Genomic DNA, 71654 nt, shown 5'->3' with positions numbered 1-71654 from the left:
ATGGCTAAAAACGAAACATGCTGCTGAAAGATTCAATTGCGCGATGCATCAGGGCAAAAGAAGGATCACGGTAGGAACAAAGGTATGGTTGCCTAGTGATTCAGAATTATGAGTATACATTCTTTGCAAAAACAGAGCTCAATGAGCTGCATCTTCAAAACTCAACAACCACAGAAACAACTGCAGAACACAAACAAATACAACACAGCTGCTATCGAATGCTCAAATTAGCAAGCTAATACTACACATAGCAGCTAGAATAGACTGCTCAAATTAGCAAGCTAATACCAGTATATCACACATATAGCAAAGCTACTATTGACAATTGAAATTAGCAAGTTAATCCACAATTCCACATACGAGTATATAGCAAAGCTAAGACCGACTGCTCAAATAAGCAAGCTAATACCATAGAAACAGATACCAAAGCAAGCTTATGTCGCAGATTCAATGGTAATCAACAAGGGAAATGACTTATAGTTGAATGAACCTTTACTTATCGCAGCATATCAGACATACTTCAAGCAACTATTTACTAAACATTAACGAACCATAAGAAGAAAAAAACTGCATGGGAAAGGATCATGATCAAGCTCAAGCAGATATAAAAGGTAAATGATCCACATGTACAAGATTGTCAGTATATAGCATATGATAGATGACAGTTGTTGGCCAATGTCAAAAACTACAAAATTGCAAAATTCTACCACGGAATGCCAATGAAACAGACATGATCTGACAACTTCAAAATAAAAACAAGAAAAGCTTTAATTGATCTTCAAACACAGTGATCTAACTTAACAATGTCAAAATTTCTCCCTGGCATGTTCCAACAGAAAAGCCAAATTACAATAATTCAATTCTTTCTCTTCTAGCAACCTGAAGAACAATTGAACCAAACAGATAAAAATGGAGAGAAGATAATATCTTAACAATGAACACATATTATTGAACTAATTTTGATTCTTTCTAAACAAAAAATTGATTCAAGATAAATGATTAATAAGTTTCAAACAACTAAATACAACTTATCAAAAAAGGGTACCTTAGAATTGATGAAAATAAACAGATTATATTGGATTACACTACAATACATTTCAACCAAGTATGCAATTCATATTGCCATTGCATATACTTCTCCAAGGTTTCCACTTCCTTGTTCTTCTTCTAAACCTCTCTTTTCCCCCTTTTCCTATATACACTTTGTCTACTAATCAATCTTCCAACTCTCCTTCATCACTCCCATGTTTTATGTACAAAATCCAACCCCCCAATCTAATCCCATCTTCATTCCTTTTCCAAATTCCAACCTTTTCGACATCACCATCTTCTTATCCGACTCCCCATATCGAAACCCCTGCTTCGTGTCCTCGAAGAGGCGCTAAAAAACGAAGTAGCTCGACTCCTCTGGCTATTAATCCTTGAATCCGAGCTCGAGCTAGTAGAATCTTCCAATGGTGATTGATTCCTATCCCCTCCACCAAAACAAGAGAACAAGTTCCTGAAAACCCTTCGAATTCCACCACTTTCCCTTGACCTCCCACCTCTAGAACCCCAGGAAATCCTCCTTGGCACACCTCCTTGATTAAACCCACCATCCATTTCTGTATAAACCACAGGCAACTCCCTCTCACCTCTCCTCCCACCTGCAAACCTCCCCACAGCGAACCCGCCACCGGGCAACCTCCAAATCGTCAACCCAACAGTCTCATCCTCATTCCCCTCAACCAAACCACCTTGACCATTACTGTTATTGTTAATATTACTAGTATTATTACTACCAGTTTGGCCCGGGTTCAACTCAGGCGAGTGCGCATGCGAGTGCGAATCAACCCTGTTATCAGAGGGCAACTCGTGCCTACAAACAGGACATGAATTTCTCAAAGACAACCATGGCAATATACAATCATGGTGATAGATATGCTTACAGGGCATCTCTCTTGCTTCTGAACCAAGCTCAAATGCATCCTTACAAACCGCGCAATAACACTCCCCTTCAATATGCTCATCAACGATCTCAATCGTAGGCATTGATTCGATAGCCGCTTTCGAAGCCGGCGGTTGTTCTGCTCTACCAATCCCATTGATCTCAATTTGAGCCAGCTGATCTAACAACCGATCAAAACCCGAACCCAGCAAAAACTCCGATACACTAGCAGGTAAAGGCCGAAGACCAGATCCTCCACCATCATCATAGTAAAGCTCGTAACTCCCTCCACCAGCAGCAGCAGCGGCATCTGATTCCGATGGGGCCCGCAAAACGATTACCGGATTAAACGGTGACCGGTCACCACCATTTCTCCGACTCCGGCGAAGTCTAGGGCTAGAGGAGAGAGATTCACGAGATGAAGCAGAGTTCGAGTTCGAATTAGGGTTTCCTCCGACCATATACATCGCTGCAGCCGGAAAACGACGTCGTCGGGAGTCGGCGAGAGGAGAGGAGGAAAGCTGAGACGGAAGCGGCGGCGGCGGTGCCGGCGGCGAGTCGATTTCTTCGAGGAAACCGCCGTGACAATCAGGGCAAGAAATGGCGGAGGAGAGAGAAATTGGATTCGGTGAAACCCTAACAAATCGATTGCATCTGTAACACCAGTATGATGTAAGAGATGAAGGTGATGATGATGTAATTATTGCCGATGACATCGAAATCGGGCTTTACTTTGAATTTCTACCAAATTTAATTCCCAAATTGAATTGTTCTTCTACAACTGCAGATCCAGAAAAATGTAAATCAACAAAACCTAATTAAAATCAATAATTATGAGTAATATTATAGGGGAAATTGAATTGGGGGAAAACCCTAGAAATCGGGTGACGCCGGTAAAGGAAAAAGATCCCGGCGAAGGAGAGAGAAGTGAGGAGAGAGAAAGTGGGGGAAAAAATGGAGGAGAGAGAAAATAGAGAAAATGTGAGAATAAAAATAAAGGAAGAAAAAGGAGGAGAAGAAGAGGTTGAGGAGGAGAGTTTGACGGAATAAGCGCGTGGGTCCACGCAGGTGAAGGACACGTGGTGAGATGTGATTGGAGGAGAGGGTTAACGGCGTTAATTTTGGAATTGTTAGAGAGAAAATGGTTTAATTAACGAGGGAGTAATAGTAGTGCTTAGTCTGATTAGTGTTTGCCGAAAGAAGGGAAAAAAAGAGTTTGAAAAAGGCGCGTGTCGTAAAGGTAAGGGTAAGGGTGTATTATTATTACTACGAGCAGTGTATTTTTTTTTTTTTTTTTTTTTTTTTGAAAGAACGAGTAGTGTATTTTGTGTCATTGTGTGTGTAATAATAATGTGAGAATGTTTATGATTTTATGAATGAGGACTATTTGGCGCTCCAATGGGTCCCTAAATACCTAAATTTGCCCAACAAACTTACAAATCTAACATCAACTTCGTCTATATGGGGTGTTTGCTTCTTTGGTTGAGAGAAGTTTGCAGTTTTAGTACGAGAGTGTTAAGTTGAGAGAGGATTGAAAGTTATGAAGTACTCCTCTTCATTTTGAATATGTGACATGTTTTGACTTGTGTCCTTTAAAAAACTTTTTTTTTTTGAACGGCTTGTCGTTTAGAAAGCTTAATAATAAGCAATATCCCTGATAAACATTAAGATTAATCGAACACATTACTTTTAAGAGAATATGGTCAAAGTTGTAATAGAAGTCAAAGCTTGTCAAATATTGAGGAACGGAGGGAATAGATAGAACTAATTACCAATAAAAGGTTTCAACATGTGAACGACATACTTAATTGTATGAGATTTTTCCCGTTGAAAGTTTTGTAATTTGCAAGAGAAAAATTACTTTTTTTCCTATATTCGGTTAAAATTATCACGAAGTACTCTTTAATATACACCGCTAGGTATATGAATTTATGATATACTTTGTGTTCAGCTTAACTTGAATATGAACATTAGTGTTTGCTTGTATGGCAATAATCTATGTATGGTAAGTGCGATTAATTCAATCAGAATGCTAAAATTTTTAAAAATTGTAGTATGGAGTTGTAGGTTAGGGTTTTTTTTTTCTTCTTTATATATATATATATATATATATATATATATATATATATATATATATATATATATATATATATATATATATATATTTTGAAAGTTTAAGGTTATGGTTTAGATATTGAAATAACTAAATTAGAAACAATTAAGTAATAAGTGTGTCATTTCAAAAAAAAAAAAAAAAAGTAATAAGTGTGTACATTAACTTTTTATTCAAAGAATCTTTTATACGTAGCTGCTAATACTGAAAAAGATATGCACATCAATTGATGCCATTCATGCCAAGATAATTAGTTTGATCTTCCTTAGGTTAGGACTTCATCAATAATTGGGTTAGCTAGACATATATACATTGCATGTGCTATGGTCGTTCTCCTATAGGTTCAAATGATTGGGTATGTATGTTTCACTAATCCACTTGTACTGTCCTTTAGAAGGATGCCCATCACACAAACAAAACAAAGGATAATACACTGCATTGAGCAAGCTAAGCTAGCTAAGTTATGGAACATAATTAGTTGCTTCATATGAAGAGGGTAGCTCTTACCTATATGAGTTGAAGGTTTACTTACGGTCAACTCAATTTTATTGACTTCAATGTTTCCGAATAGGTACACCTAACATAAAGTAAATGAAAATTATATAAAATACTTATAACTTGATGATTAGCCTTATCCATCTTTTTCCCAAAAATAAAAATAAAAAAAATAAAAAAAAAACATTACATTTTCAAAATGTAAAATGGACTTCAAACAGAGAATGATTCCTTCAAAAAATTGCCTCTCTATTGCTAAATGCCAATACAAGATTTGTAATGAAGATTAGTAGAATCTCACCAAGGCCGGCCCTTAACTATTTTTTTTGTGATAAAAGACTATTATAAGAGATTGACAAATAAGTATGTAATCTTTACTTGTAGTATTCCAATTCAACCAAAAATATTTGCATCTTAAAATAAGACATCAAATTAGTGTGGATAGAAGAGACGGCCATCATGCAACTACTATTTTAAAAGTTTGACTATTTATGGTTAATTAAAATAAATAAGCTAAGTTATGATACATGAGTCAAATTCCTATGTATTAAGTTTATCCTTAAATTTTTAATATGTTTTACTAATTAATTAATCGGGTTTCTTGTTGAACAAACCATATTAGGAATCTAATGACAAAGACTAAGGAAAATTTGACGAAAGTTACATGAAATTTACAAGAAAACTTAAACCCCTAAAACATGATGGTAAAGACAAAAAATATTTGTGTATTAAGTAGAAAAAACGGTCGGACCGGGGTGAATTCAAAGCGTGTGCAGAGAAAACCGGGAAGAAATGCCCGTTTTAGTCAAGTAATCACTGTTGAATTTGGCACGATGGTATTTTTAATGCTTTAGTTAAAATAGAGAAATTAAATAAAGTTTGAATATTGGAAGCAAGTCATGATTTTCATATATTGCATGCGTTTAATGTTGGGGCCTACTTTGGTGTTATGGAGAGTAATTTCTTTAGTCAATTCTTAGGATGTACGAACTATGTATTAATTTTGCATTAACAAAAAAAACATAAATAATACAGAGTAATTTGTAATTTTGTACCGAGTATAATTTATACGCGTACTTCCTTGATTTTAAACTATAAGATATACGGAGTACCTACTAGGGATGTCAGTGGGTTGGGTCAAATAGGAGACCCACCCCAACGGGACTGGGATGGGTCTTAATTTGGCCCCATCCCCACATCCATATATTTTTAAAAACAAAATTATATACTTTTATACTATTTTATAAAAAAAATTATGTAAAATAAAATAGTAAATATAATACTTTGTAATACACTTATATTATAAACAAAAAAAAAAGTGTAATATTAACAATAATTTTTCCTTTTTGCAATCTTTATTAATTATGAAAAATTGTGTATTTGGGAGGCGGGGATTAGGCTGGTCTTAAGTAGGGGTGGATATCCAAGGGGGGATGAAGCGAGGATGGTTTTGGAGTTGTACCCGTCGGGACGGGGATGGGGATAAATTTTAAGCCCACCACGGGGATGAGGATGGAGATGGGGATGGGAAGGCCAACATCCGCCCCGTCCCGCCCCGTCCAATTGACATCCCTAGTACCTACTAATGAACAAAACAATGTTGACAGCAAAGAAAATAAGTTAACTAATGTTATTTTTATTTCTCTTTGTATAAACGTGGATAGATACGATGTATGAGGAGTTTTTTATTCAAAAAGTTTTTCTTTTTTTTAGTTTTTAAGAAAAAAATGCCTAAAATTGGTATGATAGGGATTTGATGGGTTTTGGAGAAAATTAGGGAATGATTCCTATAATTTCAAAAAATATACCACCATAAAAATAAAAGCTTTTTAGCAACTAAGTTTGGCAATAAATTTTAAACGTTGCTAAATAGCAACGAAAATAATTTTTTTCATTGCCTAATTAAAAGCGACATTTTATGCTTTAGTTTTTTATTAATTATTGGCTACATGTTTTTGATTTGTTGCTGTTTAAAACAAATTATCTTATTAGTTGTTACTAGATGGCATCATATTTTTGTCTTGTTGTTGTACAACAACAAACTATGGCAACTGATATTATCAATTTAGAGACAGATTTTTCAATTCCGTCTCTAATATTTTGTTCACTTATTATCAATTATGTGCATAAAAGTAAACAAATAGTACTTGGTATAATTGGTAAGAGTTTCACCATGTGACTTTGAGGTCACATGTTCAATTCCTACCAACTGCGATTCTTGAGATTGGGGATTCAAAGAGCCTTACATGCAAAGCCGAGCCGAGTTGACCCGATTGAGGTTTCAGATTGGTCAAGGGATCAGGTTGTAGTGTTGATAGCAACCAACATTAATAATTTGTTGCTAAAATTAGCAACAACCAATGGTAATCTGTTGCCAAAGTTGGCAACGCATGCACCAAGAACAACAACCATTATGGAATCTATATTTAAATAAATGCAATATTGCAACAAAAATGTTTTGCAACTAGCATGGTAGCCGAAATCCCATGGCAATAAGCCTTTTAGCAACAACAAATTTTCGTTTCCAATCCGTTGCTTACTAGAGTTGGCAACTGATTTTTGGTGAATAGCAACAAATTTTAGTTATTGCTATATTGACTTAATGTTGTAGTGTACACATGAATGCACGAGATATAAGTATCAAATTTACAAAATATAATGTAAGAAATGTGCCTTGAACCAGGAGCGAGTAAGATAGGGTTGTTGGTAGGAAAACTTAGATAAGTGAATCAATTGAATAGAAATCACCCTTAACTACATATAGAGGTTTCGTCTTCAAATTTCATCAATCCTCAACCTTATTTAATTTTAAATTATAAGTTAGTAGATATTTTTGTATTTCGTATTTTCGACACGCCACCAAAAGAATTATTCTTGCAACATGCCCTTAGCTTGTGTACACAAAGGGACAAAATAGCAATAGTATAACTTATAAACACTGCTTAGAATTTTAAAGCAATTAAACAAAAAAGGGTATTAATATTACTCTATCTTCTAATAGGATTATTATTGACAGAATGAGCTGTTCTTATTCATTACAAACTACATATACACAAACCAATACGAATAATTAGGTAAAATCTGATTTCGTCCATCTTGAGTATAAAAGAATTTGCACAAATCACAAATCACTAGCCACATTAATTTATTAAAACTCTAAACCAACTAAACTAAACTTTGCTCATGAACAGTATATGAAAATAATTGGAGCATAATAATGCAAACTCATTTTATATATATATATATATATTTCGTACATGATAACATGATCAAATCACACCACGAATAATTTGTTCCGATAAACTATTTCTAAAGAGGTGAGGATGCTTTAACCTTACATATGGTCCAAACCCCCTCTTTTTCGGGTTTGCTTTTGTTGAGATGTGAATAGAGGGATCATCATAATCATATTTCCTCAAACGTAGAAGAAGCACGTACCCATTAACGGGGGAACAGGACCGTGGTCCATAACACATCATCATTCAACCCTTCATTTTTTTTTGAATGAGTCTTTCATTTTCCCAACAATTTTTGGTGTCTTTTCTCTTTGGAATTTCATGAATTTGCATGACCCTCTTAGAAAGTTCTAACTATATTATCTTTAGTTGCTGACACAAAAATAAAATTATTGAATTTTTGTATATATTTATATGATTTTTGTTGATTCTCTAACTATGTGATATGTCTTCTCTGCGTAAGAGGGAGGGAGCATCCAGGAAAATATGCTTCCTTTTTATATACTCTATTTTTGACAATTAACATACTTTTTTCTATCTTTTGCTTTTTTAATTTCGGTGATTACTTTTGTAGTTTTAAAATTAATTTAATGCACTAAATACCAGTGGAGTTGGATACACTTCAAAATTCAAATTTATTGCATTCTATGCACAATTGTGAAAGGTTGCAAAAGTTTTTATAGTTTTCTTAAACAAAGATAAACTTGTAAAAATGAAATATATGGAAAACACCTATACAAAAGTTGTACATCTAACATAGAAATCAAATGAGTGGTGTCATCCTTTTGTTTACTAGGGATGATAATGGGCCGAGTTAAATAGGAGACCCGTCCCATTGGGTGATGGGGCGGGGTTGGGTATAAAAACTGTACCCGCTACAAGTGATGGGGCGGGTATAGATTTTAGAGTAAACCCGCTCCATCCCCGCCCCGACCCATCACTTGCCAAATATAAGCCTTATACTAATTTTTGTAAATGATGAAACAAGCTTAGAAGAGTTTAGAATTTGGATACTATAATAATATAATAAAAATAAAATAAATTAATGACATTAACCTCGTATGAATTTCGTCAAGTCGAGGAAAATAAAAATTTGTTAGAATTTGATAATCCTTAGCTTCATATTTTTGTAATATAATATGACATTATGATAGCGGGTTTGGGGTGGGAGTGGGCGGGTTTGAGGTGGGTATGGATATCCAAATGGATGGTGGGAAGGGGATGGATATTAGCTTGTACCCAACGGGGCGGGTATGGATGTGGGTATTGTACCCGCCATGGGTAGTGGGGCGGGGATGGGTATAAGAGTTTTAGGCGTGGATGGGTATGGAGGTATACAAAAAAAAAAAAAAAAAAAAAAAAAAAAAAAAAAAAAAAATTCACCTTAATTCAAATGTAACATAATAATCTATACGGTACTTCTTATTTCTTCATGAAAGTACGAAATTAGAAATATTGAATTAAAAAGAACATTAATTACATTGATCGACGCGACGACACGTGATTTTTTCATGCATTCCCAAATTAATATCACTTTAGGTAACATTTTAAATGTTAAACTAATAACCTAACACTCCAGGAACGTTCGTTAGCAAGATCCAAAAAAATTGAAGGTAGTATAAACAAAGTTACTCATAATAGTATACTCCCTCAGTCCCTCTATATTTTATTCAACCTATTGCAACTATGAATGAAGGGAATATAATCATAAAAGCATACTCCCTCGGTATTTTATTACTTGCTCCATTTTTCTTTTACACACGTATTTTATTATTTGTTCATTTTCTTTTTTGAAAACTTTTAGTAATTTAGAGAAATGGCTCGAGTAAAAATATAATACGAGTAAGGCCCAGGTATAAATTGCTTCGGCAAGAGCCCACCAATTATTTACATTACCCAGTCCGCCTCGCCTTGTTTTTTGGGCTTAGTTTGCACAAGAATGACAAGATACCCATGTACTTGTTGGACATTTTATATCTTTTACTGACTTTCCAATTTTTATCCAGGCATCTAGAGCAAGTTTTGCAAGTGGTATCTGAAAACGTAATTCCTCTTTTTTTTTTTCTTTTTAATTATTCCATCATATAGGTTGGAAAAAAGGAAGAGAGATGAAGGTAAAATTATAAAATTGTTCATGTTGTTACGAAATATTTATGGATATTCATTATCCTCCTTATATTATTCCGAAATATTCTAAATCTAGGGTTTATATTCTTATCCAATGAAACCCTAATTTTATATATATATATATATATATATATATATATATATATATATATATATATATATATATATATATATATATATATTAATTCTCTCTCAATCTCTTATGTTTCTCCCTATTTCACAACACGTTATCAGCACCAATCTCTAGCATACAATACGATGAGCCCTGCACGTTTTATTATAGTCATATCTCAAGGATAAACAAAGGTACACATATACTCCATATTATGCTTAGTTATTAATTAGTTCTCCATATTGGTATATTTTTCATGACAACCGATAATTCGTCTAAGAAATTTTGATGCGCTATGAATCTATGATTCAATCTGCCTAACTTGTTAATTTTTTTTTTAGTACTATAGTTTGTATTAATAGAGTCACTATCCGTTACACTTTCTTTGCATAATTCTATTATTTATTTGGATAATTAAATTGATTAAATCAATAGTTTTGGATCATGTCGCTTACTTTTGCGATTGATCAAATAAATGACATAATTATTGGCCTTATATATTGATACTAGATGGTGTGTTTATCCCATTACCCACTAAAATCTTGCGTCATTAGATTTTTTTTTTCACCCGTGTCATCATGTTTATGCATGTATGTAATTGAATTTCTCTTTACTTGCATGTGATTACTGTCTACTTTGTTTATTTGATGCATACCTTTTATAAGTTTGATCAATGATTTGTATGGTTATAATTTACACATAATTACTTCCTTAATGTTTGATCAATAATTTGTATGGTTATATCAAAACCCTAAGGCACTGATGTATTCTAATTAGCATTCTTCTACAACTTTATTAAAATCCCAAATTAAACCAGTTATCAAGAAATATTTTATTGTAGTGTCTATTGATTTAGTATTAAGAAAAACTTAATTTTGGGAGTCGTCATTACTGTGCCGAAAGGTGTGTCATTAACCTCACAGTCGTATTATTGTTTTTAGTCATATTTGTATTTTGAAAATCGCAAGTCATTGATTTAATTATTAGAATAAAATAGTGGTACGGTGTTTGAGACTAAGTCATTGATTGGAGCCTCAAGCCTATTGAAGTTTATTTGATCATACATGAACTTTTGTTGTATATGTTGACACTCACTTAGAGGGTCAGGTTTATGTTGATCTTTAAAGTGTCATAAAATTGAAGTGTTATTTCTCCCTAGTCTAGTTGGCATGCAATGGATTTGTTGAGAACGGATCGGAGTAAGAGCAAAGTGTTTTCGAAAGAATTCTTATTGACATTGCATCATGGGAAATTATAATGTTTAATAATTAAGACCTAAAATAATTTGTTATGTTACTTTTACACTGTATATTGTTGCATTAGTTGATTACAAGTCAAATGTGTATGAGGTTCATAATCTTTAATAATTGCTCCTAGTTGATTGGTTAGAGGAAATGTGTGATATTAGTTTTTCAATTAAACTCATTAGAAATAACTGTTGTAGTTATGAAATTCATAAATTGCGACTTTATACGAGTACTATTTAGTTATGAGGTGTTTGACCTTGATTATCAAAATTTTAAGTTATTACATAAAATATCTGTAGTTGTTTTGGTAGAAGATATTTAATTGTGATCTATAGTCATAGTAAGTAGTCAAGTACTTAAGTGTACTGTTGGATTAATTTATAAGAGAGACTCATAATTGCATATAACTTGGAGCTCCTTAAATTTGTGAAGGAGAATAATTTAAATTGGCTTCTAGTTTTGCTTTATTCATGAAACATTCACGTATTTTGCTTTTGATATGATGTTTGATATAAGATAAGTGTCTAAATGTGTGTCAATAAGTTATTTATATAAATTTTCATGTGAATCCTTTATTTCCCACTCTGATAATTTTGCTAAGAGATGCTTTGATCAACTTGATTTTACTATTCTATAGTACTTATACTATTATATTTTGTTAATTAAACTTAAAAATTTTCAGCCTTTCTTCTTCTTAAAAATACATATCATCAAAGGTTTGTGCTGCCACATATGTAGCAGAATTTTGTCAAGCCACTATATATAGTAGCAAATGAAGAAACAAGCCAAATAATACAAGTCTTAATATTGGACCATTGAAGTGCCACAAACCCTTAGTATTTAACGCAAAGAAATTATTTGTATATTACCCGTATTTCTAAGTTTGATGCCTAGATACCCCAATATTCTCATAAATTATAATGAGACACAATTGTGAGAAAGATTTTAAATTATGAATGATTAATATCTTGTTTGTTAGATATATATTATATATGCATCGAACTATTTTTATTAAATAAATAAATAAATAAAATAATTGGCGTTTACATTGTACTAGATATACCATTCCCATAAGTGAATGAGATTTTGTATGATTAAAAGGATAACAAGCTTGTTTGCATGATGATTTCTTTGGTCAATTTTTTTTTTCTACTAACCCTTAACCCTTGTTTAAGTGCAAGGAAGCAAATTATTTTTGCCAAGAGACACAAGGTAGGTTGATTGCATGATGATTTCTTGATTATAATTCGTTAAAAAGTTTATAAGAATTGCAAACATAATTTTAACTGAGAAACAATCTATATGAGTTTAAGGAATTTAACATGAAATTGTAGGCTACTTAAATTACATGATCAATTTTTTTTATTATGCCCATAGTTTTAAGAATTTTCAATTAATATAACCGGGCAAGAGGAACACGTAAGAGTTTTATAAGAATAAGTTTACTTTGCTTGATACATGACATTGCCAAAATAATGTATTGCTTAAAATGTGCAAAGGGATTTTAAAGGCTATCAGATTAATTTCATACCCTCATTTGCAAGGATTAGGGGGAGATAACATTTATTTCATTATTATATGTAATCCTTGCACATGAATAATAAGAAACATTGATGTTCAGTTTGGTACACACATTAGCTTAAATATCAATGATTTATTAATAATAGATGGTCACATAATTATTAAATATTTAGAATGACATCATCTTGAAGATAGATATGAATAAATGACATTGACTGTATACCAGTTGTACATTTTCCAATTAAATTTGATGTCTTAGAGAAGCATCATCAGTTTCTAATGAACCTAGAGCACGCCTGAAGCGTTGTAGGACTTGTAGCCCAATAGATTCCAAAGATTATGATAAGTAAAATTGATATGTACCATGATTATATAAAATACTACAAAAGAGTATAAAATGTCCAACAAGCTTAGCATGTATCAAAATTATAATCAAAAGCACTCCAGCAGAGTATGAGTTAATATTAGATCAAATATTAGTCGATTGTCTTCCCAATTGTATAAAGAAACACATGTTGGTGTTCTAATATCACATCATACTCATGGCCATGTATAAAGTAAAGTGATCACTATTGTTGGAAAACTGATTAGAGTTCAATTTCAGAGATGTGATAATTAAATTAGGCCATCCGGGTTCAATAAATACCCGTTATGGAAACCTGAAGTTTCATTTGATAATGTGCTGACACTCTCTCAATGTTAGATATATGAAATAAATTGAATGGCAAGACATAACATTGAAATTGAGCTATAATAATTTGTGTTGATAAAAATTTCAAGAGTTAATAGTTTTTGATTTCATATATACGAAAGAGTAATAGGCGACCAGAAATTCACCAGAATAACTTATATATTATTGTTCAGTAATAGATGACCAGAAGCTCACCAAATACACTCTTTAAGTCTTCAAAGATCTTGAAGATCACCAACGAGTAGAATTACAAGCAAGTGATTTACGCTTGTATACCAATTCTTTTGATTGGAACTATTATATGTCAGCACATAAGAAATAGGAGAAAAAGGAAAAACATACAACTGCACAACACATGTCTCCCTATTGACATTGATCTCCAGAAGAGAAAATATTATCGAAAATGTAATAATAAATACACATGAAATGTAAAGTTAATGAATAAATGATTCTTCATTGAAATTGTTCTCCAAAAGAGATAAATCTTGTTTAATACAAATCTTCTGAGAGATAAATTTTGATTGTGATCCTCCCAATGATATGAATTTTAATGCAAATTTAAATACTAACCCTATAAAAGAGATATTTTACCAACTTAAGGGGAGAAGAATCAGCAAAAGTTGGAAAAATCGAAAAATAAAAATTTGATGATCCCTATAATGGTAGTTTTTGAAAAGTTATATGCCAACTTTTGTCTATATACTATCAAGATATATTGCACATTTATGATTTGATTTGTATTCAGTTATGACTCATGTAGTCATGTTGCATAGCGTTACATTTTGGTCATATTAAATTATGTGTATACATTGAGATAAATTCTTGCCAATTATACATGAATCACTACACCTGAAGTATGGGTTGTATGATCAGTTCCAAAATATAGATATGATATGTGGCAAGATAGTGCAGTTAACACTTTTAATAATGTAATAGTATATAAATACCCCAAAAGTGGTATAGATATCTGAATTATTAAAATAGATGTCCTATGATGTAAGAAAAATTATGATGGTACCAATGAAAAATGTATTCATATATCATTGTCAAAATAGCATGCAAATTAAAATTGTACCTTGAGGAATTATACGATGATACCGGTATATGATGGAACTGATAAATAATGCATATGCGTGATAGAATGGACTAGTGAATAAGAGATCTGAAATATATGTCCATTTTGATGTCGACATAATAATAATAATCATGATAAGTTTATCACGGACCAGAAGTCCAATGAAATATGGATTTTTAAATCCACACTGTACAGTGTCTTGCATTATTTTGAGTATGTATATTCATATGCATATGTAAGTCTAGGTTAATGTATTATTCATTACATATATCGGAAGTTGTTAGATGCATTATTCTATGTATATTTTGTTTTCTATATCTCATATTGCTGCATTAGTTTCTATACAATAATTGTGGTATATGTGAATGTTTGTTCAAAATATAGTAAGGCGTATTTGTAACTTTGATGGAAAATTACAAAGAAATATTTATATTCCAATGGGTTTATAGTTTGATGAAATTATTAATGAAGTCGATTTTATAGCATGTTATTATGAATCATATAAGAAGAGTTCCTGAAGAACTTATGTACGACGTATTTATATATCCAGCCTTACAAATTTTATATTTTGAATATTGTAATTATATCAAACTTTTGGTCTATGTGACTCTATTATTGACATCTCAACCTAAAGTTTGAGCATATGAGAATTAGTGAGATCGAGAATTACTATTTGTATTTGCATGAGAATTATCGTGTCATTTCACTACAAGAAAACAGCTTAATTTTGACGGAAAAAATCCGTCAGAATCATTGAAAATTCCGTCGATAATCAACTTTCCGACGGAATTCCGTCAGAAGGTTTTGTCGTGAAACTTTTTGTAGAAATTCGACCTATTTCGAGGGAAATTTCGTCGGAAGACCAGTTTCCGACGGATTTATTTCTGTCGGCGCTATTTTTGACTTTAATCGAGAGTCCGCTGCAACCTTCCGATGGAAAAGATTCCGTTGGAATATACCTCTTTCGACGAAATTTTCCGTCGTAAACTACTTACTTCCGACGGAAAATTAGTTAAAAATAAATAAATAAATAAATAAAAAACAGCCCCATCCCTAACCCTTACCCTACCCAGATCCACCACTGCCCACACCCCTGCTCACCACCCCAACCCACCCCACCCCACTGCCACCCCTTAATCCTTAACCCCCACACACCAGAACCGTACCACCGTAACCCCACCATAACCCCACCCCAACCCACCCTACCACCGTAACCCCATTAGCCACAACCCACCAGAACCGTACCACCATAACCCCACCCCAACCCACCCAACCACCATAACCCCACCCCACCCCCTAACCCACCACGACCACCACCGAACCCTAACCCACCTAGCCCAGATCTATAAAATACACAGATCTAAAACAAACGGCCACCCACAACCACCACCCAGACTCACGCCACCAAACCCACAAAACCACCAAAATCCTAACTAACCCTAACCCATGCCACCAAACCCCACGAAACCACCCAAAAATTCACACATCGCCACCCACCACCAGCCCACACATCACACACGCACACACAACAACTCAGAGGCTCAAAAAAAATTTTTTAAAAAAAAAGAAAAAAACTCAGAAAAGCGAAAAATTAAAACATAAACATACCTTGAATTGAAATGGGTTTCGAATTTCACCACGAAAACGGTTTAACAAGGTCAAATTCGGCCATGAAAAGTCTAGATCTAGGCTTTTAATGGTCAAATTTGGCCTAAAAAACTTTAAAATAATAAAAAAAATTGTTGACGTTGCCCAGTGGTGGTGGTGGTAGTGTTGGTTGCGTCGTGGTGTGCGGCGGTGTTGATGTTGTTAACGTTGGTGTGAGATACGTTGGTGTGAGAAGGAGGAGAAAGAAGATGAGAGAAGAAGGAGGCGAGAAAGACGAGAAAAGAAGGGGAAGGAGAAGGACGAGAGATAAGAGGAAAGAGAAGAGGAAGGAGAAACAGAAGGGGAAGGAGAAGAGATTCAGAGAAGAGGAGAGGAGAAATAGAAGGGGAAGGAGAAGAGAAGAGGAGAGAGAAAGAGAGGGGAAAGAGACGGAAATATTAAGGAGGGGAAAGGGTTAAAGGGGTTTATTTCTTGCGACGGAAATTAATTCCCTCGGAACTATAGGCTTCCGACGGAATATTCCGTCGGAAAATATTTTCTGACGGAATATTCCGTCGAAAGCCTATAGTTCCGAGGGAATTAATTTCCGTTGCAAGAATTGCGAGGGATTTTCCGTTGTAACATACCTTTTCCGACGGAATTTTCTGACAGACCCTAATTCCGTCGGAAAGTTCGAATTTTCCAACGGAATTTAAGTCTGTCGGAACAATTTCGTCGGAAAATGGCCTATTTCTGTTAGGTATTTAGAGTGTTATGGTTGCGCGCTCGCGACCATGAAGAAGCGCCCGCGCATTATAGGCGCGGCCGCGCAGAGACCGCGCCTTAAAACCGCGCACCTCTCAGGAAAATCTGGCTGATTTTGATGACGCGCCCGGTCCTGGGAGTGGCGCGCCCGCGACACCGTTAGGTGTGCCCATGTCTAGACCGTGCACCATTCTGGAAAAATTGGATTTTTGGAAGAACGGGGAGGAGCGCTCGCGCGAGCAAGTGGCGCGCCCGAGCTGCTGTGGTGGCGCGCCTGTGCCTCCTCATTCGCGCCCGCGCTGCCTCCCTCGACATCCGTTTTGCGGTTATTTCCTTTATATGGGATTGGTGCCTTTCGGTTTTTGGATACAGAAGATATATTTTCCTCTCTGAAATTTTCTCTTCTCTACACCATTATTGAAGAAACTTGCAATTTCTTCTTTAATCCTCTATCATTTAAGTTAATTGATTGAGAATTTGATCATCTTTCTACACATTTAAGTGCTTAAAGTGTAGAGTTCGTCTATTGTATCTCAAAGCGTATTTCTAGTTCAACCCAAGCACCGTTGTGGGGGAAATTAACGCTTTAGGAAAGTGTTCTCACGCCTTAGACGAGTATCAAGTATCGAAGACTCACGTGGTCCATGGTATTTTCGTGTTCTTGGTTGTTTTATTGGCTTGGAGTGAGGCAAGTGAATTTCTTCATACTAGTAGTTTAGATTGTATTTCTGTAATTTACTTTCTAGACATTTTGGTGTTTGGTTTGTTGTTGTAATTGATTATATTTTATTTTGTAATTTCATATTTCTCAAATTCTTAGGGTTAGTTGTACTAAATTAGCATTATTCCTAACAATTTCTAGTAGTGTTTATGAAACCTCTAAAGAATATCAATGGGATATTTATGCGTGAGACTGTTTTCTTATGGTCCAGAAGAACCATGATCAATGTATATAATTACATGTGTTATATTATTATTATTTCATACAAGATTGAAAAACAACATTAATAATATCATGTGTTGCCATATAATTATTAAGGAATGCTTTATCAAATAATGATCATCAATTTCTACTATTCACAGCCTCCAAAAGAAGGTATAAGTATAATGGTTTAGGCAATTTTAAACAGAGATTTCGAATGAAATGTGGACAAAAACATGTATTATTATTATAGGTATGGTGATATGAAGACTTACTTATTCACGTGAAGATTTGAAAATTTGGGAGGATCGAAAATCAAGGAATGATACCTTAACCATGGTTTTGTCCCACATTGGGTTTTCCTGGTAAGGTTTTTAATGAGGCAGCATTTCGAGCGTATTACGAAGAATGTTGTACTCTTTTTTCTTCATTAGGTTTTTATCCCACAGGGTTTTTCCTAATAAGGTTTTTACGAGGCACAGTCTTCGTTAATGGACATCTAAGGGGGAGTGTTATGAAATATTTGTGGATATCCATTATCGTCGTATTATTCCGGAATATTCTAGATCTAGGGTTTATATTCTTATCCAATCAAACCCTAATTATGTTGTAATATATATATATATATATATATATATATATATATATATATATATATATATATATATATATATATATATATACAACATAGATATACAGATTGATTCTCTCTCAATCTCTTATGTTTCTCCTTATTTCACAATACATGTGATGTAAACATAAACTAAAGAATAAGGGTGAAAATTTAAAGATATGTTGGGTATTTGCAGTGTGAACAGAGATATTTTGTCTGAAATGGATGCGGTGCAATATTTCTGAAATTTCTCTAAAAGATAAATGGTGCAATATTAACGCAACGGATAAAATATTAAATCTCACGAACTTTTAATTTTCTACACACGGTGTCAATACGAGTACTTATAATTCTTTATACACAGTATCAACAGCAAATTTGACGAAGGTAAGACTTTGAATATTTCAAAAGCCTATATTGTTGATTGGCCCAAAAGCGCCTATTTAACCTCACATTGAAAGATCTTATTAATCTAACAAATGCTATTGAAAATTCTAATGTAGTCTTATGACTTTTGATTACCATAATTTTTAAAAATAGACGGCTGAGATTATTTGTTTTTTAATTTATTTTTAATTTATAATTTTAATTGATGATTATTTATTGAATTATTTTTTACATTTTTTTATTTCCAGAATTTTGAAAATATTAAATAATAATTTCTGGAAGATAAAAATATATTTTAAAAAATTAAAAAAATTATTTTTAATTTAAATTACTAATTAAAATAAATAAAAAAAAACAAATAATCTCAACCATCCATTTAAAAAATTTTGTGGTAGTCAAAGTCATAAGATTACATTAGAATCATCTAGAATGTTATGGGCTTTCACATTTTGTTAACTTACCTTTATTTATTTATTTATTTATTTTCTTTTTTCTAGATAGAAAGATACACGAAGTTAGGCAAGAAAACCTTCTCTCAAGACTAATTAAAAATAAAAAACAAAAAACAAATTACATGTGACAATGTAAAGGAGTGAGCTAAAACTAATTGCAAAGAAGATTAAGGATTCACGTAATATGCAAGTCTGTTGAGCTATTCCACATATCGCTATTTTTCGTACTAGATACTAGAAGTAGAATAGAATAGCAGTATTTTGGCAGCGTGTAAAGTTTTCTATCTAGAACTTATATGACAATAATGACATTGCTGATTGCTGTCTTTGTTTCAATTAGGTCATACGAGATGTCGTGATGTAAAGATGAGGATAAGATGAGTCAATTGTTATGGGATTTAGTAGTCATACCAAGCCAGCTTCCGTGACCACTATGTGGTCAAAGCTACTTTCACCTAAGTACCAGATTTAACTTCCAATTTATTGTTAAAGTAACGGCATTTCGCGACTAATTTGCAAATTTTCCCAGTATTGTTCACCAAACCATACTTTTAACTTTTAAAGCATATTTTCTCTCAAGTTTCATTAATATACTTTTTTTTATTTTATTTTTTTATTTTTTTTTATATAATATATATAGAGTATACTTGTATGATAATCTTCATATTACTTGCTAGGTATTATAATTGCAAGTTATTATAATCATAATAATTTTCTAGATGATAGCCTAAAACAAACCGTACCCCATCACCTATCTTTTATGATTCAAAGGATTTCATTACAAAAATCACATTCACCATTTTAATTTCTAGATGATAGTACTTCATCCATGCTACCATATGTAAATTTTAATCATACAATCAATTAAGTTTATCTCAAGTATGGTATGTGCACTACTATTGCATGGTATGTATATTATGTACATCTAAGGTTATTTCAAAAGACTCACTATTTATTACGGAGTATATGTTATTTTAATTAGGTATAGTATATAATATATAAATATAAATTTATTTAATGGTGAATAGAGAGCAATGAAGACAATATAGTGATAGACTAGACGAAATAGTTTGATCTTATTGTACATGGTCAACAAGAGTTAATCTCTTGGAAGGAAACATAGCAATGATAGCATGTGATACACAACGCCATTGTTTCAATTCGTCAAATGGTCACTGGCTTGGTTTAGAAGTTGTGACATTCTTTAGAATGAGGCGACAAGCTAAGCTTAGGACGGATTGTTATGTCTATTCCCACTTTCTTACCGAATTAATCAACCAATGACAAGGATAGATATGTTCTCATTATGTGAGCCATATCCGCAAGATTAGGTTAGCGTTATTTATTGCTTTTATGTTACATTGAAGAAGAAGAAACTATTATTGGCCTCAAATGAGACCAAGCAAAGGTACATCACAAACAACTGTACCTACCAAATTCTCTATTAATTGAATTCATGGATCGGATAAATCTTATTTTCCTACGCTAATCAGAAATTATTCACTTGCCGCACCATTTCATTAAATTTGTATTAGAATATTGTCATGTTACGCAAACGTACGAGATTGAGTTAATTTAGGATGACAAAATTTAAAAAAATCCATACCTTGCCTATTTAAATGTGAATAAACGTACACTTGAAGAATATGTTATTGAATTGCATGAATATAACTTGAAATTATGAATAAACTAACAGATGATAATCTGTCAGCCACATTCTCACAATACATACCTTATTTTTTACATTCACTTGCTTCAAAAAGAGAAAAAAAATTCTACTATGAATTTTTTCATAAAGAGAAGGTGCAAATAAATAAATAAATAAAAATGACTAGCCTCTACCTCTATACAAAGCATGTTAATTAATAAATTATCCCCTTTGATTTAATTTAAGTAATTAATTAAGACCACCAAATAAAAGATTCATGGATATAGAGTAGAGGCAAACTATTTTGTAAAATTTTTAAAAGGGGGGAAATATGTTGCATTGCATGTATTAGTGAATGAAGGGCTTGCAAGTGCTCACCACCTTCCTTATGCTACCAAGAAGCCATGAACTCTTAGCATTCGACACGGTGCCATCGTTTCCGGCCAACAACCTATACTTGTCCTTCCTTGTGAAGTTGGTGCATTCAAACCCTAATGTAGCAGCCAATATACGTTGCACGTAATTTGCCACGTCGTGAGGGCTTTTACCGGATGAGCAAGTAGCCTCGGCGGGTAGTTGGTTCAAGAAGGTCACCTCATAGATAGGTCTAGGGTTCATGAAGAAGAAAAATGGGTCCAAACCCTTCCACCCACGGGCCGTGGTTGCGTGGAAGAACCCGACCCTATAGTTCATAGCAACGGGCACAATATTGTCGGTTAATTCAGCAAATAAGGCACTAAACCTTAAGAGAAAAGGTTCCCTACACGTAGTACCCTCAGGACAAACGACTAAGTCCCCTCTTCCTAGCTCTTTTTTAATTCTTTCGGCATCCACGTGGCGATCACGGGTTAGTCGAATTGTTGGAATTGGTGAAAGAATTTCGGACACTCTTGAAATTGAATATGTAACGGCTGGGATCCTTCTGCCTAAGACGTAGGAAAGTATAACGGGGTCCATTAGGGTTCGGTGGGTGCATACGAAGAGGACACCACCGGATGAGGCCGGTGGCTTGCCCTTCACTATGACGCCGCCACCAAAGATAGCCGTCACGTAGGGGACTAGCCAGAATGGGAGAATTAGGCCAAACAACATTCGGATGACTGCTAGGACTACACCAATAGGGAGCCATAGGAGGACGAGGAGCGCAATGAAGGGTGTTGGCCGCTTTACTAGGCGCCCGTCGTGGAAGATCACTGGGAGTGGACGGTTGAGATCACGATGGCCATTGAGAAGCTTGTCTGTTGTGTTGAATGGCGGGTAGCATTGTTCCTGAAATAAGGGTGTAACAAACATTAATCATCAATTGGTTACGTATGTCAAATTAGGATTACATATATACCATAAGTTTATATCTAGGGTGTATAAAGAAATTCAATGTAAAATTAATGCGATAAAGTATACAAGTGTACAAGTAAAGTACGTAGTATGCTTAGTTACTTACCTCGCAAAGTGATAAGAATGTGTTGCTATCATTTATACTTGACCCTCCTAACCCCAAAGAAGGTGTCTCATCACCAAACAACTTAGCAACCCGACCTGAATCTGACCCAACATCAAGAACAAAACCCATTGCATATCCAAACCGGTTCACAACCAACTCACTCCCAATAACTTCATCGGCCTTCAAATGATCCTTAAGAAACCTCTCCACCATAACCCTAGGAGTTTTAGTCACCACAACTTTTTTATCATAATGACTAAAAACCCTCCAAGCATCCATATCAACATCATCCATATAAAACTTGGGTAAAACCGCCCGTGCCACGGATTCAATATCAGAAAGCCGAACCCCTACAACCGCGATAAAAGTAGTAAGCTTGAATCCAGCATCCTTCATACCCACTGAGTCAAGAAAACGAATAATGGGCCATAGAAGGAGAAGTAAGGTGAATCGAATAAGACCCGAGGCCTCAAATGCAATAAGCATGAAGTATGAAAACGGGTCCGGATCCTTCACAAGTGTTCCTTCTAACTCCGCTACAACTGACTCCATAGATGGTATAATCTTCATAACTTTCGTTACAACTCACAAGCTAAACTTCTAGGAAAATTTTCTTACACAAAAAAATTGGGATTATTTTTAAGTGATGAATTATGATTTGTTTTAGAAAATAAAGAGTTTGAAGGGTTTATAATGAAGTGTGAAAGTAAGGAAATATTTGTTCTTCAAAAGATAAGCAGTTTATCGGTTTACAACTACCTTAGGTTGATATTTTCCTCTGCATGCCTCCCCTGCTTTTTATATATTGTTCTTCACACCCCTTTTTAATTTTGTTTTATTTTTCATTTTATTTATAAAAATTGTAATGTTTCTTAGGTAAGATTTTGGGAGCCAATAAATGAAAGAGAGTATGTCACGTTAACATAGTATACAGATATTGATTACTTAACTCCAACAACCAAAGTTTAATTAAATCTAGATTAACGCGATTTAATTATTTTAAGTCCACGTGGCTGCTAAAAGTGTGTGTATAATTAGGTCACTAACTCGCATATACATACACACGATTTACATATACTAAGTGCACAATATTTGACTAGTCTAAAGACTCTAGACCAGTAAACTGTATAATCTCCACTAATTGTTGACATGTAATACGTATATGGTATATAGCATTTTGTACATTAATTTGTAAGAAGGGTCCTATTATAGCCTACTAGGTACTAGCTAGTATTTGAACGAACACTTTTTACAAGTTAGTCGGCCTAATTATATTGGTCAATAAACTCAACACTTAAGAGTATGGGAGATGATTAGGGGATTTTCATCCTCCAATCACCTTCTGACAAGTGGACCAACCAGGTTCCGCCACGTGTCCTTCACGTAGGCAAATAGGAGCCTGCCACGTGTCAATCACAGATACGTCCTCTTCGGACTAATTGAGACACGCCACGTGTCCACCCATGCCAAATGGGAAAACCGGCCACCAAGGCCCAATCCTGTTTAGAGGCCCGGTCAGCCCTAGGTTTACCCTAAACCTAGAGAGTGGCACGCTTCTCAAGACTATAAATACTCTTCTTAATCCTCATTAAGAAGAGGGAGAATCAGAGAGAGAAAAAGTGACAGAACACTAATCACTCACGGATTATACATTAAACACTCTCACCTAGAGAGACCTCATTACTTTAATTTCCGTAATCATTACTCCTTAATCAGGTACTAACTTGACCGTTGGAGGCGGAGCTCTCAGGAGTCTCCGTTATTTTGCAGGTACAGGCGGCCGGTTCCAGTCTCGGTGTTGTAACTCTCCCGCAGGACATCAGAAAACCCCGAAACAGGAGAGATTAGCAAATCTCTAAGATCATACATTGTGAAATACAAGTAGATAGTAAGGCTCGAACTTTTAGCTGTACTCATGGAATAATCTAGAATTGTTGTTGTTTGCATGATTTCGTACAAATCTGTCACGAATTGATGTGTACGCGTGTATATAGTTCAGGTGAGTATTTAACCGATTATGATAATATTATTGTAATATATTTATTGGATGAGAAGTGCAAGTAATCAATTATGGAGTGACACCTGTAATAATGTTCTAAATTGTGATGTGAAGCGAATCTGGTATCTGTCTGTGTTGAAACTTTGTTGGGCATCTGCCTAAGCATAACAGCATAAGGCCGCAAATGTCAATTTTTCAATGTTTTCTATGAAGAAGACTAATGGATTTAATAAGAAGAGGGGATAATAATGTAATACGTAATCATCAATAACAACTCAATATTAGTTCGTAAGAGTTAGGGCAATACTTTTGTCTCACACGGTTACACCCGAGAGTATTGAAAATGGTATATATGTACCTCTCTATTATTATTATTATTATTATTGTGTATTTTGTAGTGACGGGTGAAAAACACATACTTGTACATGGTCAATTTGCCTGTCGTTATGTTCATGAGAATATCGATATGGTTTCTACTTCCTTAAATAATGAATTTGATAAGTGTTAACGACTTAACGTATTACTGGTATATTTTGATAAGTTCTTTGTCAAAATTGTTAGATTTTCTTTTCCCTGATATGTTAAGTGTTTTCCTTGTAAGGACTGTCTACTAATATATATCATAATGTTCCTTAGTTAAATGCAATCAAAAAGATCATGAAAAGGAATAAAGGCGTGTTTCATATATTCAAATAATTTTCATTTATACATAACAGTTGAACTTATTAGTTCTTAACTTAAACAATTTAGTTTTGACCCGAGCTCACTCGTATATGAAATTGTTATACAGTATGTATTATGTAGTTAGTACATGTCTTCCTTTATGCAGTGATTGCTGTGATCAGGTTTGAAAATGGCAGAAGATTGGTCTGGTCTACACTAATAGTCTTGTACTCAACCAGAAGTATATCACTACTAGTAATAAAAATACATACAGCTTGAACCGAAAAATATGTATCTAACGTTTTGTAATTTGACGATTGAGCATTCACTTGATTAAATGAGATTACTTCATAAGGATTTTTGCACATGTTTGAAACAACTTTAAATTTTTTTATTCTTGCTTTCAATGAATTATTTTTTTATATTTGTTATGGTTTGTTTATGATCTAAGGCAAATTTATAACATATGGTTTGTTTCGTAATCAGTCGTGATAAATCTGATGATGAGTTTATATATTTATTTAATAATAATACTAAATATCATAAAAAGCTCATTATAATTAAGTTTTAATGTAATGTAACTCTACTCTATGCATTGAGTTTTATTTATTAATTTTTTATTACTACAAATGTTTGTATGACAGTTATTACGGAATATGAAATTAAGGACGGCGGGAGTAGTGTATATTTGAAATTACATTATTCAAATTTTGTTAGTGACAGATTTTCATGTGCTGGTAGCTCCGTCCAAAAATGATGACTTAGTCAATTTGGCAAAGAAATTGGGAGCAAATAAGGTTTAGTTGATTTACTTCCTGGTCTTTATAATTAAAATTAGCCTCAAAAAGTATATAAAATATACATATTTCCTTTTCAATGGTTAATAACTTGTAAGCCTTACTAAAATCTTTCAATTATCTAAATATAACAATGACGACTTTTGAATAAAACTTGAATGCATGAAAAAAATATAACGACTTTAATAAAGCCGTTAAGTTAATCACCACTTTTCTAAAGTAATGATTGGAGGGGCAAGTAAAGATGAAAATTTGAGTATAACGAATAGATAATCAAAGGCTACTTTTTCTTAAACCATACTTTAACCAAATCTGATTAAGCTAAAGATTTCTTGTTAATGGAAATAATTTAATTAGTGGTTGTTTTGTTTTCTTCATGTCGGTCTCTTTACCTCTAGCATGTGAGCTTGTAGTATATCAAGTACATTATGCATACATATATGAACTAAGATATTACTAATACTAATAATGCAATGAATTTTTAGCATCCAACAAAATTATGCATTACATTAGGCTCCGTATAATAATTATCAAAACAATCAAATCCGTTATCATAAACTAACGATCGATAATGATGATATGATGATCACAATATACTTGCATATGTCAATTTTGCAATCGATTAACCAAATAATTTCAATTCTACTCGGTCTATCATTATTGATCATGTGTAAATCGATTGTTGTAATTTTCATATGATTGAGATATCTACCATTCCCCTTAAGTTAGCTTAAAGTACCAATGACAAACCATATAAATTTTCACTAATTGGTATCGTTAGTTGCATATACTATATACTATTTTAAAATATTCATAATTGATCACTTAATAAAAACTCTCCGTAACAAAGAAAGGACATAATAATGCATTTACTTTGAGATACATTTTTATCAATAGTGAGAAAACATAATGGACACAACTAGCTAGTATACGAGTACTAATTATTTTTTGTAATCATATCATATCCTTAATCACAAATAATCGCAATCACAAACTACTCCATACAATATACATTATCAGTACATTTAGTAACTTCAAATGTTGTGTCCGCAATTTTTCTTTCAAAAAGAAATAATATACGTAGTACTATGAAATAATATCACTCTATTATCATTTTGTTTCCACTCACAAAAATTCAAATATCACATGCATTTCATACACAAAACCGACAATTAGACATTAAATTGAAAATTTAGGTTAGAAATATTCATTGATTGGCTAAAGTTGGTGTCAGTGAAATTTCATTACAACCTTCATCGGCTGCAAATTGGCTGTCAACTAGAGAAAAATTGCCATGCAAACAAGTAGGTTGGAAAAACAAATGCACTTTTTCACCGAAAAAGATCAAAAAAAGGCTAATAAAGTTTTGCTCAACACTTCAACCCTTCATTAAAGCAATTTATCTGCCGTGATTTTGTATCAATTTAATTATAGTTCAATTTTATAAAAATAATAGGTAGGTACGGTCGTTAGGAATTTTGTACGTACAATTTTTAACCAATATCTTCAATATTTTGACTTGATTGGATAAAAACAGAATTTCTATAGAGTCAACGTTGAAAGGTATCAAATGTCAAATGGTTGTATGAGATATTTTTTGCATTTTGTGTATTCAATGTTTTCAAAGATTGATGAGTAATGATCTCAGCTCATCTGCAAAATATCGGTAAGTATATTTAGGTATGGCACACAATACACATCATATGATATGTCACATGGGCACAAGATTACAATATTTTATTTACTTTTTTATGTATGTATTAAAAAAAAATACGAGTAGCACCAAGTAATATTTGGTACGGGTAGTCCGTGTGGAATCATTCCCATCTAAAGGCAACTAAAGATAGGAATAATATACTTATCCTTCTCCCCACTCCCAATGAGCCTTGCCTGCTATCACTTGACTTTGAATTTTGCTTGCATACTGTTATCAAATTACGTAATCTATGTGCTAAGCCAAATAAATTAATGACAATGTCACCACCAAGCAAGATTGATCCATTACATCATAGGATACCTCATGTGGTCATAATATGAAAATTTTGTAACAATTAGACTATGAGTATGAGATATATAGTAGAATCAATAGCTAACACATCGTTAGTGATCCAAGTAAATCTATGTAGTCTTATGTGTTAATTCAGACGTGTCATCAACGAGCAAGATTGGTTATTGTCTTCGTTACCAATCTCAAAGATTGATCCATCACATCTCGCTTATACCTTGTGAATAAAAATTGGTATAATTTCAACTTCCCAAGTGTATAACTTCAAAACATCTTAAGTTAAAAAAACCTTGGCCTGAGAGTGAGGGATAGCTCAAGTGGTTAGAGCTTTCCTCCCGATTCCAGGAGATCATGGGATCGATTCTCACCTCCGTCCATTGTGGCTCTTTAAACACCAAAAAAAAAAAAAAAAAAAAAAAAAAAAAAAAAAAAAAAAAAAAAAACCTTGCTCTGCTCCTTCATAGATTGGGCTTAACCTTTCATCTATGTGTGGGCTCTATTACATTTTGGACAATTTTGGTTGGTTCCTTTTTATCATATTGAACGCCGTGACAAAGCCCAGAGGCCTCGAACTTGCATGCGAATTAAGCTCCAGCACACCATATTAGTAAATTCAGGCCCGATTAGATACGAGGCCCAAACTACAACATCACTTTCTAGTTTCTATTCCTTGAAAATCCTGTCAAAGAAACAAGAAAAATTCAAGTATAAATTAATGAAAATAATAATTATCCTGGCAGATTGTCTACAACATTAACATAAATTTTCATTTCATTTATTAATATAAACTAGTGTGTGTCCCGGGCAATGCCCCGAATTGCTAGTTTGTACTTTGTACTTCTTTAATTTGATAATTATGTTCAATTGTTTGTATAGCTGTGATCCGGACGTTGCCTCGCATGTTGCGGTTTTTCTTACCTCATATGTATTTATTTTCTAATATTGTGAAGAATAAATAAATTAAATAACCTCTAATTTGAAAGGAGTATATAATGTTAATTATGTGAATTTTAAAATACTAATAGAAGTTGGTTGAGATGGTAAGTGTATAACCTTTATTTGTTGGAGGTTGTGGATTCAAATCTAGATCAAACCATAATTTATTTATTTTGTTAAATGAAGTTGCAAGCTTACGTGTCACATGTACTTTAAATAGTGACATGGCATGGTAACATAGTGTCATATACGTTGAAGAGTGTCACGTGACACCGTTCCTTTAAAAGGAACGCCTTTTAATATATAGTATAGATTTAGATTATATGGTACGGCTCCATTGATAGTGCAATACAATTTACAAATAGAGGTGGGGAGATTAGAACTTGTGACCTATCGATCACAGTTTTAAACATTAGGCCAAGATCTCATTGGTATTCCACTAAACATTTTTAATGATAATGACCTCTAATTGTTGTTAAATAAAATGGAATCCAATGGTCTTTTGTTGTATGGAAGGTAGATATGCTCTATTAAATATGTTAAATGACCAAACCAATTAAAAGATTAACCCGACAATTAAACCTCGAATTTGTTTTTTATATTTTACTGTGTGTATCAAAGTAAAAACAAAAACAAAAATTTGGTTTCATGACCAAAGTCCTATTGATGACTATATCATCAAAGCAAGTTTCCTTGAACCACTTCAAGGATGTTTAACATATCATTAACGTACAAATTTTTTAATCAAATTTAAATCGATTTATCAGACCCAATACACATTATTCCTCGATTCATACCAGAACATAAAGTTATAATTTGCTAAATTTATGATGACTCACATGATCGATCTATGAAACTTCAATTCATTCCAAGGTACATTTATTAGCTAGTAGTATGATGGATGAAGTAACGCAAAAGGTTGACAAATTGATGCACTCTGTAATAAATTGATCAACGATCTAGTAAAATTTATTCTGATGAGGGCACCAAGCTTCCAGGAAGTTAAAATTCAAAAAATAAAAAAAAATAAAAAATAAAATATAAAAAATGTTACAAAGTTATTTTAACACCATTATCTCTTGACTAGTGGCTTTCCTCTTTCAAGGGTTCTGAAAATTTTGATGCTGTCGAAATGGTAGGTAAATGCTTCAATGAACATGGCTGCCACGTGTTATCTTTTTACTGGTGTACTATACTAGCCGTCTATTAAGATATTCAGTACTGGAAAACTCTGATACTTAATGCACTTAATCCCAGAAATATACTTTTATATACTTTAAAAAAAAAAAAAAGACAGCCGTATTATTAATACGCTTCTTTATGTACAAGTACTGTATTTATTTACTCCGTACTACGTATTTTATTTGGGTTGAATTTGCCTCATTTTGCATTTTATTTCTAGTTAAAACATGGTTCATTATACCTTATTATATCTCCCGACTTGAATAATACAAGTATCAATGTATAAAGGTGAATGTTAGGAAATAGACGAGGATCGATTGTGTGTTTGATAAGCGCGAAACATAAACAACAACATATAAAACGTAAATTTGAAAAATAGAGTAGAAAATATATGTATGAAATGAACACATAGATATATATGGTTCAGTCAAAATGACCTACGTCCGCAAGATAAGGCCTATATAGTAATGTCTTATACCTTTCATGAAGGATAAACAAGAGATATAACAAAGGAGATACAACGCTCTCCATCCCACAAAATCTCTTAAGTGAAGTTACATATTGTTTTGAATTGGCTAGACTAATCAATATGAGCACTTATAATTGTCCACCCAACGATTCCTTATATAACATAAGGAAACTTTAGATAATTCCCCAAGGGGGGAGTAAAAACGTCTTTACTGAACTTGGCACGCCCGTGCCCCTTCCACGGCTTCGATAACTCTTCATAAAATGACCATAACTTTCTCGTTTTTTATCAGAATTGAACATATGACCTATCGTTGAAAAGCTCTTGAAACAAGCTATCACCTCCAACTCGAATCACCTCAATATCACTTTTGGATTGAGAGATATGAGCGTTTAAAGTTGATCCTTTACCAATGCACTAAATTTCAAGTCACAATTAACAATATAATATAGTTGCATTAATCTCGATATACAATATTCATAATACTTCATGGTGCTATTAACATTTGCTGATATATGAACTTATTTTATTTGATGAATTAAATTTATATAGCATTTGAAAAAACAATGAAAAGGGTATATAGAACAAAGTCGAAAGCCGTTTATAGGTACTACATATTAGGGGTAAGTAAAAAATCAGGGTATCTTTAATCGGAACCGAAACTTGTTAGGAACCACATGTTTCGGAACTGGAACCTGTACAAGAGGTCCCGGTTCTGGGTAGCAAAATGGAGAACTTGTTGCAACAGGTTTCAGTTCAAGTTCTCAATTTTTTGGAAACGGAACTTGTAGGGTACCCTGTAACCTGTTAAAAGTATCACTTAATTTTAAATAATACACCAATTCTAACTTATTTTTAGTATAATAAATATCAAAATCACAATTATAAATATACATATTAAATTTGTTAGACAACTACTATTAGTTTGTTTATATTGCGAGTTATAAACATTATAAATTAGTGACCAACTAGTTTTTTTATTAAAAAAATCTGCAAAAAGTTAGTAAGTATATTACAAGACATGATACCTTGAATCGGAACTGTATAGATTCCGATTACGGTTCCCAATTTTCAGGAACCTTTGAACGGGTTCAGGTTCTGATTCCGGTTCCAAGAATTTTTACAGGGTACTTTGTTATGTTCACCCCTACTACGTTTCGTATATACTGTACGTCTGTACTTGAAGAGGCATTCCTTATTTGAGAGGATAATTTCAGAAATGCCATGCATGCGGTATACGGTCGTTTTTACCCCTAGAGCATGTCATGTGATGAAGATCAAAGAGCTTTTCTACACGTCAGTTTAAATTCGTCTTGTCTAATTTAATTTATATTAATCCTTTCAAACAGTATTTTAATGAAATTTATCACACTCAACTCTGAAGCATTAACAGAGATCACATGCCTTTATCTTAAGCCAGTAGAAGATGGAGTAATGGGGTTTTAGAAAAGTCTTATGGGCTTAATCAACTTTATGTTTATTGTATTTTCTCTGTTTCACGTTAATTATATTGCTGTAGTACAAATCACTTCGAACAAGCTCAAAAGAAAATATATACGAGTAGTGATTAATTTGAGACGAAAAAATTAGTGAATATTTTCTAGCATTAGAGTTTTATACTGTGATCGATGTTCTTAACAAATATTAATGCCCAAACACTTTTTAAGGGTCGCATATAGCATATTCATATCAAATCAAGATAATTACATACTTATGTTTCTTGGACTTTTCTTGCTTTACAATGCATAACTTCCTCCTAATCAAACATTATTATGAGGTAACTCAAATGTGACAAAGTATTTAACTCAAGTATGATTAAATGTCCAATTAGACAAATTACTCCGCTTTATTGTTAGTTTTCATATTTAAGGGTCGTATTAGTACGTGGGACAAAATTAAATAAATAAATTTGAAGACGATGGAACTTGTTTATCCTTCTTCCAAATTTGACTTTTTATTCATTCCATATTGAAATATTGACACAATAGTCCCTGTCCAAACACTCGAGCAGGGCATATGCCGCGATATCATGATAGTGGCACTACATGCGTAATTATATTTATCATAAATCCTATAGTACATATCTTATCATTATATATATACACATAGTACACCATTTGATATTTACCGCCACCATTAGTCATACACATACTAAGTAAAAAAGTGCTTTCCTATAAAAAAAAAATATTATTAAAATAAAAAGTACTTATAGTAGTATAGTGTTTTATTTTATTTTTTTACCAGAAAAAATAAGTTATGGAGTGATACTTAATTTGAAGGCGAGGTTAAAATTAAATTTCGCCATGAACAAGTTGAGGTGGGAATTTTGATATCCAATCTAACCTCTATTTTCATGAGCACTAGATGTTACGAAGGAATTCAAATTCATTATTGATTCGAGTGGGATTCCAACCCCATTGAGTTCACATAGTTGTACTTTTATAATTTTCTTAAAGGTTTCGTTCTCCCCATCAAACATGAGTTTAAGTTAAGTTAAGGAGAAACATATAGATTTAAGTTAAGGAGAAATAGATTCATCTTAGCAAAAATAAATAAATAAATAACCTAACTTGTAAGATTAGAAGAGGTTAGGGGGGGGGGGGTGTAGGAGGTGATTAAATGACATAAAAGGATAAAACTCAATTGAAAGAATTGAGTAACACGGCTTGAGAGGTAGAATGTCGAACAGTTATGGTAGTGATTGCGTGAGGGTATATGTGATGTTTGGTAATAGATTTAGATTCGGGGGGGGGGGAGTGGAAAGGAGATTAAAATTTTATTTGCCACCCCGAATGTTGTTGCATTGTAAAATCAACAGCAACAAATGTGAAAAAACTGACACATCAATTGAACTTTATTATAACTTCTATTGCAGTTTGCCTCATGACTTCAAGATAATGGGATAAATCCACAACCATAATGATTGATTAATTATCAAGGGGGAAGTCTCTTACTAAGCTACATCCTCTTTCCATCCCAATGATTATTAGTTACAAAGATGAAGTGTATTTCATTTAGAAGGGCAATTCAAAATAATATTTCTCCCTATACATAGTTACATGTACACTTGTAATTTTAACCATGTCCTTACTTTCACAACAACATATGTATCTTTGTATCATTATACATACTTCGAATTGTATTGTTTAGCCTTACTAATACCCACCCAACCACTTGTCAATCCATCATCTTTCACTAATTTCAATGGTTATCAAGTAACGACTAATCGTACTAAAAAAGTGTCCATCTTGACATATAATCCCTCCACTTGTTGTGAACGAACATTTCAATTTTCAATAGTGCATTTTATTCTATACAATTTTTTATCTTACATGCTAGAGGTGAAACTACATATTCATTTAATACAACTCTTTATAAAGTACTTTTAGTCGTAATAATTATGACAAATTACGGTGAGTGAAACCATCATTAAGTGACGATGGGAATTTTTATAGAATCCAAACCTACAATGAGTGAAACCATGGAAGAAATTTTTTCCACTATAGGCATTTGTGAAAAGCCCATAAGAGAATATCCAAACCCAAAGATAGAAAAAGGGAAAAATGCAATAGAAGTATAAATTAGGGTTGTTGATTTGGTGTCAAAATAAGAATGGACCCAACTCCAAGAAGCAAGGGTATCTCCAATGGAAAGCCCTAGATTACACAAAACTCTCTCTCTCTTCCGTCATACTTCCCATAATTTCAGTGGCTACTTACCCTCCCCTTACATGACGTGATTCAGTTTTCCTTTTTTTTACCACCAAAATATTTATTTTCAATTAATAAATAAATATTTTTGTAAAAAATCTTTAATTAATTAATCAATCAATTAAATTAATTAAATAACTGGGCGAAATTAAAAACCCTAAACTAGGAAACCAAACCCCCCTCTCTTTTCTTCAGCCACTGTCTGTAATAACTAAATCTCACCATCAGATTCAATCTCTGCCGTCACCTTTCCTTAATCCAACGGATGAGATTTCTCCTCTTCTCGTGCTTATCATTCCCCCTTCTTTCTCTCACTTTCTCTCTCCTCACTCCTTACACACTTCCTCTTTCTCTCTCTTAAATTCACAACAATGGCGATTAACCTCTTTCTAGGGATTTTTCGATCTCCTTAACTCCCCCAACATTTAACCTAATCTTCTCTCTCCCCTTTTTTTGATTTTCCCCCAAGTTCAAGCTCAAATTCGTCACTTTTTAATCTTAATTTTTTGTGGGTATTGATTGTTGTTGGAAGTGGATGGAATGATAACGGAGAGTTATTCAAAGATGAGTTCAGAAGTTGGAGTTCGATCGATCGATTATGGCGATGAATTAGTAGGGAAAGAGTTAGGGATTCTTCTTCGGGAAAGGGAAAGGGAAAGGGAAAGAGGGTTTGACATTTTCCGAAGTCCGTCGGCGCCGCCGACCGTCGACGGTTCATCCGTTGCCGGAGGTTTGTTTTCCGGCGGCGATGGCGGTTTGAACAGAGAAGTGACGGAAGAAGAGCTGAGGTCTGATCCAGCTTACATTAATTACTACTATTCCAATGTCAATTTAAACCCTAGGTTGCCGCCGCCATTGTTGTCCAAGGAAGATTGGAGGTATGCGCAGCGGTGGGGCGGTGGTGGGCCTGGGCCAGGGCCCGGGCTTGGTGGGATTGGTGATAGGAGGAAGGTTAGCAATAATAATAATAATAATGGAAATAATATTAGAGGTGAGGAGTTTAATGGAAATAATAATAATAATGGTAGTAATAATTATAATGATGGTAATGGTGATATTAATAATATAAATGGGGGAAATTCTTTGTTTTCGAAAGGGTTTAATGGGCAGAAAGAGGATGAGAATGGGCAGAATGAATGGAGTGGTGTTGGGTTGCCTGGGTTAGGGTTAGGAAGTAGGCAGAAAAGCATTGCTGAAATTTTCCAGGTAATTTTTTTTTATGATTTAATTGATTTGTGTTGAAAAAATTTAGGGTTTATGTTAGATTTGTGTTTGGAAGACTTAGTTACTTGATATACAGGTCAAAGATTTTGTTTTTATTGGGTTGCGTTTTTTGGACATTTTTGATTGGATGTTTTTGTTTATCTTACGTTGTTTGGAAAAGAATGTTCACTTCTTGTAGTTGTACTGTGTAGTTTCACGTTTAGGGAATGTTGAATGTTAATAGTGGTAGTTTTTAATCTAACAGTCGAGGATTGAAAATATCCTTTTTTGTTGTTTGGATATGTTTTATGACTATTCTTCTAAAGCATATCTGGTTTATTATTATTTTTCAATAGAAAAGATCTGATAAGTCAAATAACGGGCTTTGTTAGTGTTAAAAAAGGCTAAGCATTTGTTGGTAGCTATGGTTTAATATGTGTTTTTCGGTATGTAACTGTTTCGAGAATTTGGCGGACTTAGAGAGAGCAACATATGCTGTAGGAAAGATTTGAGTGAGTGTATTAATTTCTTAAATGGTTAGTTTTCAAAGCTATATTCACAACAGCAATTATGGTCAATCTTCAGTTCAATTTGATGATCTTCGACTGGTTGTTTTTGGTGACTTATTTGGGGTTTGATTTGGCTTTAGGCCTTACACTAAAGTTGGAATCTTATTTACTCACTTGTTGGGTCCTGTTACTTGATCACAATTTGTGTTTCAAATTAAACAGTTAGACTGGATTTGTTGAAGTTCTTATTCTGATGTGGAGATTGGTTTATAAAACAGGATGACCTGAATAACTCCAACTCTTCTGCAAGAATTCCTTCTCGTCCTGCTAGCCGCAATGCATTTGATGAGAACATTGCAACCTCTGAGGCTCAGTTGGCTCCCATGTCCTCAACTGATGCTATGCGCGTTGGTGGGAATATCCAAGGCATTTCAGCAAACCACAATGGTGATGGTTCAGCTTCTCTTAGTTATGCTTCTGCTTTGGGTGCTTCCCTGTCAAGAAGCACCACACCTGATCCTCAGCTCATAGCCAGAGCTCCTAGTCCTAGGATCCCCACAGCTGGTGAAGGCAGGGTCAACTCTATGGAGAAAAGAAGCATCAACAGTCCTAGTTCTCTGCATGGCACTTCAAATGGCCCACATGCTGCTGGGGATCTTGTTGCTGCTTTGTCTGGCATGAGTTTGTCGTCTGATCCTCAGATGGAGGAGGAGAGGCAAATGAGGTCGCAGTTTCAGCGTGGGATTGGTGACCAACGAAACCTTTACAATTTACATGGTGATCATAATCATGTTAAGCAGAATTCACACTTGAATTCTGCTGAATACAATCCTTTCCAGCAGCAGTCTTTTTCCCATCCAGCTAAAGGTTCATATTCCACCAAGGGAAAAGGTAGTGGTCTTGGAATGGACCAAAACTATTATTTGAGGTCTGATGGATTAATTGACCATCACAAGCATGGCGGTCCAAACTCTCCTTCTAACTTTCACAGTGTTGGTAGCCCAAGCTCGGCCATTCCAAATTACAGTCTAAGCGGGCACAATATCAATCCTGCATTGGCGTCGATGATGGCAGGTCAGCTTGGCAGTGGAGCATTGCCACCTTTGTTTGAAAATGCTGCTGCTTCAGCCATTGGTGTGGGTGGCTTAGATTCCAGAGCATTGGGAGGTGGTGTATCTTCGCGAGCAAACTTGATGGCTGCTGCCGCAGAACTGCAAAATCTCAACAGAGGTGGGAGTCAATCCCAATTGGACCCCTTATATCTGCACTACTTAACATCAAATGATTATACTGCTGCTCAGCTTGCGGCTCTGAATGACCCTTCCATTGACGGGGGCAATTCTTACATGGATTTGCTAGCTCTTCAGAAAGCTTATTTGGGAACATTGCTGTCTCCCCAGAAATCAGAGTGTGGTCGGCCTTACCTTGGTAAATCTGCCGGACTGAATCATGGTTATTATGGCAATCCAGCTTTTGGGATTAACACAGCTTATGCTGGAAATCATCCTTCAAATTCACTTATGCCTAACTCTCCTGTTGGACCTGGTAGTCCTTTGAGACATGGTGATAGGAATATGAGGATGCCTTCTGGGATGAGGAACTTAGCTGCAGGCATGATGGGGAATTGGAGATCAGAAACTGGTGGCTTTATGGAGCATAGTTTTGGTTCTTCTCTGCTTGACGAATTTAAAAGCAACAAGACTAAATGTTTTGAGCTCTCAGAAATTGCTGATCATGTGGTTGAGTTCAGGTTTGTATTTTGTGTGATTCTTTGCAATTTCTATCTCCATTAGGTATCTTTTCATGTTTAACTTGTTTGCTTGAATTTGGCAGTGCTGATCAATATGGGAGTCGCTTTATCCAACAGAAACTTGAAACAGCCTCAATAGAGGAGAAGAACATGGTTTTCCATGAAATAATACCGCAAGCTTTGTCACTGATGACAGATGTATTTGGTAACTATGTGATCCAGAAGGTAACACGACTTATTATTTATTATTTAATTTCTTGACTCTAAATCCAGTAGAAATGTGTGAATAACTTTAGTATCATTGTCAATTGCTTTCTTTGCAGTTTTTTGAGCATGGAACTGCATCCCAAATTAGAGAATTGGCTGATAAGCTCACTGGTCATGTTTTAACACTAAGTCTTCAAATGTATGGCTGTAGAGTAATCCAGAAGGTACTATTTACACTATTTTGTTGGATTATTTATCTATTTATTTCCTCCTCAAATGTTTCAAAAACTTTTGACCTCAAAAGTAAGTTTCAAAATGTATAGCTCTCCAAATAAGTTTCAAAAACTTTTGGCCTTCAGATAATGTTGCTCTTGCCAATATATGTTTCCCAGGAAATGTTGTGCTCACACTAGGTGATGCTATTGAGGGATAGTAGTCGTATTACCTGTATTTCTAATTTTCTATGCTGTTCTCGAGTGATTGTTATATATAATCATACAAGGAATTTCCATAATAATGACCTTAAGAGAAAAAAAGATTAGGGGCAAATATTTGTTATCAAGCTTTGCACCATCCTTCCATGATGTTCTGACTTTGCTACCTCTTCATGCTTAACAGGCTATTGAAGTAGTTGATTTGGACCAGCAGAAGAAGATGGTTGTGGAACTTGATGGCCAAGTGATGCGCTGTGTACGCGATCAAAATGGAAATCATGTTATTCAAAAGTGCATTGAGTGCATACCTGAAGATGCTATCCAGTTCATCATATCAACTTTCTACGATCAAGTTGTGACTTTATCAACCCATCCATATGGGTGTCGAGTCATCCAGGTTTAATAATACTACGAATTTTGTAACTTGTTGATCAAAATATTTTGCAGCTGCTAAGCTGATGTTAGTGGGAGATAATGTGGATCTTTACTGGTTAATTTTGATTCACAGAGAGTTCTAGAACACTGCAATGATGCAAAAACTCAACGTATAGTGATGGAGGAGATCATGCAGTCTGTTTGCATGTTGGCGCAGGATCAGTATGGAAATTATGTTGTCCAGGTTTGTCATGGGTTACTAATTATTTCAGTGATGAGCTATATACTTCTGTAATTATTATTGCAAGGTTTTTCAATTATGGCCCAGCTATGACACTTTTTTAATGGTCACTATACTTGTGTGTACGGGGTCCTGGAAAGTGGGGTTTATTTAGGCTTTAGGAATTGATGGTTAGCCCTCTGCTCAGCAGGTGCTGATCATGGCAGAAAATTATTGTAATCTTATGAGTAGGTGTGAATAAATACTGTTGTTACAATGCTGTTGTCCATAACTTGTGTCACTATTGGTATTACTCCCTTCGTCTCTTGATTTTTGCCGCATTTTTTGTGTATAGTCTCTCTTAAAGTTTGTCCCATACTATTTTTGGTTGTAGGGAACGACAACTTTACTCTCACTACACCCCACCACTGTTCTCTCTCATCAGTTTCTTTCAACCAAAAACTGGAAAAATTAACTTTACCCCTATGGATCAAACAAAAGGGGACGGATTAGTATGAATATGTGTGCAATCTAGTAGAAGGTGAAGATATGTTTATGGTGTCTAGGGATATGACATTACTTGCATACATGATTAAACTTTTGCTCACGTACATAGGCACAATTACACTTGTGCCTCTCTTTCAAGAGCTAACTCAATCTAATTTTTTGTTGCTTTTTTATTTGGGGTTGGGTTGTTGGGGGGTGGGGGGGTTGGGTTGCTGGATTGGAGGTGGTGAACTTCCTTTAAATTGAGTTAAATGACCCATGCAGATGACCAACTTCGTCTTCTGATAATTTGCTACTACAATTGTGTTAGTACCTTGTAGTTCATTGTAGGATGTAAGAGTTTGGGCATTCTAGGTCGGATGAAATTGCTATCTCCCCTTATTATGCAATCTTCTCTTCTTATAGGCCAATTGTCGAATTCCCTTAGATTACCTAAATATTTTCTCATTTTTTAAAGTGTTAATATACAGTGTGTTTCCAAATATTTGTTGCATGGGCATTTGGGAGAATTTTATAGCTGGTGACAAGTTGAAGGCTGATTATTTTAGGGACTACAGGAGTGTTGCAATTTGGAAAGTTTGTCTTAAGACTTTGTGATAGTTGAAATATCTGCAAAATGAGGGTGATTTGTTTACCTGTTTGTTTATCTGCTACTTTGCTTGGATAAACAATGTGATTTGTACATGCTATAAGCTTTTGTTGGCATGTTCATTGCAAAACTATGTTTGACCTTTTATGTATTTTTACAGCATGTACTGGAGCATGGAAAGCCACATGAACGCTCTGCTATAATAGTCAAGTTGACTGGGAAGATAGTTCAAATGAGTCAGCAAAAATTTGCTTCCAATGTTATAGAGAAATGCCTCTCATTTGGGGATGTAACAGAGCGTCGTAACATGGTGAATGAAATGCTTGGAGCTGCAGATGATAACGAGCCGCTTCAGGTTCTTCTATGTCCTCCCACTTCATACTGAATGTTTTCCACTTTATAGAATATTGAGATTGTTATCCTTTTTACTTCAAGCCTGCCACCTTTAAATTTATAATTAATTGCTACTTTGTCTAAGTAGCTTGTTGTGTATTAGCTTCTATGTGGATCAAAACACTATATATTTTTTGTAAATTTTTATTCAGTACCATGACATTCATCAAATTGTTGTCATTCTTGAGGCTCCTGTTTGTCCAGAAGTTGGGGTTAGTTAGATGTATTTTCCTTTAAAATGCTGTTAGCATTGAGTATTTACGAGGAAAACAGGATAGAACGATTTTTATTTGATGAATGGCCCTCTCGTGAGATGATTCTGGCCCCATCACTTTGTGTGTTCAGGGTTCATCCTTACCAGTTACCACCTATATAGAATGCAATGAATTTTATTTTTGGGCAATATCTATGGAATATTAATGCTCAGATTCCTTCTTCCATGTTTTAGTTATTTTATAATCGCAGCTTGTTCTGGAAGTAGGATCTACATTCACAAGCATGAAGGCAGTACTTTTAACTGCTTAATGATTGTTTTTTTTTTTAAAAAAAAAATCCTAAAAATCTGTATGTATTAGTGTGCCAACTTCTTAGATTGCATGAAATTTAGTTTGAGGGTTGTGACTTTTTGGAATTTAGCTTGTTTTATGGCCATATATTCTTGCTCACTAAACTACCACTCTTCTCCACGATTGGCCGCAATCTGAGCTGTATCACCCACCCTACCCTACATCTTTGTTGGTCTTTGATAATTGGCATGGCTTGTATCTAGAAATTCTAGACAGTATATCGCGATATCACTGGGAGTGTTCTATGTTTTTATTTAGCTAGTGTTTAATGTGCAAGGCTATCAAAGAATTCCCTGGATTATATAAATTGGTAAGCCGGTATTAGTTTGATAGAACAAGCAATAAATGCCTTAAAAAACCAAAGAGCTGAGATTGAATGTAAAGGTATGCAGATGGTACCTTGCCTGATCCCTGGGTGGATTTTTGATCTAGTCCCCCCGGTTTTATAGGGGAGCAATGATCAAAGGATTTACATGTGGCCGACTTTATGCTGAATCTGATCTTGCCTTAATTGGAGAAAACATCACTGGCGATTATTACCAAATTGATAAGGTTGGGAAGTAGGTTGCAGCTGCTATTGCCTGTCTAGTTCCATAGCTATTTATACAGATTGAGGCTAGACAAGTGGAGTGGGTGAGTTTTGAGGTTCTTTCTTTTTCAGGGAGGGGTGGGGGAGGATCATTAGGAAGCTGTGTGACTCATTACCAAAAGTTGTGCATGAGAAGGAAAATGTTGTCGGATAAAGCTCTCCTTCACAAGGGGTTTGGCGGAGTGGAGAACAGCCAAAGGGTAGAGAGCTTGAGAATTTCGTTAATCTCAATTGACACGTTTTGCATTTGTGGATGTTGGACCATCCAGCTGTTTGCATGAGTTTTTGCCACTTACAGCATTGTATATTGATCTTTGTAATACTTTCGCTGCATTTATGGGACTGTTTATTTTAATAGATAATTTCATCGTTGCATACCAGTTGGCATAACCTCATTTTTAGAATCATGTATTGTGCAGTTCTTGCTAACTCCAGTCTCGGTTAGAAACTTTTCAGGATTGTGATGTATGCCAAGTAGTTACTCTGTTTTTGTCCTTTTATAGTATAACTAGGTTAGAACGGTTTATATAAAATCTATTTTTATAATTTGTACATTTTAAAAAAAATGGATAAATATAAATAAGAATTATGCACCTTGTACAAAAATATTTGTAATTTTAAAATTTTAGATTATTATCAAAATTATGATATAATACATGTTCAATGTCGCCTAATACATATTTCAATGTAGGAGTCCATTTATTAGTGTGCTATTTACAATTGTTTAATATTCAAATTTCAAAATTGTTAAATATGGTAGCTCCCCAATAAAAAAAAATAAATGACATCATCCTTGCATTTAGGCGGGAAATTTTTTATTATGAGAGTGACATATGGACAGTGATGACATGTTTTAGTAATAGTTAATAGATTTCCTTGTTGATTTGTAATGGCTATTGGAAAAATGTGTTTCCTTTTACCTTTTTTCTCTTGGTTTGAGCATTAAATCCACTAGTCTTCTAAAAAGGGTATCCAAAACATGGTTTTTATGTGTATTTCTTTCTGTTGTTTAGGTGATGATGAAGGATCAGTTTGCAAACTATGTTGTACAGAAAGTGCTGGAAACTTGTGATGACCAGCAACTCGAAGTGATCCTCTCACGAATAAAGAATCATCTGAATGCACTGAAGAAGTATACATATGGAAAGCATATTGTTGCTCGTGTAGAGAAACTTGTTGCAGCTGGAGGTAAATACATTTACTTTATATTTATGATGTGTAAGCTTAATTGATAGTTAGGGCCTCATAATAGCTTTGCTTTGTAATTTTTTGTAGTAAACCCAACACCCCCCCCCCCCCCCTCCCTTTTTTTTTTAAATGTGGTAATTTTTGATGATTGATCAAATATCATGCAAATCAAGTGTCTATTTGAAATTATTATCCCATAGTGACTCTTATACTGATGTAAGGTGAACTACGTAATTTTTCATGACTTTTAGTTTGGTTTCTTATTTTTTTTTTTTTATTGTGTTGTTTGCAGAGAGGAGAATCAGTTTGCAGACTCCCTACCCTGCTCCGATGGCATAGAAGAGAAAGGTGTTGTACAGCTAACCGAGGCTAGTTTGAACGTGGCTCTCTACCCTTTGTTTTGTTTTATGCCTGCCGGTAGCTCCTGTCTATTTATTTAGGTTGGACTGAGAGCTGAATGAAAAATAAAAGTTGGTTGTACTTGTAAACCTGTAAATTGTAGCGTTTTTTGTTTCCTGAGGATATATACCTAGAAAAACAGGTTAGGTTGAGGCTCAAATGGTACAAGATACCTGATGCCCCTCCCCCCTTGCTGAGAGAGTAAAATTTACTGTACAAGTTTCGAGGGTGTATAGAGAAAGCTAGTGGTCGTGGAGGTAGTAAATTTGTGACTTGTGATTGTACAGAATGTTGCTAGCTGCAGAAAGAGAGCCTTTGTGTTAGAGTTGAGGCTATAAGTTTTCCTTTTCGTGTATCAGATGGATATTTTCTTCTTTGAAAGAACAATTTTCTCATATGATTTGAGCTTTCCTGTTTTCTTTTGTTTTGTCATTCAATTTGTTCATTTAAGTGGACTATTTTGTTACATTGCCCCTCTACAAACTTCATGCTTTGGGTCGCTCACTCAGTCTCTTCATCTTTTAAAGCTGGTACTTGGTACATTTATATTTTGTCAAAGTCAAATAAAATCATTTCAGATTTTCAGTATTGGAATTAGAGTCCAGTTAATTATGACATAATTGGGCAGATAGCCAAATAAGTGGTGATAGTTAGGCCTTGTTTAGTTCAACTTATTTTTACTTATTTCAGAAAAAATAAGTTCAGATCAGATCAGAAAAAATAAGTTCAGATTAGAATATCGTTTAATGTGCGGTTTTTTATTGCTAAATATTCTTAATTTCGTAATGAAAAAAATTGTGAAAATTACATATTAATAAACTACACATTATTACGAATCTAACAAGATTCAACTTTATTTTTTTCTTATAGATTATCGTACACTTAAAGTCAAAGTCTGGTCAAATCAGACAATCAGATTAGATCAGACCAGATTAGATCAGATAACACCAGATCAGTAAAAATAAGGTGAATCAAACAAGGCCTTAGTAGTCTCCATAAATAAGTCTTGACTATTGTTGGCTCATTAAGGAGTTTTATGAGCATGTCAAACACTATTAATGAATACTACTACAGCACAACTTTTTTGGACGGGTGAAATCATGCATGTTCTATAGTGGAATGACGTAAAAGCCATGTCTTTGCAATGAACTTGCATAGAATCTTGTGCTTAACGGGACTTCCTAATGAAATTACAGTAAGAAAGGCATACTATACTGTCTATACTTCATGTGGAGCTTCACTTCCTTGCACAAAAAATGTTGTGTTTTACACAAAATTCCAGATGTGTTCAATGGCTACAACGAAATTGTACTTCAAATTGTTGGTAGTGGTGGTCAACCTAATCTATTGATTTATAATAATCCGTTATTGAAATCATTCGTTTTTGGATACAAGTTTTGATGTTCGGCATATTCCATATTAATTTCTTATATAATCATGATATTGAAACGAAGATTACTATATGCATTAGGTTTGCTCCCACAAGGAGTTCCAACAATAATGAAACAACTCAATAAATTGAAACAATTAAAAGATAAGTGAAATGTCATGTATTTACCGAACTTAGATTTAAAACACACATCCCTAGAGTATATATAGTGCAGCTAGGTTTTTTTTTTTTTTTTTTTTTTAGGTTGACAAAGGTATCAGTCACAATCACTTTCATACACTTCGACAGTACAATTTTAATTTGTTTATCACAATTGTAAGTGTGAGTGAAAGTTAAATTATACTTCGTATTTCTTAGTAGAAACATTTTTCCAAATTCCCATTTTACTTCCCCACTAAATGATAATTGAAACATTTTTCCAAATTTCCATTTCCATTTCCATTATATCTAAGCAATAAGTCTAGTCTAGTATAAGTGTATAACTACCAATGATAAATGTCAAACTAAAAACTCGTTCCCCATCATCAAGTTGATTGCGCAAATCATGCTCCACTGAATAAAGTACCACCACACCATGATTGATCAAGTATTACCAAAAAAGGAAATAATTGAGAAAAATATCAACCAACATAAAAACAAACAAAATGAAAATGGTGAAAAATAATAATTGTACGAGTATAAATTTTTATTTATTTTTAATCTGACAAACAAAAATTTAAGGTAGCATTCTTCCACGTGAGGTCCCTATCCATAGATTACGACCTCTTCTCTCCATTTTCTCACTCCTCTAAATTTTCCCCCAAAATTTAATTGCCAACAAAATCAAACAATTCGTAAGTAAAGCAACTTTCTCTTCTTGTTCTTTTCATCTCACGCTATACTCTCTTCTTCTTCTTTCTTAAACATTCTATCAAATTTATTTCTGGGTTTTGAATTTGATGAATGTTTAAGAAATCTTGTTATTTTGAATTGAAAGTTTGAATCTTTCTTCTTTCTTTCACCCCTTTTGATTTTAATTTTTGAAACACAGAAAAGGGGGTGGAATTTGAGGAGGAGAGAGAAAATGGAAGATCAGTGGGAAATGGGTTTGCCATCATTTGAAGATCTAACACCATTATCACAATCTTTGATCTCCCCAGAACTTGCTTTGGCATTTGGGATAACCCCAGATAATACTCGAGCTCAATTTGATCTAAATCGGGCGATGCACGACAACTGTTCGACATTTTGCCCAAGTGAAGAAAATATTGAATCTTTGAGTTTGAGGTTGTTTTCTGGGAGAAGTGATTATGATTGTTCCAATAGGATGAAAAGGGGTGATTGTTTTATGACTGATGAGGTGAATTCTGGGTACAAAGATGATAATGGTGATGAAAACGGGCTTAATCGGGCCGTCAAACGGCCCAGGTTGGTCTGGACCCCTCAGCTTCATAAGAGGTTTGTTGATGTAATTGAGCATCTGGGAATTGATAAGGCTGTTCCTAAGACTATTATGGAGATGATGAATGTAGAAGGGTTAACTAGAGAAAATGTTGCTAGTCACTTGCAGAAGTACAGGCTGTATTTGAAGAGAATGGAAGGGCTCTCAAGTGAGGGTCATTCAACCCCTAGACGGGACTCGGCGATGTTCGATTGCGACGGGTTCGGGTCCATGTCAATGCCACCACAGTCACAGTCTTCACAGCAGCAGCCACAACAATGCAATTCACTGCCTTTGATGCCAATGCCAATGCCAATGCCGATGGTGGGGCCGCCTCCGGGGTCATATGGGTTCGGACATTTGGGGTTGCCTGTGGCTAGTTCTGCTACTCCCGGGTACTGTGGGCTGGAATCTGGTGCTTACAACATGTTCTGGAATAGGCAGCGAGGTTGATTGTTTTGTTCAATTTTTGATAAAAAATATAGTGTGATTGATGAAGGGTTGATGAACTAATTTGTAGTATTTGGTTTGAATCCTTTCTCACAATTACTAGCTGTCCAATAAGTTTCTTGGAGTCAAAATTACCACATAATGTATCACTCTCTCTTTTTATTTTAATAAAATTATTTCACACGGTTAGTTATGTGAGTTCATTTCAGTATGTTTTTTTTTTTTTTTTTTTTTTTTTTTTTTTTTTTTTTTTTTTTTTTTTTTTTTTTTTAAATTCTGTGGCTAATCTGTTTTATTGCTGGCTTATCAACACTATTTTTTAAGAAACTAGGGTGCTTCAGTTGAGCCATCAAAATTGTGCTTGTACATGTACTTCGTAGATCATAATCTACCGAACAATTGCTTGAACTCTTCACATGGAGATCATGTTGTGCATAATTGTGATATTGATAGTTCATAAGAAGCATTCAATCAAGTTCATTTCTGTTACTTGTTACTTACAGCTCAATTATTGGTGGAGTTTAGAAAGTATGTGCTCGATTAGTTGTTTTTGTCTTTTTTAATTTTAATTTTCTGTACAGCTGAATCATCCTGAAGACCTGAAACACTAAACTATAGTTCAGTAAACATGTAGATCATGATGTGTTGTACCATCACTTGCATTCTTATGTGAATGAATCCATATATATTATGATAGCTGATTGCACGGTGTAGCAAATAAGTTTGGCCAGTTTTGTGCAGTGTCACTAATCTATCATTTACAATTTTTGCAAAGTTCATATGTCTGCTAGAAATAGTGTTGATGTCTGACATTTGTGGACTACATCTTTTTTTCAGCCGTGTTTTACTCTAACCGTCTACATTTTAATATTGTGCTGATAGAGCTTACTGATAGTTGTTGGTTTCTCACCAGAATTGTTTTAAAGGCAATAGTAACGACTATTGATCAAGTTTTGTCTAATAATTTCCTTTCTTTATCTCTTGAATACTACTATAGTGGATGGAGATGCTGTATGGGTGTGGTAAAATATATGAGGAGACTACGTGAAGTGCTTACTTTAGGGAGACGGATCTTATACCATTTGGTGATACTAACAATCTTGTAAATCAGATGGTTTCAAAACAAAAGTTTTTGACAGATTTGCTTCTGCTAAAAGTGGAAGTCTTACCTCTCAGGTCAGTATTTTTCTCTACTCAGACTGTTTACACTATGTGCTGCCAGGGATTAATACCACCCTCAGTAGAATGGTTATTTTTGTACTTCCTCCATCTCTATTTAAATGCAATGTTTCTAAATCCACACTTGCCAACTTCAATCGTTTATATTCTTTTCATTGTATAAATCGTACTAGTATTGTTAGAAACTTAGAACTAAATGCAGAACAGATAGTGAAAGACTAATAGTGAGACTAATAGTGAACAAGTAACACAAATCTTATTACAATGAAATAGTAAATTCGTCAAATAACCACTATGGCACTATGTTCCAGTCTTCAATTTGAAATGGGCATAGATATACAGACCAACATAAAAAAAATCCCACAACATATAGACGAAATAGTAGAATGTTTTAAGCCCTCTGCTTCATAAATTCAAGTAGGAGGACAAAAGGTAATCACATACCTAGGAGCCTTGCAAGTCTTAAGCCCAGTTTTCTCATCAAAGGGATGACTATAAGCCCTGGGGCAAACCGTCTTAAACAGCCTCCCAAACACCGTTGGCTGACACTTCTCCGCCCCAGAAAAATCTCCTGTACAGCAAAACCTTGGAAAACCAGTCGCTAAACAAGGACTCTTACACCCCACAACCTTCTCTTGCGTCTTAACCACCAATGCAGCAGGACAATACATGTTCAAGTCCACCTCACACGCAGCGACCCCACAACCTCCCATCATCTCCCTTCTGACAAGGGGAACCATAGAGACAGGGAGATTGAACCCATCAACGGTGCTAACATCATAAAAATGAAGCGGGGAAGCAGGGCTACCGAAGGTCATTTCTACCACGGTAGCAGGGGGTTTACCACCAATGCCCTTGCATTGTAGTAATCCATTGCAGTCACCAGTTTGGCAAGCGCCAATGCCTGTGTGTCTATCAAAATCACAACCTTGCCTTGCCCATACTCTGCCTGACCAGTTATGAGAGACTCGGAGGAACTGTCGTCGGCCTGAATGCAAGCAAAACCCGCCTCCTAGAGGTGTATTCTTCCCGCCGGTTGCTAGTATTCCCGGCCATATGGTGGCGTTGCAGTTATTCATTATTTTTAGTTGAACGGCATCTGCCAAAAATCAAGCACTACATTGTTAGTAACGGATGATTAAAATTTACTATCAGCAAAATAAAATGGAAGAAAACAACCAGTAAAAGAAAAATAAAGAGACAGAATCAAGAAATGAATCGGAAATGCCATTTTTATTTTCTTTCTCTTAATGATGTTTGGAATGTAAAATTTGGTGAAACAGAAGAAACTATATACAAAGGAGGGTAAAACGGTTAGTGGAAGAGGGGGCAACGGTTTATTTCATTAACTTCCCCATTACTTGATTATTTCTTCCGATCCAGTCTCCCTCTCTCTCTCTCTTGTTTTTTTTTTTTTTTTTTTTTTTTTTTCATGTTTATATCTCAAAATTAAGCATATTTAAAAGTTCTTGATCAACATAAATAAATTATCAAATTTTGCAAATTTGCAATAAGTAGGAAATTAGACATTTCTTGTGATCCATTGAGGACTATGCACTTATGCTGTTATTATGCTGTAGCATGTACTTTGTACTTTTTTAGTTGGTCAAAATCTAAACATAGTTACAAATCTTACAATCAAGCAAGGCAAATTCTGGTGTAAGATGGTCTCATTTCATAAGCCGAAAAATGTCATTTCATTTCATAAGAAAAGCCAGTCATGTTAGCTATAAAGGACGCCCCTATAACCTTAAAAAAGTTACCATTTTTTACACCTATCTTGCACAAGAATTATCCTATAAGAAAACACCATAAAACCAGTCCAAATATTATTGCTTAGGCTATTGCATTAACAGTTTAACACTACTATATGTCAAAAAAAAAAAAAAAAAAAACTTTAACACTATGAACCTCTAAATTATATACTTAGTCCATGGAGGATGAACAAATTCCCTTTATAAGTAACTGTCCTTGGCTCAGCCCCTACACACCACAAATGTCCCTGCAACTCTAGCCTTTTGTTCATCCCAGCAGTTTCCCATACAAACTTAAACAATCCAAGAGCTCGATCTAATTGCTTTATCCCGCTCCAAATCATTTTCTCTTCCGATGATGTCAACAATTTCCCCATGCACAAGCATAACTTATCCTTCTCACCAATCTCATACAACCCGCCAGATACTTCTACCTCCATGTCTCGAACACTCTCATGAAGATAATATCTTACAAGTGTAAACAAACATTGCGACGAGTGACCCAATGTCTTCAAAAGTTTCTTTCGAACTAAGCTTTCATGATGTTGCACTTCCTTGAACCCAATGTCTCTATCAACTAACACATCTTTTATCTGAATTAGCCCTTCTTTCATCACCTTGAGCTTTGACACATGGAATGATAGTCCTTCTTCTCTTCTTAAATTATCAATGAGGTCATTGAACATTTCAAGGACCTCTTCCCACTTTCGTGATGATGGAGATACAGCTGATTTATATGGCTTCGGCCTCATCCATGAAGAAGCATCCTCATCTTGGCGACAAGCTGTTTCAGCTAAGAAATTTAAACAAGTAGTAACAATTTGCTGACCCATAAATGTTGCTTTGCTAGGTGTCTGAGAATCCAAAAACTTCATCTCTCTTTTCAGTCCCTCCAATATTTCTTCAAGTGCACCTGTAAAAATCCTATGCTGTGCAACCTGTGGACAGATTGTAAAACGGACTGTCTTCCTTTGTTGTGCAGAGACGTCCAGATAGTTGCAAACTTTGGTGAGGTTATTCACAAGCAAAGGTTCCCTCTCAATTGGGTTGGTAAAACAAACACGTGGACTGCATTTCCTACCTGCCATTGCAACCCTCACATTCTTCATCAGTTCTTCTTGTACTGTTGGATGCCCAAGAAAAGCTCTGGCAAGCGCCTTAAATCGGAGCATCCTATTAAAAAGGCGTTCATCTCTGACAGTCGAATTGTCATTGACATCCACTAACCTTCCATCAACCAAATCCACATTCTTCAGCAAATTGGACAATTTAATCAATCTTGGAAACACCTCGTCGTACCATCCAAGAGGTAAGCTTTCTTCACTCACTGGTACTGAACAATATTGAAGTGCTGCATTCAAATACAGTGGTACACTTTGCCTGGTTCTGATGACATACTTTGGACTACATACATGCAGAAAGTCCTGTACAAATTTACAAGCTACAAAATTGTGCCTCATTTCCTTTTAACCAGAATTCATACAACCTCATTTCTCTTCATTGATCTTACCTACAAGAGATCAAAAACCGCAACTCAATACCAATAATCCACCATCTATCTAGTAAAGGCGCTTAATCGGCGTATTATGTCTCAAAGAGAAAGATGCATTGGTCCAAAAGTTAACAAATTAAAGTCATCTTTATACAAAAACACGAGGAACCAACTTTATAAGAACACACATTGTATAAATTAACAAACATTAGCAGATTCAGGATTTCTAACTAGGGGCAACACTGAACACGACGACATTACTTACAGGACAAATAGTTGAATAATTCATAAACTATAAGCTTCAAAATTTCATAAAAAAATCACATTACAACCTAAAATGTACACAAACTTGAAATACTTGCACAAACTAACCAATTCCAGTTCATATTGATAAATAAATACAATAACTTTTTAACTCAAACCAACATAATCCAAATAATCAATCAATTAATCAAACTTATTCAAGGTAAAGGTCACATTTTTCATAAATATACGCAATTACAAATTTGAATAATTAAAGAGAAAAATTAATTACTGATCTCAGTGAACTACTACTACCTTGTTGCTGCGCCGCCGGGAAGTGCTCGCCGGAATCCAATCTTCTCCGCCGGTAATCGGAGAAAGAGAACAAGAAGAGAGAGAAAGTAGCAATTTATAGTAAAAAAAATTAGCGGTTTATCTAACCCAAACAAACCGCTGATTTAATCGATTCGTCGCTTGAAAAGCAAACCGGCATTTTGAGATCTTTGACCCGAACCAAAACCTAATTAAAAACTTCGGGTTATCATTTTTTTTTAATTGGCCCAAAACCGGTTTACTCGGTAAACCTTGTGTTAATCAATGCAAAAGAACCGGATCAGCCGGTATCAAACCCTCTCTATACCATCTCTAAATCGCTGCGTTCTGTATTATTGGTTAACCGGTTCATCCGGTTCTTATCTTCTTCGGTTTATAAACCAAACCCTTGATCCCCCCCCCCCTTTTTTTTTCTCATCTTCCGGTTCTCTCTTTCTCTCTCCTTGCAGATTCGCTTTAAAACTATCATGTAAGTTTATTTTAATTGTTTATAATTGTATTTTTAATTTTTAATTATTTTTACTTATGTTAATTTTGGTAATTCTATAATGGTTCTTTGTACTTAGTGTTGGATTTTATTTTATTTTTTTAATTGATTATAGCTTCTTATATTCTTTAATCACCAGCTTAATTTTGTTTGCCTTACTGTATTTTACTTTCTTTTTTTTTTTTCCCTTCCCTGTGTATGTTTTATAGCTTGTTCTATGGGTAGCTTGTGTAGATTTCTGTTTTAGGTGTCGTATGATTTTCGATTAATGAATTAATATCGGATTTTGGTAAAATGAGTCAGCTTATGTTGCAATTTCATGGACACTGATTACTTTTTGTTTCCCATCCTATTGTATATTCATTTTCTGCCTGTATTGAATTTCATCATTTCATGAATCTTAATACTTAGTGCTCCTTATTAATTAATCCATCACTTATATGATTTGTCTATAACCTTTTGTTCTTCCAATTGGAATTTAATTCTATTATGTATTAATGTATATATGCATTTTGATGTATACCCAGTTGATGCAATTTATTGGCTAAGGCTATAATTTGCAAGAAATGAGTTCTGGGTTTGAGCCAGTGCCAATCAGTTCACAAAAACATGACCCAGCTTGGAAGCATTGTCAAATGTATAAGGATGGGGATAGGGTTCATTTGAAATGTATATACTGTGCTAAAGTATTTAAGGGTGGTGGAATTCATCGGATTAAAGAACACTTAGCTTGTCATAAGGGTAATGCATCCACTTGCCATCGGGTTCCATCCGATGTTAGGGAAGCGATGCATCAAAGCCTAGCAGGTGCGGTGGTGAAGAAAAACAAGCAGAAAAAGATTTCTGATGTTTGTACTAAGGCTAGTATTGATATGCCTTCTAATAATGATGATGTTGATGGTTTTGCTAATGACTGCGGTGCTAGTAGTGAGATTCATTTTATTGCGAATCCTATTGCTCTTGAGTCTAGCTCGTCGATGTTGGCTCCTACAGAGGAAGGGATGAGTGTTAGGGGGCCTGGGAAGAGAAAACGGGGGAGGCCACCAAAGAGTGCTTTGATTTCCGTGGTTAGTAATGGTACTCCGGTTCCTGTTAGTGATAACCATGTTGTGAATGAGATGCAGGGATCATTGAAGAAGCTTAACTCTCAAGTTCACTTGGCTATAGGGCGTTTCTTATATGATATAGGGGTTCCTCTGGATGCTGTAAATTCAGTCTATTTTCAGCCTATGCTTGATGCTATTGCTTCGGAGGGCACAGGAGTTGTGGGACCCTCACATCAAGAACTTCGAGGTTGGATTCTGAAGAGTGCAGTTAATGATGTGAAGGCAGATATGGACTATTGTGCGAGAGCATGGGGGCGCACTGGTTGCTCTGTTTTGGTGGAGGAATGCATTATAGGGAAGGAAAAGGAAATGACAGTTGTCAATTTTCTGGTGTATTGTCCAGAAGGCACAATGTTCTTAAAATCAGCAGATGTGACAAACCTAATGGATTCAGCTGAAGCAATGTATGATTTGATCAGAGAAGTGGTAGAAGAAGTTGAACCAAAAAATGTAATGCAAGTGATTACACCCAATGATGAATGCTATGCTGCTATCGGGAAAAGGCTTTCTGAAACTTATCCTACCATATATTGGGCTCCCTGTGCAGTTAATTCGATAATATTAATGCTCGAGGACTTTGGGAAATTTGAATGGATAAATACTGTACTAGAGCAATGTAAGTCAATAATGAGGTTTATCTATAATCACAGTGTTGTCTTGAATATGATGAGGAGGTATACTTTCGGCGTGGATTTAGTGGTGCCTGATATTAGTCCTTCTATCACCAATTTCAGAACACTGAAGCAAATGGTCGACCTGAAACACAATTTGCAAGCTTTAGTTACATCACAGGAATGGGTAGATTCATTTTATTCTAAAAAGGAAGGTGCATTGGCTATATTGGATCTCATAAGTGACCACTCTTTCTGGTCATCCTGCAACCTTGTTGTCCTCCTAACTGATCCAATTTTGCAAGTATTGAGCATTGTTAGAAGTGAAAAGAAACCTGCTATGGGATATGTGTATGCAGGACTATACCGAGCCAAAGAAGCCTTGAAAAGAGAGTTTAGAAAGAGGGATGAGTATTTGACTTATTGGAATGTCATCGATCTGAGGTGGGATCGGCATCAGCAATTACCACTTTATGCTGCAGGCTTCTATCTCAATCCAAAGTTCTTTTACAGCATTGACGGAGATTTGCCTGGTACAATTGTCTCTGGAATGTTTGATTGCATCGAGAGATTAGTTCCTGACACCAAAACCCAAGATAAAATCATCAAAGAGCTCAACTCTTACAAAATGGCTGCTGGGGATTTTGGACGGAAGATGGCAATCAGAGCTAGAGAGAGCCTGCTACCCTGTAAGTATATAGATTTGGATGTTGAAATTATTTGTTTTATACATTTTTATTGGATTCATTTATTCTGTTGCATTTTTTTAAACCCCTGATATTGTTAGGAAAGAAAGTTATTGATGAAAATGGTTGAGGCAGCTCTACCTTGCTTTATTTATGATTGTTTGTCTGCCAGGCAAAAATCCTTAAACTCGTATTAGGTGTCAAATTATTCTTCAAATGATACCCTGGTACATTGAAATCCCTGTTCGTAGTATTCATTTTGCTATGTACTTGGAATATATGATGCAAAAAATTTAAATTATAATATGAGGAAAAGATTGGTAACTTGGAAAATTTACCGCTCCTTTCCTCTATGCCTGCTATGCCTGTCAGTTGAGGTTGAAGTTGTTCAGGCCTTCAGGTTGCTGACATTTCATTCTTTACCGGGAACTGTATTAAATTGAGGTTATCTATCGATGTGTGTTTGAAGCGCTTGAATTAGCTTCCTGTTTTATTGAAAATTAGCCCTTCATTAACATTTTTATCTGTAATATTTACAGCTGAATGGTGGTCCACATATGGAGTTGCCTGCCCGAACTTATCACGTCTAGCTGTCCGTATTCTAAGTCAATGCTGCAGTTTAACACATTGTAAGAAAGATCTCATTCCACTTGAGCAAATGCACAGCACTGTTAATCGTCTAGAACATCAACGACTCAACGATCAGGTCTTCACTCAGTATAACTTACGGCTGAGACAAATGTAAGTATACTGGTCTGATGATAAATTTTGAGGGTAATATAAGTATAGAACTTCAATTTAACTAGTTTGTTTCACAGGGCTCAAAAGAGCAAAGAACAAGACAATATGGACCCGCTATCAGTGGACAATCATGCTAGCGTTGCTGACTGGATAGCCCGAAAAGATTTATGCTTTGATGACCATAGAATTTCAGACTGGATGTCAATTGAGCCGACCTCACCTAGCAAAATGCGTTTGAAATCTTCAGCTGACGAAGTTGAAGAATTGAGCGGTGGTAATGTGTTTGTCTTAGAGTTGATCAAACTGGCCTGGCCTGATTCTGGGCAGATATTTCTGTCACACAAAATGCAATTTAGGCTATTTTGGCATTAGTCCTGATCTGTCCTGATATAAGCTGGACTCTTTTGGCAGCTGCTCAGTACATGATGAGCTCTAATTTATCTGCTTTCTGACTTATTTTTCCTTTTGATTTGCAGGTTTTGACGATTATGAGATTTTTGGTGGAGCTAAAGATGAGGAAGATGCTCTTGCAGATAATATAGAAGGCCAGTAAGCGGCAAGTCAGATTCATACTTGTAATAAGCTTCAGTTGGAGAATCATTTCTCCTGATTTCAGAATCTGACTTCTGATCGTGAGTTATGTTTGTATCTTTTTTTCTATGTGATCGAAAAATGTGTACACGAGAAGATTTTCAGCAAGAACTAGCATCGATTTAGAGAATGAAGCAGTAGTGTATGCCATCAAATTGGTTGAGCATAGAGGTTGATCAGAAGGGATGATTTTGGCAGTCAGAGAATAGTCCCCTCTGTTGGAAAAACATTGAATTGTCGCCTTCTCACAAACGGAAGCACTTTTATAAATCATTGTGTTGATTAAGCATGTTTCCGGCTCACAAGGGCTGCTTGTAACTTTTATTTAGGCTTTGAGATGAGTTAAGGCAGAATGCTAGAGTGTACAGACGAGACACAAGTTCTGGGAATGTGAATATTTAGATCAGTAACAGAATATACTGTATCTTTTGTTGCTACTACTGAATAGAATGCAGAATTGGCAAATTTAATGATGATAATCTTCCATCTGAGTATATTGGAACAAAATCTTACTTCTATGTTCTATCAGTCTAGCTTGAACTAAAAAAAAAAAAATTTAAAAAAAGGATAGAAGGAACATGAATGGTGTCTATTCCCCAAAGCTTTCATAGGTTTTCAGAGATTCGATTACATGTTCAAGTGCTGAGAGATATACAAAATTATATATGTATATATACAACAGGAAGATTTGAAATATTAATACCTAATTATGCAGCCAAAAATCAGTAACTCTACACTTCAATCACAAGCGCAAAAATCCTAAACAAAAACTCAATTATGAATCCAAAACACTTAATGATAAATCATGTTAGACAACTCACATTTCCCAGGCTATCTACCTTCATGAGCTTCATCTCCACCAGACAAAGATTACAAAGAAACTGAACCACCTTCAAGATCCATATATGAAGCAGGAGGATATGTATGTACATAATCCTCAAATTCTCCAGTACCATTTCTTCGGCTGCTATGGCTGCGCCTCTTCCCACTATATCCACCAGGTAGAATTATTTCTTCTGGCAATGCAGCCTCCCCATCCAAATACCTCACCAACTGCCTCATTGAAGGTCGAGAATCAGGTGACTCAGCAGAGCACATTAAGCCCAACTTCAAAACTATTGCTGCCTCCACCTCATTATAATCGCCTACCAACTTAGGGTCCATTACATCAAGAATAGCACCCTCTCTCCATCTATCCCACACCCAATCAACCAAGAACAATTCCTCGGGTAATGCCTTGGGCTCAATAGGCCTCCTCCCACAAGCAATCTCCAACAGCAAAGCACCAAAAGCAAACACATCAGAGCTTGTTGTTGGCCTCCCAGTTCGTGTAAGCTCAGGTGCCAAATACCCAAGAGTTCCCACAACCCGGGTAGTGCTCGGATCAGTCCCATGCTCATATAGCTTAGCTAACCCGAAATCACCTAACCTACCATTAAAGTCAGCATCAAGTAACACATTCCCTGCCTTGATATCTCTATGTATCACAGTTTGCTCCCACCCTTCATGTAAATAGCACAATCCAGAGGCAACCCCTTTAATGATGTTAAATCTCTGAACCCAGCTTAATACCATTATATGGTCAGCAAACAAGTACTTATCCAAACTACCATTTGGCATATAATCATATACCAGAATCAAGTCCCCTTTACGCCGGCACCATCCAAGCAACTGCACCAGATTCCGGTGGCGTAATCTACCTATACTAGCAATCTCAGCAACAAACTCCGGCAATCCTTGCCTTGAGTCATGGGAAATCCTCTTAACCGCAACTTCGGTATTCGAATTCGGGAGAACACCTTTGTAAACCCTCCCAAACCCACCAAACCCAAGAAGCATCTTATCCTTAAAACCCCTTGTAGCTTTCCTAAGCTCTTGATATGGAAATCTATGAGGACCAACATCAAGCTCCCATGACTCAATCACATCTCTATTCTTATACAACCATACCATATAAGCAGCTAATCCAATCAAAACAAAAAATGCAACCACAGATCCTATTGAAACCCCTAAAATCAACCCAAAATTAGTCTTTTTTACCCTTGGTAACTTAGGAAGTGAAGACAGATCAAGAGGGGTAGCTTGACCATTCACCTTAAAACTCCATCCCAATATATAATGTGAACTTGCAAGCAAACCAGTAGACCCAGAAAACCCAACATACATAAATTCATCTAAGTAAGAAGAAAGGTCTACATCATAAGATAATAAACTTCTTTTGGGTTTTTCAGAGGAAAGAGAAAGACTAACATTTAATTGATGATTTCCAGAATCATAATCAATCCAACACAAGATTGTTTCACCACTCTTCATAGTAATATTCTGGGCAGTTGAATTCCCATCAACATAATAAGCTGCAGAAGCAGAAGCATTAGAAATCATACTATTAATATTAATACCAACATGATTATCATTGATATCCTTGAACTCAAAATCTTGAACTTCATCAAATTCAACTGCAAAAATATGATTTGTAAGGTTCCCATTATCAGATGAGTTTAGAAGTCCCAGATATTGACTGGGTAAAGCACCAGGAAGGTCTTTACTAGGAGCTAAAGTGAAGGCAAATCCATGCCCACCAAGTGTTTGAAATTGGGGCACTAATGCAAAAGCAAAGATTGTTGAAAATGATACAGCTTTTTTACCATCTTTTGAAGATTTAACCCTAATTGGAGGTGGGTAAAAAGCATGACCCAGAAGTCTAGATGTATCATTGGTTAACTGGAGGATGCCATTGTTAAGAATCTTGGCAGCTCCATTTAGAGTTATGTTGTTACCAGCATGGTTGAATCCATTGAAGTAAAGCTCCTGGGTTTTACAGAGATTTGGGGTGTAAATTAGGAAGAAGATGAAGAAAACCCAGAAAAAATTGAAGGGTAAGGCCATTAAAACAGAGGTTTTTGAGGGTGAAATCATGGTAATTTAAGCATAGTTTAAGTGGGTGTTTTGTTGGCCAATTGGTGATGTAGATTTTGGTGGTTGGATTTTGAGTGAAAGGGTGGTAGAGAACTAGAGATGAGGAGGAGAGAGAAAATAGAGAGAGTGAAAAATATATTTTGGAAAGAGTATAGAGAATTATTTAGAGGAAAACATATGCAGTGGTTTCATATGGCAAATATACTAAACTCCATTTGTCCATTTTTGAGAAGTAATAATAGAGTAGTTTGGGATAGGGAAGATGAACATTCCAATTTGAGTTGGCTCATTGCTTTTGTAAGGAAAGATCACAACTTTATTTAGGTTTGAATACACATTATTGAGGGTTGTCACTATCACTAATCAAAGATCTAACAAGTATTTACTCTATCTATTTCTAGACACGAATTTTTGATGTTTTGTGCTATTTGTAAGTGATTTCTATTATTCTCTTAGTCGTGTATTCAATGTCATTATTTGTTTACAACTCTTTTATGTATATCAAAATTTTGTAGATGGATACATGTCTTTTCTTTTTACTTGAAAAGTTTGCTTTTTCTTATTTTGGCCACAATGATTCATTTGTTTTTGTATATTAGTAGTAAGAGGAGGGTTCCACCTAACTTGGGGGGGAAAGTAATCATCGGATTCGTGGATGTGATGAAACAACAAGAAAGGGGTTTTACTGCTTCAAAATTTGAACCATTTGCTTATAAATTAAAAATCTTAATAAAATATACTGATTATAAAAGATGTAAGTCCAGAGTTAAAGAAGATTCCCCCTTGTATTATACGAAAACATTCTTTTCAAGGGTGAAATATTCACAAAAAATTGCCAAGTATTATCCGAAAAAAGAATACTTGTGTGTGTACCATAAAAAAGTTATAAAGTAAATAGAAATAAAATTAATTACGAAAAAAATTGGGTGAGTCGGACTCACGATGAGTCCCATATATCTGACAATAATAATCTAATATCTGACAATAAATCTGACAGTAATATTCTAATATCTGACAATAAATCTGACAGTAATATTCTAATATCTGACATTAATAATTTAATTTGACATTAATAATCTAATATCTAACATTAGATTATTAATATATTACGTCAGATATTAGAATATTACTAGGTTATCCCCGTGCGATGCACAGTTAGAATTATCTTTCTTGTAAGTTGTAATTTATAATTTGTTGCATTACGTTGTATATGAAGATTAGAATTAGATATAAAAATAATTTACATTTAAGTAAAGTAAAAAAAAAAAAAAAAAAAAAAAAAAAAAAAAAGGTATGTGAAAGTATAATTTAGTAGAAAAACTTGGTTAATTGAATTTTATATAGACACTTATACATTGAAGTCAAAAGTGTAGATTAAAAATTAAAAAAAAAATCATTAATAATTGATGACATCACACATAGAATTGGAGGGAAAATTTTTAATGTGAAAGTGACACGCAGGATAGTTTAAGAGTCGATGATGCCATCAATGTTTTGTTTTAGTATTTGTTAATAGATTTTTAGATATTAGAATATTATTGTCAAAAATATTTGACTCTCAGTGAGTCCGGTCTCACGCAAAAACTTCTCAATTAATTAACCCTATAATCATCTAGAATAACTTTACTAGACTTAAATTTATGACCAAACCAACCTCTTTGACATGTTTAACTCATTGCCAATCACGGCCATCACCCAAAAAAGAAAAATTATGTAAATTAGCACTCTGTTTCGATTAGATAAAGAATTGAAGAAAGATACAAGTATAATAATTAAAGTTATAACCCTATCCCTATCACTTGTAGAAGAAGTAAAAGAAAAAACGACAATAATTTAATCAAGATTACAACCAACCTGGCTATTAAGTATTGACAAATGAAAAAAATTGGTTTGATATATATGGTTGTTGGGTGATATCCATGATCTTTGCTATAATTTAACTACCCATATCACTATTTTATGCATGAGGTTATTAGTTAGGACCTTTTTTTTCACCAAGTGTCCCAACCAAGCAAAAATACAAGTAAGAAAAAAAATAAAAAAATCACATTCTAAATTTTTTAGCAATTTGTTTTTGGCTCTTCTTTGTTTGAAACTATGAATTGGTAACTCTAAATCTATACTCTTTCTTTTCATTAGCTCCAACTAACAACTTTCCACTTTTGGACTTCATCAAAACTTTTAAAACAGTACATTAAAGCATCCTTGGTAGTTTAATATAAAAACCAAATAATTGCCTTCGCCCCTTTTTGTTTGCTCCACCGGAGTAAAGTTAGCTTATTAACTTGTTTTTTTTAAAAAAAAAAAGGGTTAGCTTATTAACTTTTTTGTAAGTTAGCTTATTAACTTTTTTGTAGAAAGGAATTGTGAAAGATAATGGAGTGTAATTGCTTGCCATCCTCATTAGCTGAGTTACTGTTATATACAAAATACAATAGCAATCCTAGGCTATAATTAAGCTAACAAACTAGGAAAGGATATGCTCTAAATATACACTTAACAAACTTAGTGATATATACAAAATCAAAATATATTATGAATATATTCTAACAAATTGACGTGAAAGAAAAGTGGTAAGACATAATGAAGTGATTATGATAGTAAAAATTGACAGTACTGTAGTTTCTTATAAATAAAAATAGGATGAGACAAATATAAAGGCCGGGGCAAAAAAAAAAAAAAAAAAAAAAATGAAGCAAATACTCGAGACTGAGGAATATCTATTAAGTTTAATTGATGCCTCTAACACTCAGCAATCTTTTAAGAAGGCTATATCAGCAATAACACTCAGCAATCAGCATGCTGATAATGTCAGTAACCTTAAACAGATGCACAAAGTATAGTACAGACTAGAGTGGTTGGCCACTATAATGTTGAAAATTAGGTGTGCAAATAACGGTTTTAGGTAAGTATGCATTAAATATCACTTGATAATTCCACTTCGATCTGCAGCCCACAAATGTGTGTGCACGCATCTTCAATTTAGTGTAATTCTGTAATCAATTTTTTGTCGATTTAAATGTTTGATCAATTCTCCCTAATCATTCCTTATTAATTGTTTGAGCTTGTCATCAAAAGTATGTCTATTAAAATACATAAATAATCATAATCTACCATAAATGTTCAAGTAATATTTACTTCGTATATCACAATTGTACGACTCATACTTATTTTAAGTGTAAAACAGAGGAAAACCCTGTATAGAAAATTAACAGAATTGCAATGTTAATGAGATGTTGTAACCAAGAACTTTTTTTTATGTAGTAATGTATGTTTAGCAGGACTTGATTTTGAAGAGGAAAGAAATTAATCTTATACCAGGCCACCATCGAGTACCATTGTTTTACATTACTAAGCTGCGTTCGTGGAAATTAATAAGATTCGACTAGACTTTGGACTCAATTTGTCTTGCAGTGATTCATATATTGTCCTCTAAATCATGAAATAGTTGACATAAACTCTTTATTTGCACATATTATGGTTACATACGAAGTATGTTAATAACTATCTAATTAATCCTTACTGAGTTACTACTCAAGGATCACATAGACAAACACTTGAGCCGAGGGAACTCAATATTAAGTTTCAAAATACATCCTACTCTCTAAGTAATTAAAAATCACAAATTTTTATATGTGGCTAGTCATAACGTGTGGCCGGGGTTACTTATTCAGGGGTTACTCAGTAGAATTCAGGGGTTACTCGGTCGGTCAGGCCGGGGGTTACTTATTCAGGGGTTACTCGATCGGTCAGGAGTTACTCTCACACATAAAACGCGCTAACCGACTGAATAACCCCAAAATAAGTAACTCTTAACCGACTGAGTAACCCTTGAATAAGTAACCCCGGCGAAAACGCGCTAACCGACTGCCTAACCCCTGAATAAGTAATTCTGGACACACGATATGGCCAGCCACACAAAAAAAATTCACCAATAATGTAATTAAGGAATTTATCAAATTTGTAAAAAAATATCCTAATGGCCATTTTACATTAAAAATTTCAAGTGGTCACTAGAAAGATACCACGCACCTTTCATCTAATGACTAAAGGCCAAGTTGATTATTATTGTATAATTTCGCTGGAGAACATATGCTAAAACATATATCCTATTACAGAAACTGTTATACTCCGTATATTGTGTATTACGAGTAATTATTTTAAAATTAGGCTTAAGATTCAATTGACATGGTGGTCAAAATCAAATTAGTTTCATTTCCATGATGATTATGTTTGCATCAACATGCGTGCATTTGACAACTCATCATTCCAACTTCAAATGATGCCATCCCGTACTAAACTTAAAATACGGCACCTATAATCATCATTATTATACCGACCAACCATGCACTCTCATTTGTTTATCGAACTTTTCATTTTTATTAAGATTAAGAAAAACTAATTTTTAATAATGATCTAAAATCTAGGTCATCTACAGTATTCTATAAGAATAATAAAACTATGACCATTGTCATAAATTTGATCTACGAATATAATAATTGGACAATATATAATACAGATTATGGAGTATTTGTGTAATATATTATAGAAATTACACTACTTACATTTATACTACTTTTGTAATAACATTAGGTTTGTGGCTAGTATCATTAAAAGAGGTGTAAATGTGTAATGATATACAAAGTATGTCACATTTTCTAAATTGGTTCTCCACTTCTCCGTACTAATCTAAGAATTCACGATGATATCACACATTCACACATTGATTGGTATCATTAATGTTTTTTCATTTATAATTATCATCACTTTATTTTTGTTCCTTATAGCCTTAAGCCTTATAAGTAAGTAGTCCTTAATTCCTTATGCCTAGGGCTTATACATTACTTTCCTTAAAAGAATTATTAAAAAAAAAAGAAAAAAAAAAGAATATAAGTAGTCAAAAAAACAAGAGAAACAAATGTCAACATAAATTGGCGTTTGTCTAACAATCGGCATTTAGCCGCTAATATTTGACCATTCTGTAGTATTTTAAACAATGAGTTAAGTGTTTCTCGTTTTTGTTGATTTGAAGATGGTCATGAGCTTAGTAATGCATGAGTGAACTAATACTACTCGTATTTCATTGTCTCATTTTCAAACTAATTTAAACAATCCGATGATCCAAAGAACTTTGTTGAATGATATGGATGTTGTCATAGTCAATAAGTAAACTAGCGCCATTACAGGCTTACGGCAACACCTATCTTTCAAGTATCAAATGTCAAATTATCGATCCATGCATAAGCTGATCTGATAACATATAATGATGTAAGTACGACGAAAAGGGAATAACAACTCCTCACATAATTAAATAAGTGCGAATAGAACAAACTTAGACTACTCAGATTTTCAAGATTTTATCTCCCCCCATCTTAGCATCTAATTAAAGCTAGGGCGGTAACCGGTAACATTTGTTTTTTTAATTACTAATGTCATTTCTTATTTCTAGTCACTAGTCAAATTAGTAGTACAGAATAACATCAATTTCAAATTAAATCATATTATTCTACTTATTGAAGTCAAAAAAGTAGAGCAATGTCATACTAAATATGGGACAGAATATATTAGTAGGGTTACTTGCAGCTGTATATGATTAATAATATATGCTTCATCCTAAATTGATCTTAGATTAAGCATCATATAATAAGAATCTCCGTATTATCAAGCAAATTTAATCTTCAAATCAATAATTATATAGCTTTCCTAGATAGCTAGATTAGTTTGTACAATTTTTTGACCAACTACTCCAAAATTAAGGAGACATTATTAATGATTGTAGTTGACTATTGAAATTATGAGATTCATGTATTTCAGAGATGTTACAATTGATTATGGTCAATAATAGTTGCCTTGCTTCTTCAAACGTACTCCATTACGCTTTTTGATGATAGTGGTTTTTATTTTATGATGATTTGTTGGAATGTATGCTACATTGCTAATTGCTATCCACTCTATATCATTTCAACGATATTGACTTATAGTTAGATTTATGTGATTAAATAATATAGAGATACATATTTGACTTTTGTTATGATTAGATAAAGGCTCTAATATATTAATAAAGAAAAAAAAAATGTAGGCATTATGGAAATCCAAAAAAAGAAAATTTGTTAGCTTGAAACACCTTATATGTATGTATTAACTTAAAAGGATGAGTAGCGATGAAACTATTTATTATCACTTGAGTGTACTTAAAAATAATTGAAGTTGATTTGTTTATTATGCATTTGGAATTATACATTGTTCTAGTCTATTATTTTACCTTATATGATAAGGGAAGTTATACATTGGATTGGAGATTGGAGTGGAGATAGGGGACTACGGCGGGAGTGTTTGGGGGTAAGAGATTGTTTGGGTGAAGGAATATGTGAAGGTGAGGGCCGTCTCACCAACGATAAACCTCACCCAATAATTTGTGATATGGTAAATAGCTATACAACTATATTTATGTTTTTGCTCATATGATCAAATGAGTAGAATATAGTTTTGGATGTACATAAAGCCGGATACATTCGAACATATATTGAGTACTGGTAAGAAACATGCATTGAGATATGAGAGGCTCCTCCTAAATAAGGCCTAACATGTCCACTAAATTTCGTAAATGCAAATGTATAAGGCCCATATGTATTACATCATAATTTTTTGGGCCACTGAATTAAAAACTTTTGGTTCCATGAATAAAGGATGACTATTGCTCCATTGGTCACAATCACAAATTCACAATGGTAGCCAACCATGCAGTTATTGAACAATGATATTCTGTACTTTGCAATTCCTAATCACTTTGAATATTCTATAAACCTGATCCGATAATATAATTAATCAAATCTCCTACAGATATTATTTAGCAAAACGTACGGAGACTTCCATAACGGCTAGGGCTAGGACTAGGAATTATAATGCCGAAATTAGAACTTGGTTCACACTCAGAGAATTCATGTGATCATACTCATACATGTGTTCACCCGCGTAGTAATGTGTTGCTTCCACACAGGACCAATACATAACACATCGGCGATCATTAAGAATTTGCTTGATAATGATGATCATATGAACTTTGCCAAGATTAGGAAACATATATAGCCAAGATAGTCATGATGATGAGAAAAGGGTACAATCAAAATAAACCCAAATTATCAATTCCACAAAACAAGATGATGGTGAATTCTTACACAAAATTACAGGACAACAATTCACCAACAGACAAAAAGAGAAAAAAACATAGGGAAGTATACAGAGTGGAATAATAATAAAATCCCTCTAATTAAGAGATCCAAACTAAAAATTGTTCCCCTTTTCTCATATAATTGCAACAAATTAAATGAAAAATTAAGGCCTAGAAAGTGTAGATGCAGCTTCCATCGTCACTCCTTGCAGTTGGATCAAAGTTCTTCGCATTCGGGTCAGTACAACCTTCAGGAACCGGCAAATCTCCTTGCTGAGCTGCTTGGCCTGCACAAAACAGGACATTTTTCTTAGCAAAGTTTTATGCAACAAACAATCATTCTACATGTTTTCTCTCGAACTACAAAGGCTCGAACCTCCGAGTTAGGGACACTTAACCGAAGAAAGCTCCGGATGCAATAGCATCTTTGTTAGCATCTCCAAGAGCAGCCTCGCTCAAGTACTTGTCAGCAAGTTGGACTCTCTTGACATTCTCTTGCTCTTGCACAAGCATGTTTCCGTATTCAAGCAACTTTTCCAAGGTCATTTTTGGTTGTTCGAACACTGGTGGTCCGTCCCTTGAGTTTACGAGCTTCTTTCCTACGGCGTCAATTCCTACTTCAGAAACCCACTTCCTTACTTCATCATCGTATACACGAGCCCTCAAGGCACCGAAGAAATCTACAAACCAATCAATCAATAACATTAGTATAAAATAAATAAAAACATGTAGATTATCGATCGTGTTAGTTATTAGTACAATGCAAGAATGTATAATAATGTGACGTACCAATAGATTGGCCAGGGAAGGTGTCGACGAGCTTGACAACGTGGTCCTCAGGAACATTGTCGGTCCTGAAGATACCGGTGGCAACACCGATACGGTCCTCACGGGTGGGAGCCCAGTAGAACTTCTCCATACGACCATCACGGATAAGGGGAGCGTACAAGGTGGAGAAGTCGTTACCAGTGACGATAATGGGAACACGGGCGTTCTCTTGCTTGTTGTACATACCAGGGAGTTGGACATTGGTGGGGTTGTCAGCAATGTTCATGAGGGTGGCGTTAACCATCTGGTTGTTCACGGTGTATTGTGTGGTGCCTCCCATACGTCCAGCACCCGCGTCGAGATCGTTGATGAACAGAGCACACATCTTTCCCTTGGCAATTATGTCTGCTGCCTCACGGTACCTTTGCCTGATCAACTTTGCTGGCTCTCCTGCGTTTCCACTTTCCAATTCTCCCGCACTCATCATGATGGGGCTATTACCATAAATGCATTGGTTAAATTATATATATTATTGTCACTAATTTTAATTTAATCGATAGATTAGGAAGAGTTTTACTCACTTGATTCCCATCTTGGCGAACACAAGCTCACATTGGAAGGATTTACCTTGACCTTTGCCTCCCCAAATACCCAAGATCAGGGGAACCTATTTTCATTCATCAAGTTTACACAAATTAGCTTAAACTCCCAACTTGTTGGAGCAATATTTTTATTTTCAAACTGTCATTGGACTAAATTTGTCGAATTATGTCTTACTGTACACTCGTCTCACACAAGAATTATTTCAACTTTGATAGTAGTAGTTAGCTACTCAATATATAGTAAAATTTATAATAATCTAATATGGTGTGACTTATAAGGATTACAATCTGCTAAGTTGTTTTAATTTCAACTTTATCTTGCCTAAAACTAAAATCAATTGAAACAAATTTGTTTATAGAAGCTAATCAATATATTGAGCACCAATTTAACCTAATATGGAGTATTACAAGTGTAATAAACTTGTTTATCAGTTAGTTTTGTACATACTCCGTTATTAAATAGTGTAGATACCGTTTGTAATAGTAAAAAAAACAAATTGGTAACCCCATGAAATAAAAGTACCTTGATGTTAGGCAAGTTCAAGTAGTTCTTGGTGATGTGAACAACAATCTTGTCCATGAAAGAAGGGGCAATGTAGAAGTTACCCAACATGTTGTCGATGTTGTACCTGAATTCATAAAATTTATTACTAGCTAGAACCATATAAAATATACTTTGTATAAAACAAAGTGATTATTAATACTTACTTCCTAAGACCTTGACTCTCGTATTCGAGTGAACTCTGAACTGGAACGTGGGTGCCGGAGTCCATCGGAGCTTGGAAGAGGGAGTCAACCATACCCTTACCCCTACGGATGTCGAGTTGATCATCAGAGATGTCTGTAGCCAAATGAGCCCATCTGTCCGTGTTGGACTGCTTGCTCTCCTCGTAGTCAGCCGCCTTGACGGTCATTGAGCTCGCCCTAGAGCTGCTTGGGAATCTCACACTTGTATGCTTCTTTAAGCTGCTCCCTAAGAAAGCTGAGGTTGGGACTGATGCCCCAGCGCTCGAGCCATTCAAGTTCAACTGCATACATATCACACACATCCATCATTATTACTCCTAAGTCCTAACCACTTGTTACATCGATCTACTCGTACACATTTACTTATGAACTTGTCCACACAAATCAACTTATTATGATGAGTACCCAAACACGTTCGCTTGTAAACTTGTTCACTCAAATCAACTTATTACAAGAACCCAAACATATATTCACTTATAAACCTTGTTCACAATCAGCTTATTACAAGTATCCAGACACACATTCACTTAGCTAACAAAGTTGTTAACTCGAATCAACTTTTTACGCGTATATCCAAACACATATTCCCTTTCTCAAAAAAATACATATTCACTTAAAATCTTATTTATTACTCGATTCAACTTGCAACAAGTTCTCATACACATGTTCACTTATAAACTTGTTTACTCCATTTGACTTGTTACAAGAATCCAAGCCAAACACATATAATTATGTTATAAATTATTTACATGTATGTCTATATTCACTTAAGATCTTATTTATTACTCGACTCAACTTGCAACAAGTTCTCACACACATGTTCATTTATAAACTTGTTTACTCCATTTGACTTGTTACAAGAATCCAAGCCAAACACATATAATTATGTTATAAATTATTTACATGTATGTCTATATTCACTTAAGATCTTATTTATTACTCGACTCAACTTGCAACAAGTTCTCACACACATGTTCATTTATAAACTTGTTTACTCCATTTGACTTGTTACAAGAATCCAAGCCAAACACATATAATTATGTTATAAATTATTTACATGTATGTCTATATTCACTTAAGATCTTATTTATTACTCGACTCAACTTGCAACAAGTTCTCACACACATGTTCATTTATAAACTTGTTTACTCCTTTTGACTTGTTACAAGAATCCATGCCAAACACATATAATTATGTTATAAATTATTTACATGTATGCCTATATGGTACAACTTTTTTTTACAGAATTGAAGTAACAAACCAACAGAGATGATCATTTATTCCCATATTTCTATAAACTACAACCTAATTACACATGTTACTCAAATTTTCTACACTAGTTGCAAAAGTGAACATCATACAAAAATGGAATTTGATCAATTGTTAAGAGATTAAACAAGTAAGATGACTTACAGGTGCCTTGGTGGCAGCTCCGACGGTTGAGACAGCAGTAGCCATTTCAATCCAACGGCTGAGATCCTAAAGAGAGCTTCAAAAATTATTTTTTAGAAATTTTAATATTTTGGGTGCTCTTGAGAATTCCTGAGGATTAGCTAGTGTGTGGAAGGTAGAACTTATAGTAGGGAGTCCAGAAGTTTGCACCATAAATTTTTGTGTGTTGAAGATTGGCTTTCTAATCTATAACTGCCACAAAAACAAGATTACTCTATTGCCACGTGGCGTCACGTGATTTGCTCATCACTACACTACTAGACTTTGGTCCCTTTGAGGCTGGAATTTTAGCTTTCTTCTTCACCACTTATATTTTTACTAGTAGTTTCTCTTTTATTTGGATTGGCTAGTGTTTTTTTTTTCTTGTTTTGTTTATCACAAGTTTTTGTAACATTTTAACAGTATGCAACTTTACATCATTTTCTTCTTTTTTTTTTTTTTTTAATTATAATTTTTGTATGTTGGTTTATGAAAAAGATTATTATTAAATGAAATTAAATTAATTTCTATCCTTAAAGTTTTCTTTCTTTGTCTCTCGTTCTCTCCTCCTTGATCCTTATCCCATATTATACATAATGTAAGTGAGTTTTTTGTCACATTGTGTATGCCTTTTGTCATTCAATTTGAAATGTCCTCTCAAGTTATTTTCATGCTCCAATTGCCTATCCTAGATGGTTGATGAACTCTCTACAATAATTTCTCGTACTCTTACCTTTATTTACACTTATTTTAATTTAGATATAGTAATTTAAGATTAATTATGATAAATTGAGTTTCATTTTCAAACTATTCGGACAAGATAAGTTTTTTATTTTAGACAATTTTATGTACATTCAACCCTTGATGAACAAGTAATTAAAGCAGATCAAACCAACATTATGGATTGATTTCTCTCACTCTTTTTTTCAATTATTTTAATGAAGAGGAGCATAAATGATTCCAATGTTTCATGAATAATGTCAATTTCAAGTGGTGAATGTCGTGTTAGTCCTAAATGGTTACATATATAGTTATGTAAAACGCAACGCATTACAAGCTCCATATGATTCTTCTTTTTCCGCTTTTTTTCATAAACCAAATAGGAAAAAATAAAAAGGATCGAACTATCGAAGAATAATTAAGTAATATAAAATTTTATTACTGCGTATTGTACTCCTTATGGATCAATGGATCACTATCATGTTAAATGCAACATATGTCATATTTAATAAAACTTTAGGCCCGGTTCTGTTCACCTTATTTTCACTTATTTTAGAAAAAATAAGTTCAAATAAGGGTTAATAAGTTCTGATAAGATAAGTTTAGGAAAATTAAGTTTAGATAAGTTGTAATAAGGGTTAATCAAGGCTACCCAAGTGCAATTTATAACTAAAATAAGTTCTAATGAGGGCTAATAAGTTTAGATAAGTTTAGATAAAATCAAATAAGTTCAGATAAGTAAAAATCAGGTGAACAGAACGCATCCTTAATGACAAAAGCTAATAAAATTCATATCAAACAATATAGAATATACTATAACTACTATAGTACTATTACCACTTTCATGTAAAAGGCTCACTACTTCATTAGCTAGTTCATAAGATTTTGTTTTCCCCTTAATTAAACTTCTTATCTTTCTATCTTACAAATTAAATTCTTCTCCTTTTTTTTTTTTTTTTTTTTGGTGTGGCAAGTTATCTCCTTTTTTTTTAATTTCTTTGTCCCTCTTTTTCAATCTCTTGAACCTTATCCCGTGTTCAACACAATGCAAGCTAACTAGCTAAGTGAGGTTTGTCACATTGTGTAAGCGTTTTGTCATTGACTCTTTTATGTCCTCTCGAGTTCTTTTCAACTTATCATTATCGTCTATCCCACTTGATTAATGAACTGTTTGAGAGAGAAATAGACTAAATTATTAAGAGTACATTTGTAATTTAAGTAATTTTATATTTTGTCACAAATTAATTGTTTCATTTTCATTATAAGTATTTTTTTTCCATTGTATTCATAACAAAAGGTTTTCTTTATAATAATGGGTCCTCTTATCAAAAAAAAATAATGAGTCCTATATTTAACCTTTTAATTTTAGAATTAAATTCTAAACAATGATTTTATACTCCATAAATATTTAAAAATATTAAGCTAAAATAAATAAAATAAGTCTTAGGTACACAAGCACGACAACTTAGACCTTGTTCGGGCAACAGTTTCAAAATTTTTAGTAAGACATGACATGTAGCAAGTAGCGAGTGAAGTAACTCATCCATAGACCGAGCCTATCCAGACCCTAGACATGTGTCCCGGCACGGCTATAGCCATCTTTAGTCCTAGACCGCTAGCTACAGTAGCTAGTGTCATGATACTCACATAACTTCATGAACCAGGTCGGGGTTTCGTTATGCTTATGCTCAATAGAGAAGAGTCAGGCAAGTAGCCCGGCCCACAAATGATTTATATATGTACTAGTACTTGCTAAGCAAGATGCAACAT

At 34.4% G+C, this 71654-nt stretch overlaps 8 protein-coding genes across 10 annotated transcripts; 3 read left to right on the top strand and 5 right to left on the bottom strand.

The window, feature by feature from the left end:
- Positions 1-921: 921 nt before the first annotated feature.
- LOC110722318 (probable E3 ubiquitin-protein ligase RHC2A) lies at positions 922-2981 on the bottom strand. Its single transcript, XM_021901593.1, has one exon. It carries the CDS (start codon positions 2641-2643, stop codon positions 1321-1323), a length of 1323 nt encoding a protein of 440 aa, XP_021757285.1. The 5' UTR covers positions 2644-2981; the 3' UTR covers positions 922-1320.
- Positions 2982-20919: 17938 nt separating this feature from the next.
- Positions 20920-23201, bottom strand: LOC110722317 (glycerol-3-phosphate acyltransferase 7-like). Its single transcript, XM_021901591.1, has 2 exons — positions 22360-23201; positions 20920-22187 (listed from the first exon to the last, which is right to left on the bottom strand). Exons 1-2 carry the CDS (start codon positions 22927-22929, stop codon positions 21267-21269), a joined length of 1491 nt encoding a protein of 496 aa, XP_021757283.1. The 5' UTR covers positions 22930-23201; the 3' UTR covers positions 20920-21266.
- Positions 23202-34280: 11079 nt separating this feature from the next.
- On the top strand, positions 34281-43467 carry LOC110722315 (pumilio homolog 1-like). The gene is made up of 9 exons (XM_021901589.1): positions 34281-35326; positions 36111-37582; positions 37666-37807; positions 37906-38013; positions 38408-38620; positions 38732-38842; positions 40075-40269; positions 42476-42650; positions 42943-43467. The coding sequence occupies exons 1-9, from the start codon at positions 34661-34663 to the stop codon at positions 42987-42989; spliced, it is 3129 nt and encodes a 1042-aa protein (XP_021757281.1). The 5' UTR covers positions 34281-34660; the 3' UTR covers positions 42990-43467.
- Positions 43468-45131: 1664 nt separating this feature from the next.
- Positions 45132-46512, top strand: LOC110722316 (transcription factor PCL1-like). The gene has a single exon (XM_021901590.1). The coding sequence runs from the start codon at positions 45503-45505 to the stop codon at positions 46310-46312; it is 810 nt and encodes a 269-aa protein (XP_021757282.1). The 5' UTR covers positions 45132-45502; the 3' UTR covers positions 46313-46512.
- A 1131-nt stretch (positions 46513-47643) lies between these two features.
- On the bottom strand, positions 47644-51416 carry LOC110722313. 2 transcript variants are annotated; one of them, XM_021901587.1, is made up of 3 exons: positions 51293-51416; positions 49415-50752; positions 47644-48587 (listed from the first exon to the last, which is right to left on the bottom strand). In XM_021901587.1, exons 2-3 carry the CDS (start codon positions 50700-50702, stop codon positions 47902-47904), a joined length of 1974 nt encoding a protein of 657 aa, XP_021757279.1. In that variant the 5' UTR covers positions 50703-50752; positions 51293-51416; the 3' UTR covers positions 47644-47901. The 2 variants fall into 2 exon arrangements, with proteins under 2 accessions (XP_021757279.1, XP_021757280.1); XM_021901588.1 differs by having other exon boundaries at positions 51290-51410.
- Positions 51417-51707: 291 nt separating this feature from the next.
- Positions 51708-56024, top strand: LOC110722311. The gene is made up of 5 exons (XM_021901585.1): positions 51708-51779; positions 52325-54203; positions 54740-54941; positions 55019-55215; positions 55418-56024. Exons 2-5 carry the CDS (start codon positions 52364-52366, stop codon positions 55492-55494), a joined length of 2316 nt encoding a protein of 771 aa, XP_021757277.1. The 5' UTR covers positions 51708-51779; positions 52325-52363; the 3' UTR covers positions 55495-56024.
- An 82-nt stretch (positions 56025-56106) lies between these two features.
- LOC110722312 (L-type lectin-domain containing receptor kinase S.4-like) lies at positions 56107-58784 on the bottom strand. The gene has a single exon (XM_021901586.1). It carries the CDS (start codon positions 58446-58448, stop codon positions 56403-56405), a length of 2046 nt encoding a protein of 681 aa, XP_021757278.1. The 5' UTR covers positions 58449-58784; the 3' UTR covers positions 56107-56402.
- Positions 58785-65549: 6765 nt separating this feature from the next.
- Positions 65550-69312, bottom strand: LOC110722310 (ribulose bisphosphate carboxylase/oxygenase activase, chloroplastic). Of its 2 annotated transcripts, none has more exons than XM_021901583.1 (7): positions 69147-69312; positions 67695-68014; positions 67510-67615; positions 66966-67051; positions 66406-66878; positions 66015-66296; positions 65550-65903 (listed from the first exon to the last, which is right to left on the bottom strand). In XM_021901583.1, exons 1-7 carry the CDS (start codon positions 69189-69191, stop codon positions 65788-65790), a joined length of 1428 nt encoding a protein of 475 aa, XP_021757275.1. In that variant the 5' UTR covers positions 69192-69312; the 3' UTR covers positions 65550-65787. The 2 variants fall into 2 exon arrangements, with proteins under 2 accessions (XP_021757275.1, XP_021757276.1); XM_021901584.1 differs by having other exon boundaries at positions 65993-66296; positions 69147-69305.
- Between the last annotated feature and the right edge of the window lie 2342 nt (positions 69313-71654).

Source organism: Chenopodium quinoa, unplaced genomic scaffold (genome assembly GCF_001683475.1).
Source record: "Chenopodium quinoa cultivar QQ74 unplaced genomic scaffold, ASM168347v1, whole genome shotgun sequence".
Classification (NCBI taxonomy): domain Eukaryota; kingdom Viridiplantae; phylum Streptophyta; class Magnoliopsida; order Caryophyllales; family Amaranthaceae; genus Chenopodium; species Chenopodium quinoa.
Note: the sequence above shows the minus strand (reverse complement) of the source record. Positions and strands in the feature narration are given on the sequence as shown.

What these genes read in the sequence shown, in the direction of transcription:
- LOC110722310 (XM_021901583.1), bottom strand. Translation starts at nt 69,191, where the DNA reads ATGGCTACTGCTGTCTCAACCGTCGGAGCTGCCACCAAGGCACCT. An exon ending in GAGAGTCAAGGTCTTAGGAA is followed by an intron (nt 67,616 to 67,694) that starts GTAAGTATTAAT and finishes TTATGAATTCAG; the next exon opens with GTACAACATCGACAACATGT. An exon ending in TGAACTTGCCTAACATCAAG is followed by an intron (nt 67,052 to 67,509) that starts GTACTTTTATTT and finishes GAATGAAAATAG; the next exon opens with GTTCCCCTGATCTTGGGTAT.
- LOC110722318 (XM_021901593.1), bottom strand. Translation starts at nt 2,643, where the DNA reads ATGTCATCGGCAATAATTACATCATCATCACCTTCATCTCTTACATCA.
- LOC110722315 (XM_021901589.1), top strand. Translation starts at nt 34,661, where the DNA reads ATGATAACGGAGAGTTATTCAAAGATGAGTTCAGAAGTTGGAGTTCGA. An exon ending in GCTGTAGAGTAATCCAGAAG is followed by an intron (nt 38,014 to 38,407) that starts GTACTATTTACA and finishes CATGCTTAACAG; the next exon opens with GCTATTGAAGTAGTTGATTT. An exon ending in ATGGAAATTATGTTGTCCAG is followed by an intron (nt 38,843 to 40,074) that starts GTTTGTCATGGG and finishes GTATTTTTACAG; the next exon opens with CATGTACTGGAGCATGGAAA.
- LOC110722316 (XM_021901590.1), top strand. Translation starts at nt 45,503, where the DNA reads ATGGAAGATCAGTGGGAAATGGGTTTGCCATCATTTGAAGATCTAACA.
- LOC110722317 (XM_021901591.1), bottom strand. Translation starts at nt 22,929, where the DNA reads ATGAAGATTATACCATCTATGGAGTCAGTTGTAGCGGAGTTAGAAGGA. An exon ending in CATTCTTATCACTTTGCGAG is followed by an intron (nt 22,188 to 22,359) that starts GTAAGTAACTAA and finishes CCCTTATTTCAG; the next exon opens with GAACAATGCTACCCGCCATT.
- LOC110722312 (XM_021901586.1), bottom strand. Translation starts at nt 58,448, where the DNA reads ATGATTTCACCCTCAAAAACCTCTGTTTTAATGGCCTTACCCTTCAAT.
- LOC110722313 (XM_021901587.1), bottom strand. Translation starts at nt 50,702, where the DNA reads ATGAGGCACAATTTTGTAGCTTGTAAATTTGTACAGGACTTTCTGCAT. An exon ending in GTTCATCCTCCATGGACTAA is followed by an intron (nt 48,588 to 49,414) that starts GTATATAATTTA and finishes GATTTTTGGCAG; the next exon opens with ATGCCGTTCAACTAAAAATA.
- LOC110722311 (XM_021901585.1), top strand. Translation starts at nt 52,364, where the DNA reads ATGAGTTCTGGGTTTGAGCCAGTGCCAATCAGTTCACAAAAACATGAC. An exon ending in TAGAGAGAGCCTGCTACCCT is followed by an intron (nt 54,204 to 54,739) that starts GTAAGTATATAG and finishes TAATATTTACAG; the next exon opens with CTGAATGGTGGTCCACATAT. An exon ending in AACTTACGGCTGAGACAAAT is followed by an intron (nt 54,942 to 55,018) that starts GTAAGTATACTG and finishes TTTGTTTCACAG; the next exon opens with GGCTCAAAAGAGCAAAGAAC.